At 46.9% G+C, this 69,970-nt stretch overlaps 5 protein-coding genes across 6 annotated transcripts; all 5 read right to left on the bottom strand.

Moving 5' to 3' along the window:
• Positions 1-609: 609 nt before the first annotated feature.
• LOC117835563 (putative proline-rich receptor-like protein kinase PERK6) lies at positions 610-2,397 on the bottom strand. Its single transcript, XM_034714919.1, has 2 exons — positions 1,986-2,397; positions 610-1,904 (listed from the first exon to the last, which is right to left on the bottom strand). The coding sequence occupies exons 1-2, from the start codon at positions 2,395-2,397 to the stop codon at positions 610-612; spliced, it is 1,707 nt and encodes a 568-aa protein (XP_034570810.1).
• A 952-nt stretch (positions 2,398-3,349) lies between these two features.
• LOC117838497 (DNA (cytosine-5)-methyltransferase 3) lies at positions 3,350-10,432 on the bottom strand. The gene is made up of 20 exons (XM_034718544.2): positions 9,799-10,432; positions 9,593-9,689; positions 7,482-7,589; positions 7,271-7,408; positions 7,094-7,193; positions 6,697-6,875; positions 6,548-6,613; positions 6,250-6,465; positions 6,010-6,068; positions 5,859-5,925; positions 5,440-5,769; positions 5,289-5,357; positions 5,135-5,221; positions 4,982-5,069; positions 4,690-4,811; positions 4,506-4,610; positions 4,367-4,410; positions 4,217-4,286; positions 4,015-4,118; positions 3,350-3,887 (listed from the first exon to the last, which is right to left on the bottom strand). Exons 1-20 carry the CDS (start codon positions 10,296-10,298, stop codon positions 3,689-3,691), a joined length of 2,748 nt encoding a protein of 915 aa, XP_034574435.1. The 5' UTR covers positions 10,299-10,432; the 3' UTR covers positions 3,350-3,688.
• Positions 10,433-14,847: 4,415 nt separating this feature from the next.
• LOC117838496 (uncharacterized) lies at positions 14,848-22,222 on the bottom strand. 2 transcript variants are annotated; one of them, XM_034718542.2, is made up of 8 exons: positions 21,975-22,222; positions 20,221-20,538; positions 19,781-20,040; positions 18,924-19,065; positions 18,329-18,700; positions 18,074-18,205; positions 17,451-17,579; positions 14,848-17,113 (listed from the first exon to the last, which is right to left on the bottom strand). In XM_034718542.2, the coding sequence occupies exons 1-8, from the start codon at positions 22,056-22,058 to the stop codon at positions 15,080-15,082; spliced, it is 3,471 nt and encodes a 1,156-aa protein (XP_034574433.1). In that variant the 5' UTR covers positions 22,059-22,222; the 3' UTR covers positions 14,848-15,079. The 2 variants fall into 2 exon arrangements, with proteins under 2 accessions (XP_034574433.1, XP_034574434.1); XM_034718543.2 differs by lacking the exon at positions 21,975-22,222 and adding an exon at positions 21,428-21,674.
• An 18,286-nt stretch (positions 22,223-40,508) lies between these two features.
• Positions 40,509-43,626, bottom strand: LOC117838498 (cysteine-rich receptor-like protein kinase 10). The gene is made up of 7 exons (XM_034718545.2): positions 42,663-43,626; positions 42,442-42,552; positions 42,115-42,296; positions 41,593-41,803; positions 41,198-41,438; positions 40,965-41,115; positions 40,509-40,869 (listed from the first exon to the last, which is right to left on the bottom strand). The coding sequence occupies exons 1-7, from the start codon at positions 43,585-43,587 to the stop codon at positions 40,567-40,569; spliced, it is 2,124 nt and encodes a 707-aa protein (XP_034574436.1). The 5' UTR covers positions 43,588-43,626; the 3' UTR covers positions 40,509-40,566.
• Positions 43,627-48,381: 4,755 nt separating this feature from the next.
• LOC117836931 (cysteine-rich receptor-like protein kinase 10) lies at positions 48,382-51,294 on the bottom strand. Its single transcript, XM_034716460.2, has 7 exons — positions 50,406-51,294; positions 50,224-50,331; positions 49,900-50,084; positions 49,527-49,737; positions 49,106-49,346; positions 48,863-49,013; positions 48,382-48,782 (listed from the first exon to the last, which is right to left on the bottom strand). The coding sequence occupies exons 1-7, from the start codon at positions 51,268-51,270 to the stop codon at positions 48,507-48,509; spliced, it is 2,037 nt and encodes a 678-aa protein (XP_034572351.2). The 5' UTR covers positions 51,271-51,294; the 3' UTR covers positions 48,382-48,506.
• Between the last annotated feature and the right edge of the window lie 18,676 nt (positions 51,295-69,970).

The following is a 69,970-nucleotide window of genomic DNA, read 5'->3' as shown; positions in this document are numbered from 1 at the left end:
ACCCTTTTATCCTGGTTTGTAATACCAACCGGGATAAAATGGGGTCTTTTATCCCGGTTGGTGTTTCCAACCGGGATAAAAGGGTCCCCCACGAGTTAATACAAAAGGATAGCATCCCATACATACTTAGATGTGGTGTGTAGGTGGGATGGCAAGTAAGCTACGCGCGAGGCTGCAGGTTGTGGGTTCGAATCCCACGAACCGCGCACGTGCATATTTCGCGTGAAAAATCGCGTGACTTGTGTCTTGCGACGTGCGCGTGTGGGGGGCCTCCTGGGAGCTCGGGAATTTTTTTTCTGGTATATGTATGTGCATTTACTAGTTCACCAGATGGATGGAAAAGGGTGATCTGAGGAGTTGCTCCTGCATACATAAAACCATCGATCCAGTAGAATGCATGTATAGCAGGCCCAGCAACAACATCAATTCCAGCAATCTCCTCATCCCAAGATCATCGCTTGCTCCCGTCCCTCTTCCATGCATGCATGGATCTCCTCCCTCTCTCTTTTACGGTTTTACCCAATTGATCTAGTAAGTACAGTACATATATATTAATATATATGTATATATGTATACATATAAGTAGTGTTGTAGTAAGTGGATAGACGATCATGGCCTGCGAGGTGGTCGGCCGGCGGTGGCGGCGGAGGAGTCGGTGCTGTAGTCCGTGGTGTAGTCGTCGTGCTCGCCGCTGTCGAAGGCGAGCTGCCGGAGCCGGGAGATGTTCTCGGATCCACCGGCGGAGAATAGCATGCTCTGCCCTGGCTTCACGCCGTCCTGGTGCAGGTCGTCGAGCGACGCGTCGCCCTCGAGCGCGCGCACGATCTGGCTCATCTTGGGCCGGCGCTTGGCCGAGTGCCGCGTGCTCGCCGCGGCGCACGCCGCCATGCGCTCCACCTCCACCGCCGAGTACTCGCCGCCGAGCCGCGCGTCGACAAGCTCCTCGAACCCGGCCTCCCCCGCCAGCGCGGCGGCGAGCAGCGGCCGCGCCCAGTCCACGAGGCTGTCCTCCATGTAGTTGGCGGTGTCGATGGGCCGCCGCCCCGTGAGGAGCTCCAGCAGCATGACGCCGAAGGAGAAGACGTCGGACCGGTCCGTGAGCTTCCCGCTGGACGCGTACTCCGGCGCGAGGTAGCCGAAGGTGCCCATCACGCGCGTGGACACGTGCGTGTTGGTGTCCGTGGTGAGCTTGGCGAGCCCGAAGTCGGCGACCATGGCCTCGAAGTTGGCGTCCAGGAGGATGTTGGAGGCCTTGATGTCGCGGTGGATGATCCGGGGGTGGCAGTCCTCGTGGAGGTAGGCGAGGCCCTTGGCGGAGCCCAGCGCGATCTTCATGCGGGTGGGCCAGTCCATGACGGGGCCCTGCTTGCTGTACAGGTGGTGCTCCAGCGTGTTGTTGGGCACGAACTCGTAGACGAGCATGCGCTGGTTGCCGGCGATGCAGTAGCCGACGAGGGAGACGAGGTGGCGGTGGTGGACGCGGCTGATGATCTCCACCTCCGCCTGGAACTCGCGCTCGCCCTGCCCGCTGCCGGACTTGAGCTGCTTCACCGCCACCTCCTTCCCGCTGCCGGCGAGCACGCCCTTGTGCACGTACCCGAACCCGCCTTGGCCCAGCATGTTCGCCGCCGAGAAACCCGATGTCGCCGCCGCCAGCTCCTCGTACGAGAAGGAGCTCTTGGAGAAGCCCAGCGCCACGTTCGGCGAGGGCGGCGGGAGGGCAGGGCCGTGGGGACCCGACGAGTAGATCTCACCGCTCAGGGGCGCCGCCATCGAGCCCGGCGACTGGGACAGTGGGTTCCCACCGCCGTGCTGGTGCCACCCCGGCGGAGGAGCGATGCTGCCGTTGCTGCCATACTGCTGCCACATCGGCGGCAGACCAGCGTTCGGGTAGTACACGTTGCCTGCACACGCGTCAACAATTATTTTAGTCGTATAAGCAAAGATAATAACAATATTATGCCATCATCGATTGTACTCGTCACCTTTCTCGTCGGTGTAGAAGGGCATGTTCATTGGGGGTGGACGTTTCTTCTTCTTCCTCGAGCAGCACAGGCACGCCACGATGGCCATCAACAGGGCGAAACCCACCACTCCAAGCACCACGCCGGTGATCACAGCGCCCACATGATCCGGCGCAGACGGCGACGATGACGACTTCTTTCCATCTTTGGAGCTACTATAGCTAGTCTCCCCACCATTCCCAGACCCACCGCTTTTTCTTGGTGCTGGCGGCGGGGGTGATAACTTGGCCGCCGGAAATGAGGATGATTCGACCTTTGGCGGTGAGATTGATGCTTGTGAGGGTGGTGGCGAGGGCGGCGGTGGCGATGGGGAGGGCGGCGGCGACTGCGTTGAGTTGCCCGACGATGGCGACGACTGTGGAGCGGAGGCCATCTATTGATTTCTTTTCACAGACCGAGGATGGAGCTCTATCCTGCAAATGGAGAGAACTCCACCCCCTTGATCCTAAAGGGGCTATATTTATGTATATATTATATTTAATAGCTAAGAGTTTTAGCTCTTAGTTGTGCTGCGACACCCTGAAAGGCGAAATTGAGATAAATGTCACAAATCGATGGCCGGCAAGAAGTGTAACATTATTGCACTGCATCTCGAATTTGTTGTGGGCTAAAGAAGAAAAAGGAACTGCCGCAACATTACAAGAGAAATGGTTACACTTTTATTTAATCAGACTGTACATGTGTGTTCCTGAAATTAACCATTGGGCTATACTGACAATATAAATGCATAATACAGACAATGATTTCTAATGGATATATGCAAAAAGATGAACATAGGTAAGAGTAACAATCATTATAGTGTTCCGTGTCGTTATGGGCGTTACATTGATAAATATACAAAGTAGAACAAGTTAGCGTATGAACAATAAAAGATATATGGAAATTCATTGGCTCTAGCGATTAATGTTCAATGAAGAACTCCAAATGAATCGCAAAACAAGGTGAAACAGAGAAACAGATTGAATCATGAATTCATGTACCTTTTCCTTTCCCATGCAGGTGATTAGGGAGGAGGGAGAAGGAGAAAGGGGTCGTAGGCGGATCGGGGGCAACAGAGGATGAGGGAAGAAGGCATCAGGCGCACCTTCCGTGGCACCATCCAACCATCACCCCCACCTCCCTGCAGCCATCTCCCATTTTTAGCTACCACTCCAAATAAAACCCACGCACCTTTGCATGTAGAGAGAGAGAAAGCAGCTAGCTATACAAGAATGAATGCAAAGAATACAAGATTAGACAAGTTGATTCAGCTCAAAAGCATTCAACGACTTATTTCAGCCCCTACACAACTAGAATAGATGAAAAATTACTTGCATTTAACACAATTAAGCACATCAGTTGTTTCTCTTCCATCGAACAATAAGAATTAATTATTTCTCCAAATACACATACACGATGCAAAGCATCAAATCATCAGATTGCTAAATTGAGAAGACATGAGAAGGGTCTCCTACAAGCTACAACTAGGCTAATGAATGTTTTGCAACCTCACCATACAGTACAACAAGCACTCAAGCTCGAGTGCCACCCATGGCTACATTCATCCAATCTAAGAACCAGAACAATGACAACATAACATTATTAGTAACATGGTCCTGGACAGACCCAGATCGAACCCAATGAGGGTTGGCCCTGGCCTTGCCTTGCTCAGTTTTGCTTTCTTTTTACTGCTCAACCACCTCCCCTGCAGGAGTGCTGACAGACGAAGCCCCCACCTGTGCCACACGTGCCACAGAGGTGAAGCTTGCAGGCAGCTCATACAGCGGCTGACTCCCCTCTGATTCGCCCAGGAACGCTTGCCCCAGACAGTAGCCCAGTGCTCGGGCAACAGGGACAGCCACTGCGTTGCCGACTTGAATGTACCTATTACAATCAAAGCACACATTCAGAATTAAGGATATTGAGTGCTGTAACTGGCTGAACAAATGGCTTATTGCACGCTGTTTTCAAGAGTAAATTGCTTAGGTACAAACTGTTAAGAGGAACTTACTTTTCCTTGATCGGGCCAAACAATCGGTAGTAATCAGGGAAGCCCTGCAATCTCGCGTTCTCCCGGACTGTAAGAACTCTTGCCTGAGTCGGATGCAATATAATCTGTAGACACCATGTTCAATCAGGGTTACTTGCAGACAACAATAACAGTAAACAGAACAATTGCAAAGATTCACATGGGTAGTTTTGCGGAAGCTGACCTGGTTATGCGGTTCTGCTCTGGTCACGACAGTAGGAACTGTCTCATCCCACCACAGGCGCCCAAATGGCCTACAAAATCATTTGTAAGGACAACTACTAGTTTCCTTTTTTTATGTGGAGAAAGAAAACAGAGTCAATTCACCACTTACTTAGGTGACCTCCCCTTGATGAATGACATCGCATAATCCGGAACCTATCCACAAGGATTTATAATAGTTCATTATATGTAAGACAAAATTTGTGTGATGCATTAACATTCTAAAGAGGGCTGCACAAAAGAACACATACCAGTGGTTTCCCAGACGACAGGTACACACGTTCAATTTCTGGATCCCACTCAACTATGTTGTTTGCTCCAACCTTTACACCCTTGAGGTCTCGGAAATTGGCTCCCTATGCCGGAAAGTAGTTATAAGGATTAATGATGTTGAAAGGAGGGAACATAAAAAAATAGCATTGTTCAGCAGCAAACCTTCTTAACAGGAATCTGTTTAACACGCTCATAATCATCATTATTCAGCCGTAAGGGCTGGTGATCCAACAGTTTGCCTTCATCTGGACCAGCCTCCTCCCCAAAGGACCAATCCAACATGTCTGGAACATTAAACAAGGTGAACTAAAACTCAGCACAAAGAAAGCTAAACATCAGCACTGAATGCATTTTTAGTTTTGGCAATTGAGCTACTTGCACAAGATTCTTCACAAAAGTAACCCATTCATCTCATAGTCCACAAGGTCAACCAGTAGAGTACATTGGACCTTACCTTTACGACCAAGTCGAATATAGCGCTGGAATTCTGTCTTGGGGGAAGAAGTATATTCCATTACATCATGAGGCTGATAATTCTCAACCTGCACAAACAAAATAAGATTGCATGTACAAATTGCACAATGTATGAACTTGCAAAAGGACTTGCCTGTGGTAAGTCTGAAATAGCATCGCCAAGAAGCAAGGCCTTTTTTAAGGAAGGCCTTTGAGTTTCATCATATGCAACAATGCTTTGCTGCAAACAAAATCAAATCAGACACTAACTCACACATATTCTATGACAAATCTGTGACTGTACTTACAGAAAAAGCATTAGGAGCCCCTCCACGCACAACAACATCATGCGTAGGAAGAGGGTACTTTGGGAGAACCTGCATTGACAAACACAGCTGAATATTCATGAAACCTAAAGAATTCTAACAAACATGTAAAGCAGCAAGCAACAGAACAGACCATGGATGAAAGAGCACCCCAAAGAAACACACGCATCCGGAATTGTGGCAGACCATAACAGCCAGCCACCATCATTCCAAGCCGTGCTTGGTAGTTCATTGCGACCAGGCAGCTCAAAGCATATCTTCCTAGGTAGCCATCAGCAAATTTTAGTATGTCCACAACATTTTCCATAAGAACATACTTGGGCTTCAAGTATGCCACAATATCCATGAAAGTCACCATTTGCTTGTTTTTTTCATCTTTAAGGGGCTCATTACGATTCCTGAAACGGTTAAACCCACTTATCCCTTGGCATGGTGGACCTCCACAAATGACATCAACATCACCCTTTCAAAACATTAGAGAATGTAGATGTAATCACCAAACATAAGTGTGGAGCTAAACATTAGGAAAATCAAGACCAAATAAATACTCACAGGCAATGGCAAAATTTTTCTCCTGTACCCTTCTTGTACAAATTCTTTAATTTTCAGTGGGCAGTCACTGGTTTATGAAACAAGGATTAGGACTGGCAAATAAATACCAGGCAACAAGGCAGATGATAAGATGATATTATCATATACTAACCTGAGGTTATCAATGGGCTCCCATGTATCTTCTTCAGGACCATATCCTGCCCATTGGACCTGCAAAAATTCAGTATTACAGAAAATACATACAAAAATATCTCTTTTTTTGAAATGCTGGACTTTTTCCAGATTCCCATAGAAATTAGACTTCTTTTTCTTGGGAATTCTTAAAAACTGCAGGCCATTTTTCAGAAATCCAAGCAAACAGCATAAAGAAATAAAAATAACACATATATACCTTAAAATAGAGGCCATTTTCTCTGCCACTGCCACCATAACATATCCCAATAAGCTTCTCTACAACGAATTCATCCTTATCAAGAGGGCTGCCATCATCCTCTTGATCCTCTGAGCCTGCTGAATCCGAACCCACATCTTTGTGGACATATTTGTCACAAAGAACTGCCCATTCCTTAAGAAGAGCAAGAAACTCGTCGGCTTTCTCATTCCGAACCTACATTCAAAGACCCAAAGACACATTGTAGCAGCAGCTGTACATAACAAATGGAAACCAAGTTTCAGTTTACTGCCTATACCTCAGTTTGTGGATGATTGTACTTTAAACTCTGGCATGCATAGCTGTTGAGGTCAACAGCCCATCGCTGCAACAGTAGCCAGAAGAATAGAATTAGTTCTGAGGTCATGGACATATTCCATCCCATCAGAGGACAAGGTAGGAAATTACCGTTTCAAGTTTCAGGCCTGCAAGTGCTGCACCCAAGCAAAGTCCAGTGGACATGCCCCCACAGCCAGAATATAGATCAAGTAGGGTTGCTGTTCTCACTGGCGCACCAGATGATGTCTCCAAATCCATATCATCGGAAGAAATACCAGAAGCAGTTTCACTGCCTGATGCCCCATTTTCTAGTTGAGAAACAAAGAAAGGGTTTGTGCCAAAAATTACATTAGCTTTTGATATATTTGTCATTGTAGATTGTCTAGATCAGTTTTACAGAAATAGATACAATTGCACATTGGATAAAAATTCTTATTCGGCAAGTATTATTGTAGCACTAAGTTGGCAAAACAAGCAATTTGCACACATGCAAGCAACAAGAGAACAAAGATATAGGAGCAATTACCTGATGGGATATTAGCAAATGTAGAATATGCTACGGAGTAAGACATGTCATAGTACAAGTCACAATGCTCTATTAGCTGAGCCTTGGCTTTCGGATCCATCTAAGGCAAAGAAACAATTTTAGTGAGAAATGTTATGCGCACAACAAGATAAAAGAGCTCTGGACAAGAAAGCTTACATTTGGATCAACATGGACTATCTTGACCTTTGATATAATGCAATCAAGCACATTGTCATTCTTTTCCTCAGAAAGAAAAACACGTCTGGGGTCATGCTTCTTCCCATCAACATCTATGCACACCAAGGAATTGATAACCTGCGAAAAGATAGGACTCAGTTAGATCATGCCTTGTGATACACAGAAAAAATAACGAAAGCTCAATACGAACCGTGTCCTCAGGACGGAAGAACCAACGGCAAGTAAAATATTGACAGCGGTCAGTCCCCTCGAAAAATTCAGTAATGCGACCAATATAATCAGCCTCGTTTTCTTCAGCCTGTGGTTGGAGAAAGGAGAAAAATGTAAGGTCAGCAACAAATTAGGGAACATGACAACGAGAGCAAACTATCCAGTTGTATATAGTCAATGCATAAGCAATGTACAGAAAACTTTATTTCCAGAAATTCTTGGTCAATGCGTAAGCAATGTCAACATTCAGTTAAAACTCGTAGAACTTTTATCAAGATAGAAATCAAGCAATAAACTACACTTATGCATCATACACAGCCAAATAAGAAACTGATAACTCCATGTAATCTCGTAGATCACTGTGATGTAAGCAAGCCCTGACCAATGCAAGTTAGAGTGTTAGACACAGGATATTATTTTGTTATTTAAAGAAAACATCATTCATAGGATTCAGCTTATGTTAGAACAGTTAGTGCCACTAAAAATGCTGAATAGTTAACCTTAAAAGTCAAAAGAATACAGCTTTCATCAGCAACCTAACAACACCTAATAATTATCACAAGATTGAAGATTCCAGGCTAGTATTTATTTGTTGTGCCTGAAGCAAATATTGCACGCAATGGAAAACTTCCAAATGAATTCGCCATATGCATTTAGTTACATTATCTTGAATTTTTGCTATATCAAAATAAAGCTTTGCATGCTTGAAGCTTAGAATAGATTGAAATATTAAGTTGCACGCACCAACCAGCTCAACAAAAGGCCTAAGCTGGTGTGGAAAGATGGGCAATTCACTTATGCTTCAACACTCCCCCTCACATGGCTCCATTAGGCATCAAACATGAAAATGGAAGTCGTCTACAATTATTTTATCTAAATGGCCTCACCAGGATTCAAACTCAATGCCTCTGACATTGATACCATATTGAGTTGCATGCACCAGCCAGTTCAACCCAAATGCCTAGGCTAGTTGGTAAAGGGGCGCAATTACTTATACTTCAACAGAAACAAAACAAACAAGAACTACTACTCCATGCAAGTGGAACCGCAAGCCACTCAACAAGGAAAGTATTGGAGTATAAGTAAATTGCCGACCTCTCCCCATTAACTTAAGCTTTTGAGTTGAAAAGGTTGGTGCATGCAACTCAATAGAAAGCACAGACCAGAGGATTTTGTACAAACGAGTACCCATTTAATGTACCAATAGCATATACTGCATGCTAAACATCAGTAGGAATCAAATTTTTTATAACAAATACTTCCTTCCCAAAGACAAAAATAACCACATGCTCAATACGAACCGTGTCCTCAGCCAGAAGTGAAGACCATGACTTTTAAAACCAATCAATATTTTACTTTATCACAAAGGCACAAGCACAGCATAAACAAAGGCAAAACAATAACAATGAGTGACACTCAAGGTTAAGCAACATTTACAGTTTAAAAGAAACATGTGGAGCACTCAGTTTACATAGGAACAGCTTGTGCCTTTCCTGGTTGATTGGCTTGCAGCCTGTTAAAATGCTACCCTGAATGTCCTCATTGAGCGGTAGATAGGACCAAATGTATTAGTTTGGAAAGTAAATTAAGTCAAAATTTTGTTCAAGGGGCTAGCCAACAAAGTGGATTGTTCAGGGTAGTTAAGCGGACCCTTTTCCAACAAACCAATAGTACCATATGGTTGAAATTCTGAATAGGATGATAGGAATCACTATTCTTTGCTACTATTCTTTGCTACATTGGTCAGCGGTCGTATGAATATTCTACCTCTCCTAGTACCACCAAATGTTCCCCATGAATTCCTCTTTCTTTGAGAAAAAAAGGGAAAGATTGAACTGCAAGCTAAGCAACATTAATCTAAAACCAAGAATAACGCCAACCAAAACTGCAAGCTAACCAGTAACAAAGCAGAGGATTTTGTACATACATACACACCATGTACTGCTTGCTAAACACACACCATCGCATCGCACCACTGGGAATTGACAACAGAAATCAAACAACCCTTGCTTCCGTCACGAACACACAAACGCAGCAGCAGCAACAGCAGCACAGCGAGAAAGGAAAGAAATGAAAGCGGTGAACAATGACCTTGACATAGACATCGTCGCCAAGGGTGTAGACGATGTTGTCCACCTTGGCGCTCCGGTAGTGACACCTGGCCTTGACCTCCTCGTCCTCCTCCGGCCTACACGCGCAACAAATCAACAAAAAGACGGGGAACACTGTTCAGCACAAGAGGAAACGAACATCTGGGACCTAATGAAAAGCAAAGCAGAGTAGGGAGGGAGATGTACCTCCTGGCGGCGGCGCTGCGGTCGTAGCGCTTGGGCCAGTTGGCGCGGGCCTCGGCCGCGGGGACGGGCTCGCCGACGAACTCCGGCTCGTGGTCCCCGGCGGCGGCGGTGCCCCTTTTCCTGGGCTGCGCCACCCTCTTCTTCCCCGGCGACCCCGCGGCGGCCGCGGCCGCCTCCTGCTCCTCGGCCTCGGCCGCCGCCTCCTCCTCGCCCATGGCCATCTCCTCCTCGTCCGGCTCCTCGGCGCACACGTCGTCCTCCACGGGCTCCGCCCTCTCCGCCTCCGCCTTCTTCTTCCTCCCCGCCTTGGCCGTCTTGGCCTGCTTGGGCGGCGGCTTGGGCTTCTTCCCGGAGGACGCTCCGCGGCGGCGCTTGGCGGAGGACGCCGCCGCGACCTCCTCCTCTTCCTCCTGGTTCCGATGGATCTCCTCGGCCTTGGCGGCGCGCTTCCGCCCGGAGGCGCGCGTGGGCGCGGCGGAGGACGGAGAGCTCGGCGCCATGGCGAGGGCTGCGCGGCAGCTGCTGCTGCTCTCGCTAGTCACTAGGGTTTGGGAGATGAGGGGCTTGGGGGAAGCGTGAGAGCTCCGGGGGGTTTTGAAATCGAGTCGAATCGAATCGGATTGGCGAGATGTGAAAACAGGGGAGGGAGGAGGGGGAGGAGGTGGGAAAGCGAAACCCAAAAGATTGGGGGCAGCGGGAGCGCCCGATTTCGGACGGCGCGTGGGGGCCAGCTGCCAGGTGGATGAGCGTGCGAGAGAGCCTGCCGGTTGGGTAGGTCGCCGACGGGTGGGATTACTTATGAGCCGGGCCCGCCTGCAGTGAAAGAGGTGGGAGATCGAGCAGTGAGCTCGGGACGGCGCGGGCAGGCGGGATGATTCGAATTTTAGTTTGGGTTTTCCACTCCGGCGGTGGGGAGATGGATGACGCGCGCGCGCTGCCGGAGTTTTGAACCGCTGGGATGCGGGTGGGCCATACGATCCGTGAGGCAATTTTCACCGCGTCTAGTCCGGGGGACACGGGGGAATGGGAAAGGGATGGTGGGTAGGTCTCCAGCTGCACTGCAGCTGCAGTGTTTCCTCTTATATTTTTCTAATTATTAGTGGAGCGATTGATTTGATTTGTTAAAGAAAGTTTGATTTCTCGGAATCTGGTTGAATTAGAATTAGTTTCCTAGACCGGTCCGTTTGGCTGCACTTAGAATTAGAAACCGATTTTCCAACACTTTACATGACACGAAATTGCTAGCCTGCGATACATTCACGTGCTAAAAAAGGAAACCGATTCCATCCACATCGTCTCCCCTCCCGACTCACCTCCATTCTTGAGTGCCGCACCGCTGCCTCCGATACTCGCTCTGCCATGCTGTTGTGGTGTCCTTTTCCCTCCTCTCCACTTGCCGGATCTACCCCACATCAAGCATGGCAAGCCGGCGGCCTCAACCTCCACCGCATCGTGTACCTCCGTCCTCTTCCTACCACCAGATCCAGAAGATGCACCTCTACTCATCAAAAATGCCCTATAGAAGCTAATTTGTTGCCCGATGATGCTATTTAATGTAAGGATCAACTTTCAATGTGACAAAAAACATGGTTCACGAACCAGTTGGAGGTAGTTGGGGTGGTTTTTTTCGGTTTGAAGCTGCTCACTAGTTTTTATCGGTTTGGTTTTAAATGAGAATGGTTTGTCTGGTTGGGTTTGCCTGCTGTGCTTAATTAGAATTGGTTTGGTGGAACTTTGGCTTGGACTTGGGCCGCTTTAGTTGTCATAACTAACTAGTGATTTGAAGTTATGGACACAAAATAGGTTGACTGCTTGGAGGGCTTTCTAAAAGCTCACAGATCAGCGAGAGGTTATAGCTACGGTGACACATGCATTACATACTGCATATACTGTTTGCTTGCTGCCGTGATTGTTGCTAGCTGTCTCTCCCATCATAAATCAATTTCTAGCTAATTTACAGGGAAAGGTTATGACTTTGTTTATCTTTTGCTCTATTATTGTGTTGACGGTTGAGTGATCATCATCACATCATTTTTTTGCAGGAAACAAGGAGCAAGAGGAGGCTATTGAAACAGCTCAAAAAGTGATGGCTAGGTGTCTATTGAACTTGCATCTATCTTGTAATAATTAGTCACGTTACAACTGAAAATCTATCATGTTTGCTATCATTTCAAGTGTTAATTATCTTACCTGTTATGAATTTTGAGTGCAGATTGTATCTGTTTGTATGTCATCCAAGTCATTTTCCTACATGTATATACAATACCTATGTGCATATGCTGGGAATCAGCTAGACTTCTGTCATTTTTTCTGTGTGCGTTTGCCAAGAAGATGACCTAGTGACCTGATGAGGCAACTATTAGGAATGATGAGAGAGAGGAGAGAGAGAAGGATGAGAGAGGGTAGAGAAAGAGAGTGAGGAGAGAGAAGGACGAGAGAGAGGAGAAAGAGAAGCATGAGAGAGAGAGTGAGGAGAAAGAAGCATGAGAGAGAGAGAAAGTAGCGTTTGTTGGATCACATTGGAGATTCCATGGTACCAATCTTCCAAACAATATTTGGAATTTAATTCGAAGAAAAACTTTCCATGCATATCCAAACAGAGGGCTTGTACTCGTCATGGTCATGGGCTGAGATAGGGGAACTCCTCTCACTGATGCTCTTTGTACTCGTCATTGAATGTTTTAATCTATGATCAACCTAGCGGATAACAGAGGGCTTCTCGAGGCTCTTGGTCGGGCTACGATCAAGCATTGGGTGTCCCTTTATGCAAATGACGTGGTCGTGTTTTTACGTCCAACAGAACAAGATCTCATGGTCATTAGGGAGATCTTAGCATTCTTTGAGAAAGCTTTGGGGCTATCCACCAACCATGCAAAAGCCAAGTGTTCCCATTAACTACTCAGAGGAGCACGTCTTATTAATTCGGGAAGTCATGCAGTGTCACATCTTGGACTTCCCATGTGCCTACTTGGGTCTACCTCTCTCTATTCGCAAGTTGCCTAAGGCCTCATTATAACCTTTGATCGATAAGATCGCTAAGTGTCTCCTAGCCTGGAAGGGGAGGCTGCTTAATAGGAGTGGGCATCTGACTCTCACGAAGTCCACTCTCCGTGCCATTCCAGTCCACATCTCCATGGCCATTGCCGTTTCACCATGGGCAATCAAGGTCATCGAAACCTTACTCGAGGGGTTCCTTTGGTGTGCCACAGATGTTTCTTCTGGAGGAAAGTATGTCGTTGCCTAGATTAACTGTCTCCTGCTCCACCGAGTTTGGCGGACTTGGCATTCCCATCCTCCAGGTTATGGGGATGGCGTTGAGGATGCGTTTGGCTTTGGCTTGCCCGAACTGATGGAGCAAGAATTTGGGCAAGTTTCTGGTTTCCTAGCAACCGACTTGTCACGTCGTTCTTCAATGCGTCTATTTCGGTCCAGTGGGCAACAGTGAGGATGCCCTTTTTCAAATGGATCATTGGATCAACGGTTGCTCCATCTAATATTTGGCCCCAAATCTTTGGGCAGCAGTTCCGGTTCGCATGAGGAATACAAATACGGTTCGGGAAGGACTGACAAATCAATGCTGGGTGTGTGACATATCTTAGGCACTCACGGTACATGTTGTGGTGCAGTACCTCCGGATTTGGAACCTGCTTCGGTTTTGGAACCTAAACTAGGCATCAGATAGCTTCATTTGGTATTGGTTGAGCTCTGGGGAGTTCTCTTCGGCTTCAGCATACAAGGTCTGTTTCCTAGGTCGGTCCCAATTGCTAGGCGCTCGCCAACTTTGGAAAGTCCAAGCACCGGGAAAATGTCGTTTTTTGGTTGGTTGGTGCTCCATGGTCGATGTTTGATTTCTAACCATCTACAACATCATGATCTTCGAGATAGGGATGATTGTGCTTTGTGTGCGCAGGAGGTTGAAACCTTGGACCATTTACCGATAGACTGCATGTATAGTCAAGAGACCTAGTTTTGCATCCTTCGACACGTCCATCTTCAGTGGTTGGCACCACAAGTGGAGGGGGCATTTGCCGACTGGGGGATACAAGCACAGAGGAGGGTGGTAAAGGAGCGTCGTAAAGGCTTCGACACCTTGATCTGGTTGGATGCATGGTTGGTTTGGCGCGAGCGGAACCGCAGGATTCATGACCGCATAGCTCTGTAGCCGATAGCACTTGCTCCGGTCAAAATTGAAGAGGTGAGGTTGTAGGCTCATGCCGGTTTCGCGGGTCTTGTAGCGTTGTTAGGGTTGAGGTTGTAGTTTCCTTTTAGTCCCTCATTTTCCGTCCTCTCTTTCTTTGTTGTTGTTTTCTTTTAGCTAACCGGTTTGTCCCAACCCTCACGTGAACTTGTTTCTCTCCTCCTTCTTAGCGAAAAACGTGCTCTAAGGCAGCGACCTTTTCCATCACGTAGGCGTCGTGATTGTTGAGGTAGTCGACGACGCTGCGGTGGCGGCGCCTGGCCCTCTTCTCCATTCACCGTTGGCGCGATGAGACTTCACGACATTTGGGAAATGACCAAGTTGTCCCTGTTTCTCTGCTCTTTTTTACCCCGGCTGGCCCTGGCGGCCTGGCCTAGGTCTTCTCATCCCCACCTACCTAAAGCCTGGTTTGGTTCGTTTGCTTATTTTTAAGCACCCATCACATCGAATGTTTAGATACTAATTAGGAGTATTAAACGTAGACTATTTACAAAATTTATTACATAAGTGGAGGCTAAACGGCGAGACGAATCTATTAAGCCTAATTAGTTCATGATTTGACAATGTGTTGCTACAGTAAACATTTGCTAATGATGGATTAATTAGGCTTAATAGGTTCGTCTCGCTGTTTAGCCTCCACTTATGTAATGGGTTTTGTAAATAGCCTACGTTTAATACTCCTAATTAGTATCTAAACATTGATGTGACACTTGCTTAAAAATAAGTAAAGGAAACCAAACGCCCCCTAAGGTCAGGGCAACATGGTCCATGCCTTCGGCGTCACGAGTGCTAGTCAAACCACATTGAAAACCCATATACTCCGCAACACCATCCAGTGAAAACATCAGAGATTAACTGACTCTTGTGTCAAAACTGCAGAATCTATACCACTCGCTATCTTTCCAGTTTTCCATACACACAATTGGGAAGAAAAAAGCAAATCCAAAGAGGGGAAAAAGGGAAATAAATATTCGAGGGAAACACAGTAAAAACCTCGAGCTACTTTATTCTGTTTTCTCGGGGAATACAAATCCACTCGCCATGTATCGCTGTATTGAATACCTGCTCACTTCTTTCTCTGGTCTAGTTGAGCTGAAACATCGCTCCCTTATTACACCCGGAGAAGAGGTTATACTCCTTGATGTTCGTCTCCTCCCTTGAGCATGGCTGGGCCTGAGCAATTGGCAGCTGCGGTCTCGACGGCGCCAATGCTCCCCCACCATGCTCTTCTTTGGACGCTGCCGGTGCGGGAGGGGCGATCGGCAGGTTGAACTGGAACAAGGAGAACGGCGTGCTGTCATCATCTTTCTGTTTTTGCTTGGTGGCGTTGTCTTCTGCACAGCCGTTCTCAGCCACCGGCACTGCCTGGTTTAATTTAGGAAGGAGAGGATGGCTCTGCTGCCTCTCTGGATTCATCACCATCGGCACTCCGCTTCTACATAGCGGGGGCGGTGGTGGCACTGGCACAGCATGGAGGCTCACAGGAGTCTTGTGAACTGGCGCCGTAGGCAGAAAACCAAACTCAGGGCCCGGGTAAGGATGAACGTTATTGCTGTACTGCATTGGGAAGTCCACACGTTGGTTCCCAGCAACTCCATATCCAACAGGGGCCACAGGGCCAGGGTAGAAGTGACCAGGCTGAGGATACGACAGGTACCCATTTGTTGGAACTGGTAGGGGTTGATTGTGGAACCCCATAAATGGTGCTGAGTAAGGTGCATGGACCTTCTGGTGGTGCAACATCTGGTCCTGAAAAGGGCCGACCCTGAACCCAAACTGGTTGCTGTCAGGAGGATGCAGGCCTTTAGGTTGGTACTCCCTGAAACCATTTCCTGCACACATCTCAAGTAATGAACGGGAAGCGCTCTTTGCTGGTGGATCACCTGGGCTGCTATTGTTCCTGTCTGAAGACTCTTCTGAATCAGATGTAGATAAAGATTCTGCATTCTGAGCACTGAGTGAGGTCATGCTACTCATGCTACTATCTCTGTCTCCTTCACTTAGACATGAGGAACTGTCCGAACTGGTTAGGTTTGCCGTCCTACCAGTGTCCTTTGTCAAGCAGCTATCTGGCTTATCCACGACATGAGGTCCATCATTACATGCAGACTGGCGCTTCTCGCTGCATGGCTGATCTGTGTCTGACTTGCAAGCTTCCTCAGATCTCTCAGAACAAACCGCGAGTGGTTCACACACTTTCTCCAGCTTTTCACACTCACTAATATCCTTTGAGCATTCCACTTGATCTGACCGATCAGCGTCATCAGCAACTCCAGCAGCATTATTTCCATTCCCCAAGCTGGCCTTCTTTCTTGCATCCATTGGCTCCCATACTTGCTTTGGGCCTGCAATCTTGGTTGGTGTACCACCAACACGGCCTCCTTTAGGCACTACGAAGCTATCCAATGGATAGCACCTACGGTACTGCAACCTGGGCTTCTCAACTGTTTTCCTGGCCATCTTCATATCCCTGCTTGGTCTAGCTGTATTGGGAAAGTATCTGTACTCTTCCTGATGACCGCAACTGCAGGGATTGTATCTATCCCTTGTTCTATTATTTGCACTAAATGCAGTGTTGTAGCCTCTAGTGTTATTCCTCATCCTTTCCCTAGAATGCTGCAGAATATCTCCAGAGTCATCTTGGCAATCTTCATACCAATAACTGGCATCTTGTTCTTGAGGGAAGTCTCTTCTATATCTCAGGTTTCTTCTTGATGATATAGACTCCTCACATGAGAATGAGCCATCACAATCTGCTGTTGTATGGCATTCATGCTCATTGCTCCTTTCATCACTGTCCCTGGTTGAAGACTGCTCAACAGAGGAATCAGGAGAGGAGTGCTCCCTGACCACAACATTATCTTCTTCTTCACTATCTGAATATCTTGAGTCAAGAATATCTTCTGACTCGTTAGTTGGTGCTGCTTGGTTGCACAGAGATGATGGTGAAGTTTCATCTGAATCTTTTGATTGAATCGGTATTTTTTCCTTATCTCTGTCCTTCCCTTTCAGCCTTTCCTTCCTTCTGTTCTTTTTTTCCCTCTCTTTTGTCCTCCTCCTCTCCCTGCGTTCTTCTTCCTCACGCTTTTCTTTCTCCTCTTCCTCAAGAAGTTTGGTCTGCAAGAGTAACTCAATGTTATTATCCATTATGAAAGGCAAAGCAAATAATCCACATCAATGTTGCATCTTCTAAAACTAGGTTGATTTGTGTATATGCCATTTTATATGCGTCTGCTTTGCTCACTTGTCATCCCATACTTCTTATTTGTGTGTATAACACTGGAATTTGTGTGTGCACCACTAGCCAGTGTTATACACACAAATTTAAATGGTATGCACACAAATTCAACTTGCACACAACAAATAACAGCTTTGGGATGGCCGGCACATGAGTGAAAAAGGGAACTCCCAGTGGCATATGAACCCAAAAAAATGCACAGTATCAAATAAATACCTGTTTTTCCAAAGTAATTATTTCCTTGCAAGCAACATGAACTCGTGCTTCCAACAGTTTCAGTGCAAGGGACACAAAAACACTATGTGCATTTTGCCGTGCCGTGCCTTCTCTGAAAGCCTTCTCGACCTGCAAAACACACCAAAAATTGGCAAGGGATTACCGCAATGGACTTGTTGGTCTAATTATCTCAAAGTACTACCGACCGCTTAGCACAATCATTCTGAACATATAATCTTTGGTACAATTAATAAACCTCAAGTGTGGTGATAAGTGGTAACAGACCCACAAAGAATAGTTTTACTGCTTAAAATGATTGTACTGTCTAAGTTGTGCTGGTTAATTAAAAAAGCTATAAATACTACTTATAGAATGAATGGCATCAACAAGAGACATTTGTGCGCTATGTAAAGAATTCCTCATTTCAAGAGGTTGGATATAAAAAAAAAAGACATTTCAGATAATACTGTGACATTTAGAAAGCGTACAATCACAATTTTTTACTCACTTCTGAATACTAAAAGTAAATAAACTTTTTGCTCTTCGTACAGCCAATAACAATAAAGCAGCTTTTCTTTACTCATCAGTTGGTTCATTACTATGTATCCAGTGCCATACACTACCTGTTCTTTGAAGATTACTGCAGCAGCATCCAGGAGAAATTCTCTTGCAAGTTCAGGGCTCTTAGCATGCTTCTGTGGATGAGCGACATCACCATCAGGGTCATTGCTGTCTCTATCCATTGCATCATCTTCCTGCTCATGCGTACATCATTGGATCACACCATATGAATTCCAAGAACAATGCATGTTCACGTTCTGAATAACAAATATTCTGATCATGTTTGATGTTAATGATTTAAAATAGGAGGTACTCACATCCTCTTCCTCTGCTTCTTCAGCATGCTCAAAGAAACTTCTAATACTTTCACCTTTGGTAATTGTCACAAATCCGTCCCCCACAATCAGCCTGCGGTGAACACATGATTGGCCCTTCAAGGCATGAGCCTTCACACAGAACTCTGTACAGCGCCCATCCAGTCTACATGCTCTCAGTGTAACAAAATAGTCTTCAAACTGATCAAGATCGAGGCCTTTTCTGTGGACTTGCCCATTCATCCCCACATTTTCGAAGTTTAGAATATCAGATTTTCCTTCATCTGTTCCAATAGCCCACTCAAAATGGTGGTAATTTCCATCTTGCTCCAATAAGGATTGGTGCCAATCAACAAGAACAGCATCCTCGAACACCTGCGAATATACAAAGGAAAATGTTAACATGGCAACTAGGCAAGCTCTGTCACCTTACTGCACAGTGAAATTGTGAATGCAAGACCCCTGGACCCGGATTTGCTATAGGATTTTTCTCTGTATGGTTTTACCAACATAGGATGCATGCCCAAAGAAGGAAAGGATTGATAAAAAGAACCATGAAATTGCAGATAGGAAGGATGATAAGGAATGTCATTCTGACCTCACACTTAAATGCTGTATCTGCAACACAAAACCAACTAGTGCAGCGAGGTTCCTTTCGCATGCGCTTTAGCTCCTTGAGCTCTTTGAATTCGCGAATAACATTCCTTCTGCAGTCTCTGCAAAATCTCTTGCTGTCAAACCTGCACAGAAATTTCATCCAAAAAGTTAGTAAACTATTTATATGCTGACTACAAGCACATACACATTCATAATTCAGAACATCTCATCAAAAGGTTGCATTGGATAATAAAGGTTGTAGACATTTAAGTACAAGGCACAATGTTGCAAAGCATTAAAACATTGGAACGAGTACAAGCTTGAACAAGCAATTCAAAGCTTCACAGCATAGCTTTAGGTTGCCTGTTCCATCTGTGCAACATTATAATAATAAATAAAAAAGCAGGACCAATGCTAAAAGCAGACCAATTCATAATTAGCATTTACCCAGATAAACATGTGTGGATTTACAAGAGAACATAGAATTTCCTAGTTCAGTGCCGTATTGATATCATTACTTCATTAGACCCACCGACAATGTAGAATTATTGTCAAAATTTAGTTTCTTACTGAAACAACCAATAAAAGTTTGATGGAATTTCATATAACTTTTAAAAAATATTTCAATCAGTATCAAGAAGCAAATCAACTCATCGTACAAAACAACAAATTAGTAAGCAATGCCAATAATAATCCACATTTAAAAGTTATTCCTATCAACATCAAGAAGCAAATAAATTCAAATTACAAAACTATATGCTTATCCAATACTTGTTCATGATGATAGCACATCCCTTGACTAACATCACGGTATTTTAGTTCAAAGGAGTACAAAACAAAAGCACCTTTCATACTCACCTATGCATAAGTCTTTCAATGAAGTCCTCTTCCTTCATCCTTAAAAGAGACGATCTAGTTTCTTCACCCAGTGCTGACCAAAAATCCACCAGAGTATCACAAGAAAGGCGTGCAGTGTGCAAAGCACATGTGTCTCGTGTTCCATGCCCCCTGCCATAGTTAGGTATCACTGGGCTAATCCATCCTCTGCCACCACCACCACATGCATCAGGGTAAAGCATTTCACGTTCACGTTCCCTTGCACGTGCGTTGTCAAATACCTAGTCAAAACAATGTTGAGTGCATCAGAATGAGAACTCTAGAATGGTGTCAAGGAACAACATCAAAGAAGGAATGCCACAGAAAGATGCCACAACAGACAATCGGAGAACAAATAAAGATATCAGAGGAGAAGTTCATAGGCCAGAAAAGAATAGCAAAGGCTACTGTTTCAGGCTTACATTCTGGATCACATGAAGAGATTTTGCATTTATGAAGCAATCAAGAAGAGTTAGGATGCCATCCTTTGTTGTTGAAAGGCCTCCCCAAGGATGAACTGAAGGGTCCTGAACTTCTTCTGCTTCAACTTCCTGAATCCTTGGTTCACACGGACCTTCTTGATGCAGTGACTTACCATACATGACTATTTGTGTGAAACTTTCCAAAAGCAGCCCATTGCACCTTGAACAGTACAAGTTCTTGCGAGCATGCTCGATGAGGGTCTGTTTATCAAGTCTGAGCAGCTCATGTCGTGCGCGAGGTGATAGGGCACTCCAAAACTGGAACAAGTTGAATCCACAGGAATAAAAGATCAGTTACATTATTCAACTTGAAAACTGACATAGCTTTAATAGCTCACATTGAAAAAGGAACATTAATGCACATCTCAAGGCTGAAGAAAGAAGATAGTGCATTCAACAAGTCAATTGCAACTAGTGAGCACTTCAATGTACGCGTACCATACCAACCACTAGCTCTGTTGGAGATAATGCAAAAGTAAGTGTATTGAACCCCAAATTAACAGAACTTTACAGAGAGCATTAACAGCACCACTAAATCTTTATAACCCATTTACCAACTCAGGGCCACTAGAACCTTTCTAAATCAGGAATTTACATCGCCCGGATCAGTACTCAACCTTCCACTACTACTCAGACCAAAGGTTGATGCTAAAATCTGGTAGTGTCAATGCATACTAGGAATGACGCCATTTCACAAATATGATTCCACCTGAAATAAAATGATTGTAGGCTAACCTAACAGTACATATATTGAAATGGAAGAGGAACACACATAAAACGCCAAGGTAGAGTCAAATAGTGAGACAGCTAAAGACAAGCGTAATGGCTAAGGTTGTTGGTTGCAATGATTCCTTTGTCCATATTGCCCTACCCAATCACCAACAGTAAGAATCCAGATTGTTGGCATCACAACTATGGTCAGTTAGGACGGCAGCAACATCACTAGTAAAGCAGTTACGGCATGAATGCATTCTTCATCCATGTGGCCAAATCTAACAAGCCAATCGGATACTTAAGCCAAGCAGTTGGTTGCTCCAGCCAGGATGCAGTGATCACTCTCCAAAGTTTGGTTTGTCGTCATCGCTGCTCGTCGGTTAGCAGCAGCAACGCAATTACTAACGGCTTCAATCCAGCGTTCCCTTCATACCTTCTTTTTGTCTGGAAGCAAGATAAGCCAATAGGATCCATCAGCCAAGCAGTTAGCTTCTCCAGACAACCCCAAGATTGTTCTTCAAAATTCAGGTTGCTCCCACTCCGGACAGTTGGCACGGCAGCAACAGCGTCGGAAACAGCTCCAACAACTCAATCCGACACACCCGGCAACCCGAATGCGACAAACCAATCAGATTCTTCAGTCAAGCGCTTGTCTGCTACAGCCGCCATGCAGCACCACCGGGAGTCCATGCCAGCTGAGAAGCCGGAGCAATCCAATCTAGTAAAATCCTCCCACAGGTGAGCAACAAAGTCAAATCAAAACCTACAGACGTAACCAGCGTAACCAGCGCTCACAGGAAGCGCCACCCGGTCGGCACCCGTGCATCGCCGGAGCACGGCCCGGGCGCGCGGGAAGCGCCCAACCTGGGGAGCAGGCGAGCGCCCCAGCCTCAGATCCGCGGGGTCGACTCGGGCCAGGGTCAGCGAACGAGCGGGCGGGCGGGCAGATCCGATCGGGGCGAGCCCGGGTGGGGCGGTACCTTGTGCAGGCGGTCGAAGGTGATCTCGTCGCGGCGGCGCGACCAGATCGCCGCCGACGAGGACGGCGCCGCCTCCGCGACCATGACGTGGGTGCTCGGGCGGTCGTCGGAGGTGGCCGTCGAGGTCGCTCAGCGGCGGGCGGCGGCGGGGTCCGATCCGGCGGCCATCGGGCAGGGTTGAGCTGGGGAGGGGGGAGGGATCTGAGATGGGGGAGGAGGGTTTGATAGAAAAAATTGGCGACGGAGGGGGAGGATTTCTCTGGTGAGGTGGAGGCGATGATGAGATGAGGTCAGGCGAGGGTATGGTGTGGCCTGCCGCGACCGGGGTAAAAAACAAAATACGCGAACAAACTCCGAAATATTTTCTCTGATAAATCGGAAAAGGAGGGAAAAGAAAGGGGGCAGAGAGACGACGATAATGATGAGAGGGAAGGATGGATTTTAATCCTCTTTTTCGACGTAGAAAAGCGCCGGGTTTTGCAAGCTCATCCCATTGTTTTACGCCATCCTTCTTTCCTTTTTCCTTTTATTATACTTCTTTCTTACAGGATAGGAGAAAAAGTAAAATTAGAAATCATCTAATACATTCCCCCAAACAATATTGTTGATATGCTAATGATAGCAAAAGAAGAAAAAAATATATTCTATTACCCACAAAGCTAATTTTTCCGCATAACCCAATAAAACATTTAGGCTATATTTACTCGCCAAACTATTTTTTGGGTTTAATCTACATGAGATTTATCTTTTTTTTTGCCTCCATTTATATGTTGAGTTGTTTGGATTTTGCAAATCTGATTTATAAGATGATGCGCTATATCCAAAAATATATTAGGACTTTTCATATCACTTTTCATGTTGTTTTGTATTCTAAGTTCAATTTCGTATTGAATGTTCCAAACCTTTAAAAATAACCAAAAAAAAATCTTAATATTCTTTATCCACTCAAAAAAATTTAATTCAAAATTCAGCTTGCATATGGAGAAATACAAAGGACAAATCTTATTAAGAGTAGATTGGACCAAATAAAATAGTCCGACAAAATTGATAGCTGAGATAATAAAATTGACTTTTTTTCATAGAAGAAATGTTAAAAAGAGGACAACCAATAGATCAGCACTTGTCATATGTACAACTATATCTTACAACACCTTGTAAATATGGAACTCGAATACTACTACATGACCTTACACAATGGAAGAAGAAAGAGAGCATGTTTAAGTTTAGGGGAACAAGTAGAAGGAGGAGCTAAGAGTTAAAGTTCCTTTAATTGTATCTTCTTTGCAGGGCTGAATTCATAGGACCATAAGGTACCTATGACCCTGTTGACGCCAGATTTCGTCACTAGTAGAATCGGCGCCAAGAGAAGAGGAAATTGGAAAAGTACAGTTGGGAATCGGCCGAATGGCGCTACAGTTCTAGATCGGTTGGTTGGCGCTACAGTCCAAGATTGGCCAACGCTACAGTGCGGGATCGGCCAGTGACTTATGCCTCGCTTCCGGATCGGATACGCCAGGTTCCCGATCGGTTACCTTTTGCCGATATGGAATCGGCCGATTAAGGAGGTTGGGATAATTGGGCCGGTATGGGCTTGGAAAAGAATAGAAGGATGAAGGGGAGATCGGCCCGTAGAGCGTATAATAACCAACTCAGCACGAATCGTGCTTGTAAATATTCGTTTTCTATTTGGATTAGAGATAGAGTTCTAGTTAGTTAAGGAGTCATCTGTACGGGGCTATAAATAGCTACCTTTGTAAATCTGTAATCATCAACAAATCAATACAACCAACTACTTTTTCCTCGTACTTACTTTCAAGCAGGCGACTTCGCCAAATACTTTCTCTTTTTCACGAGTTCGTGCGGGTTGGCAGGGCTGCATCAACTTGATCTCCGGCCGATTCTGTAAGTTTCGCTTATCGAGTAATATCTAAGCTTTAACTTCGGGCGCATCGCTGTTGTTTCGTTTGGATTTATTCACTAGTTATCGATATTTACTAGAATCATAGGTTTTACCTGTTTTTCTAGTTTTATCACCAGTTATCCAGCTAGGAATCGGTGGTTTCGGCTTTCTTTACATTCTGCTATTAAATTCATCTATTTTATATATTGCCGATTAGATCTATTCCTAGTGTTGTTATCCTAGCATTGTGTCAACTACTCCGATAGTTTTCCGTCCACAAGGCTACAGTGATCGGCTGCTTTATAGCCGATTTCTTTATTACGGCAAATCGGCCGATTTGCTGATAAGCTCTCTCGAGATCGGAAATATAGCCGATCATGACTTCTGGATCTGATACGTGTTCTTCCTTGCCAATCAACAGGTCAGATTGGCTGGCACGCCGCGCGAACCGCACCAGGGCAATCACCCGAACAGGAGTTAAGCAGATTCTCCCGGGTCGTGTGTCAGACGCTGGTAATTCGGTTGACCAATTTCTAGCGCCAACAGACCCTATGAATCAGTAGTGATCCAATGAATACCAAGACCTACCAATAGTCATACATGTCAGTAGTGCCATAAGCCATCTTATTCATTGTCATATATGGTTTTCTTATAATGTGAAGATAGAGGGTATGAGCAAATGAGATTGTTGTTTTGCAAAACAATTGCCTTATAATCAAAATTTTAGGATAATGGAACTAGTATTGTACCATTATAATGTTTAAAATCATTTCAGTTTACACACATGATAAGTGTCCAATAGAAGTCCTATCAATAGAAAACTAATCTCTTAGAAAACCCTTGTAGGCATGCAATAGCCTCCAGATTTAACATCTATGCAGATGATGGGCGTGCATTGACAAAATAGAAAAAAAAACTTCTTTCTTTTCTATGCATATGTTCTTTGCGATTTCTCGCATCCTGCACGAAGTAATTACTGTCCATTGAAAATACCACAAGAGACTAACTCCAAGTGAGGTTTTCAGGATCAGAGATATGTTCATCATGATATTAATGTTTAATTGGTAGTTGTTATTTTTTATCGGATGTATTCATGTTCACTTCCATCTCTAGGAAAAGATCAAAAAGAACTATTGTTGTCGCTAGAAATCGGTCAACCGAATCCCCAGCGTCCGACACACGACCCGGGAGAATCTGCTTAACTCCTGTTCGGGTGATTGCCCTGGTGCGGTTCGCGCGGCGTGCCAGCCAATCTGACCTGTTGATTGGCAAGGAAGAATACGTGTCAGGTCCAGAAATCAAGATCGGCTAAGTTTCCGATCTCGGGAGAGCTTATCAGCGAATCAGCCGATTTGCCGTAATAAAGAAATCGGCTATAAGGCAGCCGATCACTGTAGCCTTGTAGACAGAAAACTACTAGAGTAATCGACGCAAAGCTATGATAACGACACTAGGAACAGATCTAATCGGCAACATATAAATAGATGAATTTAATAGAAGAATATGAAGGAAGCCGAAGCTACCGATTCCTAGCTGGATAACTGGTGATAAAACTAGAAAGACAGGTAAAACCTATGATTCTAGCAGATATCGATAACTAGTGAATAAATCTAAACGAAACAACAGCGATGCGCCCGAAGTTAAAGCTTAGATATTACTCGATAAGCTTAGATATTACGCCGGAGATCAAACTGATGCAGCCCTGCCAACCCGCACGAACTCGTGAAAAAGAGGAAAGTATTGGCGAAGTTGCCTGCTTGAAGGTAAGTACGAAGAGAAAGTAGTTTGTTGTATTGATTTGTTGATGATTACAGATTTACAAAGGTAGCTATTTATAGCCCCGTACAGATGACTTCTTAACCGACTAGAATTCTATCCCTAATTCAAACAGAAAACGAATATTTACAAGCACGATTCGTGCTAGGTTGGTTACTCTACGCTTCATGGGCCGATCTCCCCTTTATCCTCTTATTCTTTTCCAAGCCCATACAGGCCCAATTAACCCAACCTCCTAATCGGCCGATTCCTTATCGGCAAAAGGCAACCGATTGGGACCCCGGCACGTTCGACTCGAAACGAGACAGAAGTCATCGACCGATCTCGCACTGTAGCACCATTCGACCGATTCCCAACTGTGCTTCTCCGATTCCCTCTCTTCTTGGCGTCGATTTTACTAGTGACGAAATCTGACGTCAACACATGCCCCCAGTTTCGGAGTAAAACATAGTCTTTTACTTCGAAATTCTTTATAACCTCCCCTCCGAAACAGCCGCAATGAAAACATCCTTCCGTTTCGCGGTCTTCCAGCTGATGATTACAATCTTTTCGAAACGGGCGCCCACGACAACCACTACTCCCGAAAAACTCGAAACGCCGGCGCGGTGAAAATTCCGTTTTTACCCTCCTTCAGGCATCCTTTAAATAGCGTTTCACCCCGCACTTCATCTTCAAGCTCACGTCTCTCTTTCCCAGCGCGCGCGCCCTCTTCTTTCTTCAGCATCTTTCCCTTGCCGCCGAAGCCTTCTAGCGCCATCCTCCTGTTACTTTTCCCCTTCTCCTCCAATGGCGGCTCCTTCCGGCAGCTCTCCATCGCGCGACGTTCCGGAAGTAGCACCTCCGGCGGTAGTAGCGACGGCCGTTGCTCCATCCACAGAAGAAGGAGCTTCATCGAAGATCCCAATGGCGATCCCCATCATGGCCTCATCGTCCGCATCTGCACCGGCGACCACGCCGACCACACAGAACTTCATCCCAGAGGTTAATACCGAATCCTTCTTCTATCGGCAATGCATTTACTTTAGATCTGTTTCTTACTTCTTTACACTCCCCTTTCCTTTTTTAGGCAGTTAGGCATCGCATTACCATCCATCTTACGGGAAATCCCGGCCTTGTTTGTCTCGGACCTATGGGGAACCCAGATCCAATAGAACTTATCAATTTGGAAACCCACAGGATACCCTTCAAACTGTCCGACATGGACTTAGATCAATGGTTGGGTACTTTTAGGTCCTGGCCGAATGAAACCCCAGGTTGGAGGGAGTGGTACCAACGGGTAGCTGCGTCGAAGAGCGTCTCATGGGAGGAGCTCAAAATCGGCCAGTGCATCAACCTGTCTTTATCCCAGATGGAGAAAAATGAGCCATTGGTAATAGCGGCTTCTTATTTTTGGTCTGATGCACTTAATGCTTTCTTATTTGGGCACGGACCCATGACCCCAACACTGGCCGATGTGGTTCTGCTGACCGGCCTTCACATTTCTTCCCCGGACACACCCTTCCACCTTCTAGCCGCAACGTCACATCGGTTGGACACAAGGGGAATCAGCAGGTGGAAGGGATTCATCAGAAGTAATAAAAGAATCGGGTCTGTTGAGAATAGGGAGCATACGGCCTTCTTGATGATGTGGTTAGAAAAACATTTCTTTTGAGGAAGAGCCGCCGGCCCGTCAACCAATACCCAGGCTTTAGCTGAAGCATTGTCCAGAGGAAACCATGTCCCTCTTGGGAAACATTTGCTAGGGGCGGCGTACCACATGCTCCATCAAATCGGCATCAGACTATCCAAGGGAGAGCCGATCGGAAATCCAGGCGGACCCTGGTGGTTCATCAATTTGTGGCTGAACCTTTACATGAGCGAGATCACTCAGCAGAGGGTGGACCGTATGATGTTCCCCAACATCGAATCGGCAGAAGACCCTACCGAACGTCGCCGATGTATGTCCTTTGGTGAAGCGGCATCAGCCTTCCCAGGTTGCACGTATTCTGCTACAAAGGTAGCCGAGTACTTTCGATGCTTCTATAACGGCTTTAATGAAGATGCAACCATTTGGTTTCCTTATCGGCGGGATAACCCGATCTTTGAACTCCCAACCTGCTTTGATTCGACCACTGGCCGTTTTGATGAAGAGCTCAACGAAGAGTTAATCAAGCCAGGAATCTTGCCAGCCAACTTCTTTTCGGGGAAAGATGCCCCCACATATGAGTTCTACAACCCTTCTGCTGCAGCACGTCAATTCGGCATGGGTCAGCTGCCGATTCAAGTGTATTTTGCTGGCCGAATCAAGTTCAGAGATGAGCTCACATCCGGTCTGGATTACAGTCGGGTACGAGACCGGATTCCGAACTCCAGCACCATTGACCTGAACAACTGGATAGTAGCTCCCTTTGCTGTCCAGCCGTTCAAACTCTGGTGGGCCGATTGGAAGCAATTTCTCTTCTGCAATTCGGCATCGGCATACTGCAACGTTCTGGATCCAGCCAACATCGACCCGAACGCCGAGGTATTTTCCTTAGCCGATTTTTATTCTTCTTATCGTGACTAAGCACTAATGGTTTTACTATTTCTTCAGGCCGAGAATCGTACTCCTCCAACACACAGCCGGAGCGGACGGCTAATAGAGAGTCATCATCCATACACCTCAAATCCTCTCATCGGCTATGATGCTCCATCCGTGGACGTGATTGCTGGCCGATCGAAACAAGTTCAGAAGAGGATTACCAAGAAGACCAGTCGCCGAGTCCGAGCCCGTATAGAATCGGTGGATCCTCCTATGCTCGTATCGGCAGAGACACTAGCTGCACCACCCTCTCAGGCCATTAAAGATGCCGATACCCAAGTCGTCGCACAAGCTGGGGCAGCCGCCGCGTCATTGCTGTTAGAGGCCATTCAGGTAAACCTAAGTTTCATTCCTCCGATCGTTGTTCTGATATTAACCCTTATTATCTTAGATTGCACAGAGCACTCCCATGGACACCCAACAATTGGCAGCAGCCCAATCGGCCATCGACGCGCCCCCGCTTCCATCCGTTGAGGTATGGTACTATTTCACCGAATTTCCCTGGTATTTGCATAATGTATTTATTCAATTCTCTGACACAGGCCATCGGCACACCAAGCGCTCCTCAACCACCGGTCTTTTCTCAGGGAGCTGGTCCAAGCACCGCACCGATCGTCGTGGAGTCTTCTTCTTCTGACGAACCCATGGCACAAGCCCCTGAGCAAGGTATGACGGCTTCCCAAATGCAGCATGAAGAAATTCGTTTCAAAGTGGTAAGTTATATTCCGGCTTTATTTAGCCGATTTACTTTTACTTTCAGCCGATTTATTTCTTCCTCTTTATTATTTTCAGGAACAAGACACCCCCGACAACAGCCTCTTCTCTTTTGCGGTTGCCCTCTCCGACGATGAAGAAGTCACTTCCCGCCAAGTCGCCTTGAGTTCCGTTCCTGATGACGTCCGAGCCAAACTTGCTAGCATCCGATCCCTCCTTTAAGGGGACATCGGCCGATTAGTAGAAGATGCTTCGCCGATTCGGCAGCTCTTCAGTGACGTCAGCGGACGAGTACCAAAAGAGGCGGAGGAAGCCCTGGCGCCGGCGGCCTTCATCGAGTCTATGAGGATCCTGGTCTTCAGAGCCCTTCGTCATATGGCCGATCGCGCCAAGCTGGCCAAGACTCGTGAAGAGGAGGACGCGTTCAAGCGTCAAGCTCAAGAGGCGCACCCGCGTATCCATTTTCTGGAGGACTCCCGCCCGGGGATCATCGGTGAGATAGACCGCCTTAAACGTCGGAGGGCGGAGCTCGCCAAGGAGATGGAGCAAGTGACCAAGGCAATTAGTGCCGAAGAGAAGAGGCTCCAAGAACTCCCTTCTGTCATTGCCGATTTGAAGCGGGAGAGGCAGCACCTGGCCCACGAGGCCCTAAAACTCCACCGCAGCACATCAGAAGTCCCCGGATCAGCGGATGAAGACCAACGGGTCCTGGACTCTGCCGATCAGATCCGGCGTTGGGCGATCGCGGCTATCGATATCCTTCTGGGTAATCTGTAAAACACTGACTATTTTGTACGAACATTTACTATCTGCTTTGACCATCCTTCACGACGCCCTTTCTATTTATTGCCTTTCTTATTTCCGATGGAACGTATCCCTACCAAATTTCCACGCCTCTTTTTCTTTATAAGTACCGGCCTAGGTACTTCCTTCCGAGAGTACCAGTTTGGCTTTTGGTTTTATTCTCTTATCCCTCTCGTCGGCGCGGCTTTCCGCCATGTCTTCATCGGCTTCTTCCTCCTCAGTCAACCAGGTGAAACCTTGGCCTTGACTCCCCTTTCTCTTTCTAGGTCTTAGGAAGAAGATGCCCCTTTTTAATCTTTCTTTGTTTCAGCCTCAGCGTCTTAGCCCTGAGCTCATACGCGCCATTGAGCTCATACATTCTGAGGACCCATTGTCATCAGAGGATAAGGAGCTGATCAGGGCTCACCGTGACGAGCTTCGAGACCACGTCACCGCGGAGGCTCGTGTGGTCTTGGACTTTGTGGAAAGCAACGGTAGCCGGCGATCTTCAACCGACAGGAGCCATCCGCTTCCTCCACGAGTCGCCCTTGAAGACGTGGCGGCAGGAACTTCGCGCCCGGCCATGGATCGGAGCCATCCTCTCCCTCGTCAAGTTGAAGCGGAGGCTTCAATGAAAGAAATAGAAGAAGAATACCTCCGTCTCATGAACGAGTTGGATCGGACTGAGAGGGGGCGCAAGAAGAAGAATAATTAGTTATTGCATTTTTTGTTCTAAGGGCGACTTGTGTTTTGTCGGCCGTGTAACCCATCGCCCGTACTGAATGAATACATCGGCCGATTTGGACAACTATGTGTTTGAACCATTTTGTATCGGTTGTGTGTGATCGTATTATGGTTAATCCCTTATGCTCCGACCCATATACTGGGGTAGTATCTTTTTAAGTACCTCCCGTTCAGAGCTCTAGTAAATTCTTCTCCCTCTATTGTTTCCAAAATGTAAGCATTCCCTGGAGCACATCTGCCGATTTTATACGGCCCTTCCCATGTAGGGGACCATTTTCCGAATTTAGGATCTTTCGACCCAATCGGCAATACTAACTTCCATACTAAGTCCCCAGGGGAGAATTGTTTGACTTTGACCTTCTTATCGTACCACCTGGCTACTTTCTTTTTGTTTTCTTCAATGCTTATCAGAGCTCTCAATCGTTGGCCAGCCAAATCATCAAGTTCCCTTTTCATAAGTGACGAGTAGTCATCGGCCGTTAACTAGTCCTAGAGCGAAATACGTCTCGATCCCGCCCTTGACTCCCATGGTAGTACTGCATCGTGACCGTACACCAACTGATAGGGAGATAACTTGTTAGCCCCATGACAAGCCATCCTGTACGCCCATAGGGCCTCCGTCAAACATAGATGCCACTTCTTTGGCTGTTCCTCGATTTTCCTTTTGATCAACTTGATTATCCCTTTGTTGGAGGATTCTGCCTGACCATTGGCTTGGGCATAATACGGAGAAGAATTTAACAATTTGATTCCCATATCGGTTGTAAATTCCTCAAATTCCCCCGATGTGAACATTGTTCCTTGATCGGTCGTTATAGTCTGAGGAATGCCGAATTGGTAGACAATGTGATCTCTTACGAAGTCGGCCATGATAGCTGATGTCACGGCTCTTAACGGAATTGCCTTCACCCATTTGGTAAAGTAATCGGTAGCCACTAGAATAAACTTATGCCCTTTACTTGATGGAGGGTAAATTTGGCCGATAAGGTCTATTCCCCATCCCCTGAATGGCCATGGCTTGATAATGGGATTCATGGCCGATGCAGGTGCACGTTGGACATTTCCGAACTTTTGACAATCCTGACACCCCTTATAATATTTGAAACAGTCTTCGAGGATCGTTGGCCAGTAGTACCCATTATTCCTGACCATCCACTTCATCTTATGGGCCGATTGGTGTGCTCCACATACCCCTTCATGGATTTCTCCCATTAGAGTCTTGGCCTCCTCTGTTCCAAGGCATTTGAGTAGAACACCGTCAATCGTTCGGTAGAACAGGTCATCTTCGAGCAGTACGTATTTAGTAGCATGAAAACGTACTCGTCGTTCCACCTTTTTAGACGGATCTTTCAAGTAGTCGGCAATTTCTTTTCGCCAGTCATCGGCCGCGAGTTCTAGAGCCATAGCACCTAGAATTGGCCGATATCCAGATGCGTGCTGAGCGAGCTTGTTGGCCCCCTCGTTGTGGTCTCTTGGGATGTGCTCGATTACTGCCGATCTAAATTCTTTTAAGAGCTGTAAGCAATCTTCGTAATGAATTCTTAATACGTCGTCCTTGCATTCGGATCTTCCGGTCAGTTGATCCACAATAAGCATGGAATCTCCGAAGATTTCAACAGAATCGGCCTTGACTTCCCTTAATAGTTGTAGGCCCTTCAATACAGCTCGGTACTCCGCTTGATTGTTAGTAGCGGCGGCTTCTATCGGCAGAGAAAAATCATAGCTTGCCCCCCGAGGCGATATGAGTACGATGCCGATTCCTGATCCGATCCCACATGATGACCCATCGAAATATAGTGTCCAAGGTGCCGGCTCTACGAGGGCAATCTCCGGTCCGCAGTGTTGAGCGACGAAATCGGCCATGACCTGACCCTTGACGGCTTTTGCCGATTCATACCGCAGGTCGAACTCTGACAACGCTAAGATCCATTTGCCGATTCGTCCCTTCAAGATCGGCAGCGATAGCATGTATTTTACTACGTCGTCTTTGCATACGACCACGCATTCTGCCGATAGTAGATAGTGCCTGAGTTTGGTGCATGAGAAGTAAAGACATAGGCACACACGCTCCACCGGAGGGTATCTTGTTTCAGCGTCCAGAAGTCTTCTACTAACATAATAAATTACTCGTTCCTTGCCTTCGAACTCCTGGACTAGAGCCGACCCAATAGCTTTTTCATCGGCTGATAAATATAGCTTAAACGGCTTACCAGTTTGAGGAGGAACCAATACTGGTGGCGAGACCAAGTATTGCTTGATATCTTCCAGTGCTTTGCGCTGCTCCTCTCCCCATATAAATTCCTAGTCAGGCTTTAACTTCAACAGTGGTGTGAACGCCTGAATCCGCCCAGATAGATTAGATATGAATCTTCTGATGAAATTCACCTTGCCGATTAAAGACTGCAGTTCGGTTTTGTTTTGCGGGGCCACGACTTTGTTGATGGCCGCTATGGTCTTCCGATTGATCTTTATCCCTCGTTCGTGCACCATGAATCCTAAGAACTGTCCGGCGGATACGCCGAAAGCACATTTATTGGGATTCATCTTAAGACCGTGTTTCGTGGTGCACTCTAGCACTCTTCGTAGATCGGCCAGATGTTCTTCGTGACCTTTGGACTTGACTACGACGTCATCGATGTAGATCTCTACCAGAATGCCAATGAGTTTGTGAAATTTGTAATTCATGGCTCTCTGATATGTAGCGCCAGCATTCTTCAAGCCAAAAGTCATCACCACCCATTCGAACAAGCCAAGGTGACCTGGGCATCTGAAGACCATTTTGGGTATGTCCTCTTCGGCCATAAGTATTTGATTGTACCCAGCATTTCCGTCCATGAAGCTAATAATCTTGTGCCCCGCGGCAGCGTCGATCAGTACATCGGCCGTCGGCATGGGGTAACCATCCATCGGTGTGGCCTGATTAAGATTCCTGAAATCAACGCAAATGCGTAGCTTTCCATTCTTCTTGTACACTGGTACAATGTTGGAGATCCACTCGGCATAACGGCATTGCCGAATAAATTTTGCTTCGATTAGTCGAGTTATTTCAGCTTTTATGTCTGGTAGAGTCTTAGGATTTCAGCGCCGTGCGGGCTGTTGGTACGGCCGATACCCTGGTTTTATGGGTAGCCGATGTTCAATAATAGATCGGTCTAAACCGGGCATCTCATGATACTCCCAAGCAAAACAATCCTTAAATTCCTCTAACAAATTTGTCAATTTACACTTGTATTCTGGGTCTAAATTTGCACTAATATAAGTCGGCCTTGGTTTAGTACCATCGCCTAAGTCTATCATCTCTAATGAATCGGCCGACGTGAACCCGTGCCCTAGCTTCCCATCTTCTCGGGCGAACTGATCCATCTATTCTGAGTCTTCGGAGCCGACTGCTCGGATCGGCTGCAGGCCAAAATCGGTGACCTTCAGGAAATCGGTCTCCCATACTCTGCCGGATATGCACCTGACAGTTTCGCAGTTCCATTGCTGCGTGTCGGCTGTCGCGATGCTGTATGCGGAATCGGCTTTGACTACCTCGATGTTGTCACCGACCCATTGTACGAGACATTGATGCATTGTTGACGGGATGCAGCAATTTGCGTGTATCCAGTCCCGGCCGAGTAGCATGTTGTAGGATCCCTTGCCATTAATAATAAAGAAAGTGGTAGGAAGGGTCTTACTGCCGATGGTAAGGTCGACGCAGAGAGCGCCGCGAGCGTTTGACACGTTGCCCTCGAAGTCCTTGAGCATCATGTCCGTCTTGGTCAAGTCGTCATCGCTTTTTCCAAGCTTCCGGAGTACGGCGTATGGCATGATGTTGACTGCAGCTCCTCCGTCTACCATCAGTCTAGTGAGGGGGCGGCCGTCAACACGCCCTTTAAGGAACAGTGCCTTCATGTGTTGTCGTTCGTCATCTTCAGGCTTCTCGAACGTGGCCATCATTGGCTCCAAAGCCAACTGTGCCGTCTGGTCTTCTATCGCCGATATATCCTGTTGATCGGCGGGAGTCATGAATTCCATCGGCAGTATGAAAACCATGCCGATCTCGGCTGCCAATTCGTCACCCACCGATTCGTCGTCTCCTTTATCGTTTCTTTTGGGGCGCCACATCCGAGGCTTTCCTTCCTTCTTGTCCGTCATGCTCTGTTGTTCCTCCTCTTGCTGTTCCCATTGGCGGAGACGTTGGATTCTTCATTTTTGAGACTTGGTCAATCCATCGGGACACCACCTGGGGTTTATTGGTCTGCCCCCTGACTTGGCGCGTTTCCACTCCGGTTCGCGTCCTAACGGGTTTTCGTCTGTCACCCGAGCATCGGCCATCTCTTTGAGCCGGCTGTGAACGTTGGCCTTGTTTTCTGACCGGTCATGCCGATCAGTCCTGCCCCCTGCCTGTCATGGTGTCTATCTTCCGACCGATCATATCGGTCACTTCTGCCCCCCAGCCGATCACGCACGGGAGGGCGCTGGTCATCTTGGTTGCGCCAATTCCTGCTGATCGGTTCTGGCCCTCCGTCACTGGAGGGAGACCTGTTGAATGGTCGATTGCCACGATATGGACCGTTGCATTCTGGGCAATTATCGGCCGAAGGTAACCTGAGGTTGTTTTCCCAACAGTTGATGAAGAAAGGGCACCTCCAGTGATCTTCGTGCCGTCACATTGCTTCTTCCCGGGACCTTGAGCGTTCATACTGACGTTGATACTTCTGGAGCAGGAACTGGGAAGTAATGCGTGGCTCTTCCGATTCGCCATCGTCGTCCTCCATCCGCCGCTTCCCCTTGACATCTTCAGGCGTAGCTTGATTTCTGGGGTCGACGGCGCCACTCTTTTTAGCTGATTCGGACGTCAGCACTTTTGTTTGGAGTGAATTCTTTCCCGTATCAACCATGTTGGTGGGGAAGGGGTGCTGATCGATCTTCATTGGCTTGGCCGATTTTGTCGGCACTTCAAATTTAAGTCTGCCCTGTTCGATGGCCGACTGTATTTGCTGCCTGAAGATTTTGCACTCATTAGTATCATGGGATGTGGCATTGTGCCACTTGCAGTATTTCATCTTTTTTAGTTGTTTGGCAGAAGGTATTGTATGGTATGGCGAGAGTTTAATCTGTCCTTCCTGGAGGAGAAGGTCGAATATTTTATCGGCCTTTGTCGTGTCAAAACCGAACACCTCCGGCTCCTTTTTGCCGAATGGGCATGATATCGGCTTCTTTCCCTTGATCCACTCCGCAAGTCTGACTTCAACGTCTTCCTCGTCCTCTAACTCTTCCAGGAACGCCACTTTCTTTTGGAAATTGCTCCGTGGATCGAAGGAACGTACCTCCTGTCTAGACAATCGGTGGACAATCTGGCTCAAACTCTCGAACTCCTGTGAGGCGTATTTTTCTTTGATGTGGGGCAGAAGGCCCTGAAAAGCTATATCGGCCAACTGCGCGTCGTTTAGAGCCAGGGAATAGCACTTGTTTCTGATTTCCCGAAACCTCTGTACATACGAGGATATCGGCTCGTCACTTCTTTGCCTGAGGCTGGTCAAATCGGACAGTTTCATCTCATGCACCCCGGCGTAGAAGTATTTGTGGAACTGTCTTTCTAAATCGGCCCATGTGATAATCGAGTTCGCCGGCAATGTCGTGAACCATTGAAAGGCCGAACCAGACAAAGATGATGAGAACAACCGTACCCGTAGGGCATCCTGCGTAGCTGCCTCTCCGCATTGGATGATGAATCTGTTCACGTGCTCTACGGTCAAAGTGTCATCCATCCCCGAAAATTTAGTGAAGTCAGGAACTTTATACCGATGGGGGAACGGCAATAGGTCATATGTAGACGGGTATGGTGTTCTGTAGGTGTAAGTTTGTACTTTCGGCTTCAAGCCGAATTGTTCTTGCATCACCTCCGCAATACGTGCCGACCAATCTGGCTGTTGCTGGTGAACCGTTGGCTGAGGTATTGGCACGTGCTGGTAAACCGGAGGCGGAATAAACGGAGGCTGGGTGAAAGCAGGTGGCATCTGAGTGAAAACCGGCTGCGTAGTAAAGGTCGGCTGTTTGAATGAGCCACTCGTTTCATCATATAGCATGAGCTCTGCTGTCTTGTTGACCTCCGGAGCGACAGGCTGGTATGGCGGTACGGTCAGCCGAGTGGCCGCCTGGAAAGATGCCTGGAATGGAGGGCTTCCTTGACTGGCCGATTGATTCTGACCGGCCGTGGCTGAAGGTGCCCCCCAGGGTGATGGGCTAACTGGAGCGAATGGTGCAGAAGACATTTGGATGGAGTTATACCCCATAGGAGCTGATGATGAGGAAGCACCCGAACCCCCGACAGAAAATTGGATCGGCTGTGAAACCGAATTCGAATAATTCTGGTTTGGTGGAATCGACTGAAAATATGCCGGTCCCCTGTATCCTTGAGGTATCCCACCAGCGAAGGAGTTGACAACGGCGTTGTGCACCATATTTGAAAGTACTGGGGACTGATCAACGAAGGCGTGATAAATGGACTGTTGAATCATATTGGCCATTTTGTTCGAGTCCTCAGAAATCGTGATCTGGCGGGGAGCAGGGAACGGAGTCTTCTTGATAGTCTCCCCGCTTCTGGAGCGACTGAAAGACTGTAGGCAAGCTTTCCGGAACTGGGCCGTATATTTATCCAATTCTTCCTTCTGGTCGTCCTTCAGATCTGCTTCCGTCACCTCAATGACGTTTTCTTCAGAGACTTCAGCAGCTTTCGACATGATGGCGGTTGTATTTGTCCCACTGGGCGTGCCAAAAGTGTGTTGTCGCTAGAAATCGGTCAACCGAATCCCCAGCGTCCGACACACGACCCGGGAGAATCTGCTTAACTCCTGTTCGGGTGATTGCCCTGGTGCGGTTCGCGCGGCGTGCCAGCCAATCTGACCTGTTGATTGGCAAGGAAGAATACGTGTCAGGTCCAGAAATCAAGATCGGCTAAGTTTCCGATCTCGGGAGAGCTTATCAGCGAATCAGCCGATTTGCCGTAATAAAGAAATCGGCTATAAGGCAGCCGATCACTGTAGCCTTGTAGACAGAAAACTACTAGAGTAATCGACGCAAAGCTATGATAACGACACTAGGAACAGATCTAATCGGCAACATATAAATAGATGAATTTAATAGCAGAATATGAAGGAAGCCGAAGCTACCGATTCCTAGCTGGATAACTGGTGATAAAACTAGAAAGACAGGTAAAACCTATGATTCTAGCAGATATCGATAACTAGTGAATAAATCTAAACGAAACAACAGCGATACGCCCGAAGTTAAAGCTTAGATATTACTCGATAAGCGGAACTTACAGAATCGGCCGGAGATCAAACTGATGCAGCCCTGCCAACCCGCACGAACTCGTGAAAAAGAGGAAAGTATTGACGAAGTTGCCTGCTTGAAGGTAAGTACGAAGAGAAAGTAGTTTGTTGTATTGATTTGTTGATGATTACAGATTTACAAAGGTAGCTATTTATAGCCCCGTACAGATGACTTCTTAACCGACTAGAATTCTATCCCTAATTCAAACAGAAAACGAATATTTACAAGCACGATTCGTGCTAGGTTGGTTACTCTACGCTTCATGGGCCGATCTCCCCTTTATCCTCTTATTCTTTTCCAAGCCCATACAAGCCCAATTAACCCAACCTCCTAATCGGCTGATTCCTTATCGGCAAAAGGCAACCGATTGGGACCCCGGCACGTTCGACTCGAAACGAGACAGAAGTCATCGGCCGATCTCGCACTGTAGCACCATTCGACCGATTCCCAACTGTGCTTCTCCGATTCCCTCTCTTCTTGGCGCCGATTTTACTAGTGACGAAATCTGGCGTCAACAACTATCCATGTTGTCGCTTATGACAACCCTTAATTGTGAGTTGCAAAATTCTGAAACACGAGCAAGACGGAGTAGGTTAATGCAAGTTGTGGAAGCCACTCACCAAGATTATGTATTTAGTGTTTCGTTCTAGAAATCCATTTTATCTACTCGAGAAAATTGTATATTTTATTACAATTGGTGTTTCAAAATGCAAACAATGGACAAATTCCTTAATTTGATGGGTGTTTGGCCTAGAAAAGAGTAATCTCTTACTTGCATGGTATATTCCTTAGTTTCTTTGCTAAGAATATGAATGAAAATGATTGGAAACGATAAGTAGCAAAAGGCCAAATCACCTATTCACTTTCATTTTCCTTTTCGCAGAAATTAAAACGATATGATATTGTCGAAAACGAGTACGGCGTTGGTATCCCGAATATGAAATGATCAAAAGCACATTGATAAGACCAAAAACCATCAAAATAATATTTCAATAATGATAAGCATGCCAAAGTGTTAAATCTGACACTAACCATCTAAGTTTTAGCTTAACAAGCGCACATCAATACAAAATGATCTTTTTCAGGATGAAACTAGAATGAATTGATACATTAGAATTGTAGAAGAGTTTAGAAAAAAGAACCAAGTCATCTCATGTGAACGAGAGATCAATTTTTGGATATGTTGGTTTAATTAGAAAGAAATCAAAAGAGAAGGGGGATCTTGGCTTGGGCCCGATTTCATGGCTAGTTGGGCTATAAGCAGGCTAGTATTCAAAGGCTAGTTGGACTTTGGCAGGCTAGTAGGCTAAGGGAAGAAAGAATTTGGTCTCGCTTCGGCCGGTGGTTAGCAGACCTAATGTGATATTGTACGATGGTTAAAAATTGGTCCAAGACAGTAATTTTTGAAAACAATGCAAAGTAGTCAAAATTGTTTGTTTTTGTATTTTTTTTCATTAATCGTTAACCCTGAAACTGATAAAATCTCAAATTTTTTTTATAAAAGTAAGAAGTTACCATTTCATTTTTATCATGCAACACGTAGAACTTTGAAGATAATATAGCTTTGTGAAGGGCCTTTTATTTTTACTAGACCTAGGGTTGAATTGAACCCTGATCGGTAGTCTCGCAAGTAGAGCATGTACAACAATACTATTCACACATTTTCTGAGTATGTATATACAATATACCTCATTGTTTGTTTTTTTACTGATATGCACATATTTAATTGTCTATGATTCAAATGAGAAAGGTTGGAGAGTTCAAGAACAATAGAATTAGTAGTTTAGTTGCTTTCTACAATGAACTGTACTAATACTTTAAATGCTTTTCACAATAAATTGATAATATCATTGTATTTACTTAATATTTATGTGCTTCAAATATGAGTAAAATTGGGAACATTCCACTTGTGATGAAAGTTCATTTAACGATGCCTTGTACACTTACGAATTGCAAAACGCTCCTAAATGTATGGAGACTGCCACCTCCATGTAGAGTTTTAGTTTGGGGTATGGCAAATATTTTTTATGAGTGTTATAATTAAATTAGAAGCAAATCTTAACCAATAAATTTGAAGATACCTTTTATCTTGGACCTCGGCAGTTATTTTTTTACATTATGTGCCTATATAGGTTACATTCTATATACATCTTGATATGTCAAAACTAGCTAGTGAACCTGTTGCAAATTAGAGCACATTTCAAGCACAGATTGTTATGGCTTATAGAAACTCAACAATCCTTCATGTACGGTTAGTGATTAGTACTTTAGTAGATGATGTTTAGTTACCTATATAATTGTATATTTGCCAAATATTTAGAAGGTTCATAAAAAATTATACATCAGTTTTCGTCAACAAAATATGTTCATGGTAAAACTCTGGTCTTGACGGCTATCCAGAGTAAATGAAAAGAAATGCGGTGTATCATATTCATGAGGCCTTGTGTACCTTAATTTTAGTAAGGCATTTGAAGAAATATCTATGCTTGTGAGAAAGCTTAAGGAAATCAAATTTGTTTTTGTGGCACCGAAATACTGTAATTTGGAAATCGGTACAAGCAGAACTATGGTTTGATTGGATAAGTCCACCTTTGTATGTAATCTATAAATATATGCATTATGGGTTTTTTTCTATTCTTTATTTCCTCAAGAAAAATCTGCTCAAAATAGAATAAGTTATGCACACAGTACCACTTCTATACCTTGGTCAATTCTCTTAATGAAACAAGAGCATCGCACATCTCAAAAAATTATATTATAGATTGGCTCAGAAAAAATCCACATGGCACCATAAAAATCTATCTAGGAGTTGTGACAGATATGGTCATCTCATTGATGCTACATGACTTAGTAGTAGTGGGTGTTTCTTCATTTCCTACCCGTACATTGAAATACGCTGGGTGCTTCGGCTCAGCCAAAATTTTAGTCTTGCTGCTTAGCATTGCAACAACATCTAACATGGTTGGTCGATCAGCTGCATTCTCTTGCACACATAGCAACCCAATGTTCATGCACCTCCTCATTTCAGCTGAGTGACTCATGGTTACCAATGAAGAATCAACGAGTTCACTCCATCTTTCCTCTTCATATAATTGCCATGCCTGTTTTGGATTTTCATTATACAATAATTAATGTAGATATGACAACAAAATTAACAAAATTATTTTACATGTTTCATGTGTCCCGATAAACTTACATATCCAAGGATATTGATGAAATCTCCGCATTCATGGCTACCGGAATTCCTTTTTCCGCTAAGGATCTCAAGAACGAGAACACCAAAGCTAAATACATCGGATTTGATAGAGAAGAGCCCCTCGGAGGCATATTCAGGAGCCATGTAGCCACTAAAATAATATGCAAATGTCAAATTACTGTATACTGTTGATTTATTTTATCTATAAATGCATCAATACGTATGATACTTACTATGTACCAACTACTCTCCTTGTAGTGCTTTCTTCAATGTTATTTGAGCTAAATATTTTTGCTAGCCCAAAATCTGAAATTTTAGGATTCAGTTCGCTGTCCAAAAGAATGTTGCTTGGTTTAAGATCTCGATGTATGACACGCAAACGGGAGTGCTTATGTAGATAGAGAAGTCCTTCTGCTATTCCTTCAATTATCGCTAATCGTTTGTTCCAATCTAATAAAGATTTTCTATTTTCATCTGTGCATCAATTAAATGTTAGTATAACAGGAAACTAACACCTTGACAAACATTCAGGAGTTACAAACAATATACTGAGAAATACCGAGGAGTGAACTATACTCAGATGGCTGCTAGAAACAATCAAACGTAAAGTAAAAATGAAAATACTTACCAAAGATAAAGAAGTCCAAGCTTTTGTTTGGCAAATATTCATAGACCAAAATTTTCTCCTCCTCTTGGGAGCAACATCCCAAGAGCCTAACCAAATTTGTGTGCTGTAGTTTTGCTATGAGTTGTACCTCATTTTTGAACTCGATGAAACCTTGTCCTGAATGTGAAGCAAGTCTCTTAACAGCTATTTCAATTCCCTCAGGAAACTGACCCTGCGAAGAGAAAATATCGAGAAGTTCTTCAATGGTATTTTGCCACAATCAGTTACGGTTGCTTCATATGCAGTTATGCACTATAATTAATTCCCAGTTCTCAGGTAACTAGTGAATGAAAACATTTCCCATGTTGGAACAATGGCTGAAACTACTACATTTTCTAAATTTAAAGAAGTATATATACTATGACGAAATTATATTGGTATGCTGGTATCATTAGTTTCATAAGAATGCAGGCTGAATATTAGACAGGCATATAGCCTATTTGATCTCGTAACTAGGCCATGTATGTATTTGTTGATATTTACCTTATATACGGGGCCAAATCCACCTTCCCCAAGTTTGTTTCCTTCAGAAAAGTTATCTGTAGCCTCCAGTATCTGATGAAAGTCGAAAACTGAAAACTCTGAGAGCTCTGCTTCCATCTCCCAATCTAGTTCATCTCCTCCTTGCAACTTGTTAGCATGCTTTCGTCGTAATCTCAAATTGCCTGCATGATAATAGAGATTGGTGCAATGAATTCGATCTCCTTAACTACTTTAGTGGAGTATATCTATCCAGTGAACATACCATCTAATAATTGGATTAAGTAACTTTTAATTATAAGACGACATTTGAGTAACTAATCAACCCACCTTTTCTGTTCCTTCTTCTTTTCCAACGGCAGTAAAAGATGAAACAGATTGCAACGATCGCTAGAGGAGGTGCTACAATCAAGGGAATCACCCAGGGCTTGATCCCAGATCCTAGATAAAACGCATAAATAATCATCAGCAGTTAAGAATCTTTTGACAGTATCGTTTGGAAAGTAGAAACGCGCACTCATTGAAACAGAAATGAACTTCGTCATACATACTCTTATCTGTCGTTGGAGCCGGGACGGGCGGCGCCGGAGGGCCCGATGACGACGGCGTGATCCGCTTCATGGGCGGGCCTTCGTAGAACATGTTCGTCTCGAACCTGACGTTGCACCGGAGCACGAGGATCCGCCCCCCGTTGCGCACGGATGTGGTGTCGTTGACCATGCCGATGAGCCACCGGAGGCACGAGAGGCAGTCGCCGGCGGAGAGGTCCGGCGTGCACTGCGCCATGGAGTAGAGCGTCTGGGTGGCGCTGGCGGAGGCGTCCATGACCGCGGTGGCGAACCGCGCCGGCGTGCCGTTGTTGGCGGCGGCCTCCTGGGCAGTCTGCGCCAGCAGGTCGCGGACGCCGGCGCTCACCAGGGTGGCGTTGCCGGCGAGGCTCCCCGGGTTCCAGAACTCGAAGAGCGTGCTGGTATCTTGCGTAACATTATTATTGGCCGGGACGAGGAAGTTACGGTTGGAGAAGCCGACGAGGCAGCCGTCGTCGTAGACGCTGGCGGCCCTGTCGTTGGGGCACATCCGCTGCGCGTACCGGAACGAGCCGGCGACGCAATCGCTGCAGCCGGTGAGGTTGTTGGTCATGTCGCCGCGGCAGAGCGCGAGCGCGTAGACCGCATCGGCGCCTTGGCCGGCGGTAGCGTTGGCGAAGAGCTGCGGCAAGGAGGAGGTGTTGTTCGGGAGGGTGGCGGCGACGGAGGCGAGGTTGGACTGGTAGGTGCCATTGGCCGTGTAGTTGCCGGCGTTGCCGCAGACCGGCCCTATTGCCGTTGCTGACGGCAGCACGAGGAGGAAGGCGAGGATGGTGAGCAGGACGCCCGCCATGGCGAGGCTAACGATCGATGAGGGGCACGCCGCTAGATGCTTGCTTGCTGTTTTGCTCTTTTCATGGTCACCATCCACCGCTAGAAAACTCAGCATTCGTCCCGGGACTAAGTACCGAGCCTAACGGCTAGTTTCTGAGAAGCCCCTCGTGACCTCTTTTAGTACCAGGTGGAGGCTTTACCCGATACTAAAGGTTGCACATTAGTACCGGTTGAAGCCTCGTACCTGGAGGCCTTTAGTACTGGGTGGAGGCTTCACCCGGTACTAAAGTGTACCGGGTGGAGCCTCCACCCGGTACTAATTGGTTGGTGGGGATCTGAAATTTGAACTTCACTGGATTGAAGTCCACCGCACGCGTCCGCTCCTCACCGTCTTATCCGCTCGTGACTCTCCCTTGATCTCTCTTTCGAACAGCCCTCCTCTCTTCCTTCTCCCCCCACGGTGGTGCCCGGTCTCTTCTCTTCCTCCCACTGCGATGCCCCTCCGATCCCCTCCCCTCACGGCTGCCTCTCCCCTCTCCCCTCAGTGCGCCCCTCACTGCGACATCGGTGAGGAGTGGCAGCGAGGTGAGGTGAGGCGACAACACGGCGGTAGGGAGCGCAAAGGCGGAGTGGCGGGCGGTGGCGCGGGGAGAAGCAGCGGGCGAGGAGCAAGGAGCGGTGGAGCTCCGACGGGAAGGCGTGGCGGCAGAGCGTTGGCAGGGTGTGGCGGAGCAAGGAGCGTGTGCATTCGTTGGAGTAGCGGCCACCTCTCCCTCAGATCCAGCGGCGGCAACCGGCAGCGGTGGTTGAGCAGCGTAAGTACGCCCCCTCCCCCTCTTCGATGTGGGGCTCAGGTGCTGTGCGGCCGGGACTCCGGCGCTCGGGCGGATGGCGGCGGGGTGTGGCCGGGGCTACAACGCTCTGGTGGATTTCTTTCTTTTTATTTTTTAATACCCCTTTAGTACCGGTTATTTGACCCGGTACTAAAGACCCTCTCTTTAGTACTGAAGTAGCAATACCGGTTGCACAACCGGTACTAAAGGGGGGTTAGGAATCAGTACTGAAGGCGCTTTCCCCGACGGTGATCACATACACGGAATAGGGAAAGAAACGTTCGTTCACCGGTAGTTGTTGGTCTGTTGCTTTCAGCAGTATCAGTCAGTCAATACCATTATTTGAAACCGTCAAGCACGGCATTTCTTGAATGTGTAATGAATTATTCACGAGGTCTTCGACAGGTCCCGGCCGGCAAGATCATAGAATAGGTACTAGCTCTTACTATGTTCCAAGTTTGTGGAAATTGAAGGAAAGAAACGTTCCAAGTCACCATGTGTTGTTTTGCTAGATGCTTGCTTGCTGTTTTGCTCTTTTCGATCTTGGTCACTATCACGTACGTGGAATAGAGAAAGAAACGTTTTATGCACCAGTAGTTGTCGGTCTGTTGCTTTCAGCAATATCAGTCAGTCAATACCATAATTTGAAACCATCAAGCACGGCATTTCTTGAATATAAAATGAATTGTTCACTTGGTCCTTCACAGGTCAAGGCCGGCAATATCATAGTATAGGTACTGGCGTGGTTGGGCTGTGGCTTTTGAAAAAACTGCTGTGAGCTGTGGGATATGGAAAAGCAGTTGTGAGAAAGCAATTGTGGGAAAAGCAGGAGACCATTTGGTTAGAACAACTGTGAAACTGTAGGCTGTGTAAGATATACCTGTAATGCCCCTAAAGGAGGGTCCGTTTATATACAAATTGCTCATAACAAAATAATGTGTTCACTAATTCGTATGTATATATGAAAAAAAATTCCTATATTTTTCATCCATCAAAGTGATTGGTCCACATAAATAGAACAATATCCATCAAAACAGTCTCGTGCCACTTGCATGTTCTGCTAAGTTTGCCATTTCAACTCTAAAAATAGTGTTAAGTAGCCAACTTTGGCTCAAAGTTTAGAAAATTCTACAAAAGAGTGTTGGACTATAACATGCAAAATGGAATGTATAACATGAGGTTAACTAGTTTCAGTAGTTGTTGGACAAATAAAATTTGATTTGAATATTTAAATTGGAGCTCAAAAAAAATGAAGTTTGCACAGTTTCAAACTCTGACGGTTAAACTGATGGACAAGTTCTGCAGGTTCAGCAAGGGCTCTTGTTTTGTACTAAAGTTCATAAATCTTTATCTCCAAATCCTTTGATCGTTGGAACAAAAGTGCTATCTATCACTTGTAGCTCATCGTATCAGCAACAATTTTGGTTAAAGGCTTGGTATGAATTGATGGACGGTTTGATCGAATTTCATCACAGAACAGGTCGGTTTTCCAACGAAATCTCATGGCATTGGCCGACTCCGGCAGCTTCATGTTTGTGAGCGTGGTGAATCCATCGCTGTCGCTGGTGCAGTTGAGCTTGGTCCGGCGCCTGCAGCCACCGGAGCCGTCCTGGAGCGCGCACTCGGCCTAACCTTCCTCTTGCTACTGGCCGTCGGGTGCCTCCTCCTCCTTTTGCCCACTAATGACGCCGCACGCCTCCCGCTCTCCCTCGTGCCTGACGCCGCCGACGCGCTCCTCAAGCTCAAGTCCGAGATCAACAGCTGGTCCCCCGGTACGAGCCCCTGCAGCGGCGGCGACTCCAAATGGGCTGGTGTCATGTGCGAGAAGGGCGCCATGCACGGCCTGCAGCTCGAGGGGATGAGCCTCTCCGGCGCGCGCCCGGGGACTCTGGCGCTGCAGCCGGCGCTGCAGCAGCAGAGCTCGATGAGGCGGCCATCAAGCTGCAGAAGATCTACAAGGGCCACCTCACGTGTTGGAGCCTCGCCGACGGTGCCATCATCGCTGGAGCCCACGCCCGCGGTAGCACCGTTGCCCCGTGGTGGAGCCCGCGCCCGGCGGCGGTGCAACGGTCGGGCTCGTCGGCTTCTCTCACGCACGACAGAAAACAACGAAGGAAAAGAAAAAACGAAGCGATATGTTCATAACCAGTGGCAGGTGGGTAATTTTTTGCTCCAAAAGCATTGGAAAGGAGGGGGGAATGTGCTTTTAGTTTTGTACTGAGCAAAAGCAGCTTTTGAGCAAAAGTACCTATGGCTTTTAGATCCTTTGGTTGACTTTTGGCTTTTACAAAAGCAAAAGAAGGTTGAAACCCTAACCAAAGGCACCCTTACTACATTCCAAGCCTGTGGAAATTAATAAAGAAAGAAACGTTCCAAGTCACCATACGTTGCTTTCAACACTAAGTAAGTCAACACCTTACTTTCAAACCATCAATCACGCGGGCACGGCATCGGCATTTGTCTTGGTATTCCACTGGTTTGGCCGGCAACATAGAATAGCTCTTCCGATTAGGTAAAAGGTCACTCACTTCCATCTTTGATTATTAAGTTGACAAATTCTTCCATGATCTCATTGCAATCTTGCCTGTGCAGAGTGAAGTGTGCGCTACCTAGTTGAACACCCCAATATCGTTACCTCGAAGTGGATTCCTTCTGCTCATGACCAATACGCGCTGCAAACAGGCCATTCAAAGTGTATTTTGTGGAGTGGTGTGGCATGTTTGTTAAGATGCTTGATGTTGGTTTGCTATTTTTTCCATTTTATTTATTGCTTAATATGTGCTTTCATTTTTTTTAATATAATCGGCAACTTTCCTGCCTGATTCGTTTAAAAAATTCAAAGTGTATTTTATTCTCAGGCGACAACTATACCCTTTACCCTTTAGTTGCCATTTACCAAGTAGATAGTATCGGTGCTGCCTGTAACACCCACGTTGAAAATATGTTCATAGCCTCACTCCCACATGAATTGAACATATGCATATCACCTATTTTAAACTTTAATCCTCACTTTGTTTTAAGCGGCAAGAATTATAAGTCGATTCTCACAATTAATTTGGTAGGCATTTAAAAATGTGCAATCGAACCTAACACGGGGTGTTCGGATACACCTCCTAAAGTTTAATACCCGTCACATCGGATGTTTGGACACTAATTAGGAGTATTAAACATAGACTATTTACAAAACCCATTGCACATATGGAGTCTAATTCGCGAGACGAATCTATTAAGCCTAATTAGTCCATGATTTGACAATGTGCTGCTACAGTAACATGTGCTAATCATGGATTAATTAGGCTCAATAGATTCGTCTCGCGAATTAGTATAGGGGTTCTTCAATTAGTTTTATAATTAGCTCATGTTTAGTCCTTCTAATTAGCATCCGAACATTCGATGTGACACTCCTCAAGTTTAGTACCTCGTATCCAAACACCTCCAACTTAAGCAATCAAGGTGGGGGCTAATTCCATCAGAGCACATGAGCCACAACGCGTTAAATACTTATTGACCAGGGCACTACACCGTTACAACAAGGAGGGCACATATGAGCAGAGCAGTACGCTTGTTTTATTGCAGGTCATCAATCATCATCACTTGGAACAGAAATTTGTTGGCTTATCCTGAATCAATAACTTACTTTGAGACCCTTAACCACCAGAATTGAATAGCCCAATGGTACGGTATCACCTGGAAGTCTCGTGCTCATTAAATGCCGACATCCACACTCTTCAGTTTGAATTTTTGAAACTTTTATTTGGAAGTCATGGGCACCAAAGCTTTGGATTTATTAACAATTCAATAATAAATACTTTTGATTTTTAGCCTGCTGACATCTAACCTTTACGGATCAAAATCACCATGTTTCACAGAAAGTCTAAGAGAATAAAACCTAATGTGGTAGGAAAACGTCCTTCATCATGCTAAACTTATTCCATTTATGTTACAGTAAAAGTAACATATTACTAGATGCACAGAATTAAGGCTAGGTATTAATATGCAAAAAAGTTAAAGCTAGGTAAAATAGCTAATTATACACTCCAACTTGGACGCCTCTTCCCTACTCTCGAAAGTGCATATATAATTGAAACACCACTTGCCATAGGAAAAAGAAACAATGCATTATACAATAGTTACTGTCGTTAGTAAAAACCACATGCCAGAAGGATAAAAAGTCTAGGATTGCCATTGGTGGCAGATATAATCACATGATTGATACTGTATATGAGTGAGTGGTGGCTGTCTCTTCATTTCCCACCCTGACATTATAATATGCTGGCTGCCTAGGCTCGCCCAGGATGGTAGTCTCACTGTTTAGCATTGAAACAACATCTGCCATGGTTGGTCGATCATCCGCATTCTCTTGAACACACAATAATGCAATGTTAACGCACCGCATCATTTCTGCCGAGTGACTCTTGGGAACCAAAGATGCATCAATAAGATCAATCCACTTTTCCTCTTCCCATAATTGCCATGCCTGTATGCAATTTCGTTACACATTGTAAGTTTGGTAGCAAATAAACAAAACAACCACCAACTTTGTATCTTTAAACTCACATATCCAATGAGATTGATGAAATCGCCACATTGATTGCTACCAGAATTCCGTTTTCCGCTAAGGATCTCAAGAACAAGAACACCAAAGCTGAATACATCAGACTTGATAGAGAAAATGCCCTCCGAAGCATACTCAGGAGCCATGTAGCCACTACAATGGTAGGCAAAACATGGCAATATTAGTGCATGTGATTGACTTGCAATATAAATATTGATAAGTGGATTTATTTCTATGGAACTTACTATGTACCAACCACTCTTCTTGTAGTGTTTGCTTGAGTGTTATTTGAGCTGAATATTTTTGCTAGCCCAAAATCTGAAATTTTTGGATTCATCTCGCTGTCCAGGAGAATGTTGCTTGGCTTAAGATCTCGATGTATGACACGCAACCGAGAATGTTTATGTAGGTAAAGAAGCCCATGTGCTGTTCCCTCAACTATTGCTAGAAGTTTGGGCCAATTCAGTAAAGGTCTTTTATTTTCATCTGCACATAAATTACATATTACTAGAAAACCTGGAAAATAATCAAAAGTTGTATACCTCAATTACATAAGAATAAAACTATACTCATGGAGATGATAGGAAAAAAACTTGAGTAACCTTTTGCTATTCGAGTGTGTTGACAAACAGTAGCTAAACAAAATTAAGAAATGCAAATGCATACCAAAGATGAAGAAATCCAAGCTTTTGTTTGGCAAGTATTCATAGACCAATATTTTCTCATCTTCTTGGGAGCAACATCCCAGGAGCCTAACCAAATTCCTGTGTTGGAGTTTGGCTATGAGCTGGACTTCATTTTTGAACTCTGTGAAACCTTGCCCTGAATGTGAAGCGAGTCTCTTGACTGCTACCTCCGATCCGTTAGCAAACTGACCCTGAGAAAACAGAATGTTTGTTTTTTGAAGCAATGAGAAAAAAAGAATGTTCGCAATTACAGTGATTCTGCTCTGTTTCTTGTGTTAGTGGTATCACGTTTAGTCAGCTAAATAATTCCAAATAAAAGATACTGATAGTCTGATATTTCCGAATTGGTTTACCTTGTAGACAGCGCCAAAGCCACCTTGTCCAAGTTTGTTTTCTTCTGAAAAATGATTTGTTGCCTCCAGCACCTGCTCAAAGTCGAAGACCGAGAACTCTGAGTTCTTCCCATCCCAAACTAGTTCTTCATCTCCGTCCAAGTCCTGAGTACGCCTTGATCCTGCTTGTAACCTCATCGCTTTGCCTGAATATATGCAGATGACAATCTCTGTTTTATGAATGTTTGGCCATATCTTCTAAATGAACATATACTATTCATTGGAAGTTTGGAACTAATTTATTTAAACATGAGTCAACACCGTCTCAGCAACTAATTCACATACCTTTCCTGTACCTTCTGAACCAAGGCGAGCAGAAGATGAAGCAGAGAAACGCTGCTACCGCTAGAGGAACTACAGCTATCGGAATTGCCCACAGCTTGCTCATATGCCCTGATCACAACATGCCCATTAAGCTTCGATTGGTAAATACGGAGTACTAGTATGTTTGAGCTCATAGAACTTACTCTTGTGTTTCCCTTCTGTAGTCGGAGTCGGAGCTGGTGCCTGCGCCGATGACGGCCCAAGGCGAAGCATGGGTTGGCTCTCGTAGAACAGATACGTCTCATACCTGAAATAACACCGTATGACATGGACCTGCCCACCCATCCGCAGGGCCATAGTGGAGTTGACCGTGCCGAGGAGACGCTGGAGGCACGCATGGCAGTCGCCGGCGGACAGGTCCGGCGTGCACTGCGCCAGGGAGTACACCGGCGGAAACGTCGTGCCAGTGTCGACGACGCCCGTGGCGAACCGCCTCGGCGCTGCGCTGGCCGCCCTTTGTACCGTCTCTACTAGCAGTTCGTGGATAAGGCCGACGGTGAGCCGGACATCGTCGGCGTCGCCGGTGAAGTTCTTGACGTTCCATAGCGTGAATGGCGCGTCGTCGCCGTTCGCTGCCGTGGTGTTGGAGGGCGCGAGGAAGTCGTCGACATTGTACACGAGGATGCAGACGCCGCCGAAATAGGAGACGGCCGTGTAGCACTTCTGCTGCGGCGGCAGCGTCGAGTTGATTTTGCCGAACGTGTCGGCGACGCACTCGCCGCAGGCGGTGTCGTTGAGGACGTCGCCGCGGCAGAGCGCGAGCGCGTAGACGACGTCTGGCGCTTGGCCGAAGGTGGTGGTGGCGAAGTGCAAGGGGGAAGAGGAGGTGTTCTTCGGGAGGGTGGCGGCGACTTGTTTAATGTTGTCGCAGACATCGGCGGCCGCCGGCGATGGGGTGAGGCCGCCGAGAACAAGGAGCAGGACGCCGGCAACGACGTTCATGACGGCTAGGCTAACCTCACGTGTAACGTGTTTCTTTTTCCTTTCCCCTTCAGCCCAGATTGTCATGCCCAGTCTTATCTGTCGCCAGTTGCTTTCGGTAGTTAAATGTTTGAAACCATCAATCACGCAAGCTTAATTAAATTTTAATATCTTGAATCATTCACTAGGCAAAATAGTCTGCTTAGTGCTCTGCTATTTCTCTAAGATAAAAAAATTGATGTTAATCGGTCCTTATCCTTAGATGAATTCATCCTTTTAGCAACTGAGCTAATGTTCATTAACAACCAGTTAAAATACCGCCTAAAATGCTAGGCCAGCTAACTATAAATTGTTTTACAGCACAGTCTCGGCTGCCTAACTTCGTTGTCCTGACCAATTTCCTAGGATGGGAGGAGATAAATGTAATAACCGGGTGTTAATTTCAGTGGAAACAAAAGGTATCAGCAATTTTCGGTAGCCGTCTTGACTCCGGCACTCATGATTATAAAGAAAGGATGTGAAGTAGCCCATCAACTACTCAAGTGCTTGTCTCTATGGTTCTGGGATTCGGTCCGAAATGACCGAATTTAAACAAAATTCACCCATTTCGGTTAGGACCGAAACAACAAAATAATTCGAACAAAAGTAGAATTTTTCCATCATCATTAAGATCTATACAACCCCATATACCCTTCTAGCTATAAAGATATGAATAAACTTTAGTTATATAACTCTTTTAGCCTCTTCAACTTTGTAACAACTGATGAACGTAGAAACATTGTGTTTTCACCATCTTTCTCCTAAGCTCCTCACAATATCTCCCTAGTTCTCTCCCACTATCTTCTCTAGGAGTACTCAATTCCAAATCTCCATTAATTGTAGCCAAATTTCATATAAAAATGAATTTGTTGACCGGTCAAACAACCGAATCCTGGTCCGAAATTTTCGAAATTCACCCATCTCAGTCAGGAGCGAATTTTTTCGCATTTCGAATCCCAGAACCTTGGTCTCTAGCACCCCTGCCATCCCAGAACCTTGGTCTCTAGCACCCCTGCCTGCCGGCCGGCCGGGACAATAAGGTCACCGTCAACCACGACTGACTAGCAGTAGACTAATGGTTGATTGCACAAGCCTCTCCTTGAGAAGTATAATTTTAAGACCAACACTTGCAGAAAGCGTGTGTCCAGATGTGCAACTAGCTCATTGCCGCAGTAACTGAAAATGGTAAAAATCTAAACGACGTCAAGTGGTTCACTTTTACTGTGTAACCATCAATCGTGATGATTGAAACCTCCAGGTAGTTGAGTGCATAGTACTAACAGAGAGAAATCTTTCCTGTCACTTGGTAACTAGCTAATACAGAAATTTCTTACTGCTACATTGAAACGATTAATTGTTTTGAAGGAACTACGGCCGGTAAGAAACCAACCTGAACAATTGTATTAATACGTGAGGCTGTTAGTGCAACACAAGACCGACCAACACAGATGGATTACATTACATGAGGGTATGAGACCCAAGCATCTTGAAACTGAAAGATAAAAATGAACCGCAAAAAGGCGAGGTAACTCCTTGGAGTGATATTAGCCCCTGAAAGGAACCAATCAGTCTTAAGTAACCAATTGGAGGATGACAACTGCCAATCGCCAATGAGCACCACTCCAAACATCGTGCTTGCTAGCATCACAAAGATCATTGTGCTCCCACACATCCCTCGTCGCGCACTGCATGGCCGTCATCTTCCTCTTCCAACAAAGGTGTAAGGAATATGTGCTCGTATAGTCTAAAAGGGGGAGAGGGTGAATTAGGCAATCTTAAAAGTTAAACATGTGCCTTCTATTAATTGTATGAATATAAACTAGATCATATATGGATATGAATTTAAGGTTGTTCTAGTGTGAAACTTCCACTCACAAAGAGTTTTGCAATCTAGAACTAATCCTAGCAAGAACTATTCTAATAAAATAAGGCGTTAAAGTTGCTAGTATAAAATGCGGAAATGTAAACGAGTGGGTTATTAGAAAGAATGCAAACTCATCATGACGATTTATTCTATGGCTAATGCCACCTACTAGTTCATATTGAAGCTCCACCAAGGATATGCTCTCAGTCACTAAGTCTCTCCTAGTTGAAGTCTTGGGCTTGACACAAAGACTCTCGCCAATACGAATGAGAAGCTTTCCACAAAGGCAAGACTCACCACTCTCTTTCTTCCAGTCACATTGATACTGTCTCCAATATATGAAGCCTTTTCAGGAAGGAAGGGGCCTCCTCGTCCCCCGTACATGGTTGTCATCGCCGCTCACAAATGGATGCACGGTCGAAGATTTGCTCGATGAGCCACCAAGGCCCCAAGGTGCTGGAGCACAAAGTTTGTAAGGTTGGTTGACTCCTAGAACTTACTCTCTCTCTCTCTCTCTCACTCTACTAATCTAGTACTAATCACTCTTCTAAGCTTGTGCTAATTATCTTGGATGATCACTTTAGCGCTTTTGTGGCATGGATGTGTTCTTGATGTGTCTTACACTGCAATGATCTTTAACACACTTCTACAACTCCAACTACGTGAGAAGAGGAGGTAAAAATAGCCCAACACTTCAAAGCTAAGGAGCTGTTGCTCCAAATGTAGTAAAAGTTAGTGAGGTCACTGGATGATCCGATGGTTACCTTGGTTACTTTGGGTAGGTATCGTGTAACATCTTGCTTTTTAGAGCATTTAAAAATTTGAACTTTTTAAAATTTTTCTTTAAATATGAACTAAACTCCTCTTCCCAAAATATTCAAACCTAATTTACAAATCAACCATGCATTGAACCTACATATGTGATGCATTTGATTGTCTTAGAAATTCTACTCTAAATCCAACCCTCCAAATCATAGGAACTCAATTCCCAAAATCCTAGAACTAACATTCAGATTTAATCTAAATACATCCACAAGGTCCCTTCCCAATCCTAGCTGTATTCATTAGACCTCAAACCTTTTTAAAAGATCTCATTTCTATGTCCATTCCAAACCCATACTCTATACCCTATTCAACTTGAAATACAATTCAAATTTATATCCAAAACCCTTCCCTTATAAATGGAAAACCCCTATTCTGGCCCACCCTTCCCTTTTAGCTCGACCTATTCTCCCTCTCTCCTGGCCCAACTCTCTCTCTGGCCTGGCCTGCCTCTCCCGCACCTTCTAGCCCAGTGCGTACCCCTTCCGGCCTAACACCTGAGGCCCAGTTGGCTGGCCCACCACACCGACTTGACTCACTCGACCTAGCACTCCCTTCCCCTCACTCACCAGCACCGCCATCGTTTGGCGCCCGCCGTCGTGCCACACGGCCGCACCACTGCGCTACCACACCAAGCGCCACCACGAGTACATCTCCCCTCACAAGCCTTAGCTCCCAAGCAACCTCGCAATAGTGCATCCTCGCCCCTCGCCATGCATCACCTCCGATTGACCCAATCCCCGCTGGCCGCCGTTCATCCCCCCTCGCCGCTGCACGTTGCACCCGCACCGGTGCTGCCGCGCTGCACGCCGTCACGCGGATGCCTCCTCCCTGCCAAACTTCGTTGCCAAGCAACACCACCTCCCCCTCCCCTATCCCTGCCTGACACCCCCTGCCACCACCGTCGTACACCATTAATGACAGCCAACCTTATCCCGTTGCCGACCGTCGCATCCCTATCCTCTCCTCCCTCCCTTCCTTGGCCGCCAAGGAAGCTCCGCCGCGACGTGGCAGCCCCACCTCTCCTCCCCGCACCTATAAAAGGGGATCGAGGCCTCACCGACGCTCCTCACCTCTCACCAAGGTAGAGACATGGGCCGCGCCTAGCGCCACTGTCCCCGTCTCTCCCCTCCTCCTCTTCCCTCATGGGTGGCCAGGTGTGCCGTGCACACTGAAAGCGCTACCTCTGGCTAGCCCGCACGGCGGCGCGCATGGGTGCATGGCGGCGCCACCCCGTCCCGACGGACGAAGGGGTATGCCCCATCCTTCTTTCGTAGCCCCTCTCCCCCTAACGTGTGGGCCTACCAGCGAACATCATGGCCCCACTGTCCCTTCCTTCGTCCGCCTCGCCCATAAACCCGGCACACCTGAACCACACAAACCCCGCGGCCCCAGTCCACGGCCATGGACTATTGGTCCATAGCACGATACCCAGGCTACCCCCACCCCCGCGTCAGTAACACTTAAATTGCTATGCGTACCCAGCAACTGCACACCAAACTTCACTTAGAGACCTTCCAAGCTTCCAAAAATTTCCCAAAATTTATCAAAAATACTAGGAAATATTTCAAGCCTACCCATGCCTTCCTTTGCCATTGTTCATCCCAAAAATCATATTATCTCTACACATCACCCTTTATTCTAGTAGGAAAGTCCTTTCTATCGTACGCAAGAAATCGCGTATGAGTCAGTCCTTTTCTAGAAAATCCCGAAAAATTCCTAAAAATACTTCAAAGCCATTCAAGCCTATTCCTGCCTTTCTTTTTTATATTTCACCTCACATGAGTCCCTCTTCCATCTCTTACTAAGATCTTATAGCCCAACCTTATTAGGAAAGATGCCGCACCGCCTCCACCTGCCGCCATGCCCTATCCCCTAGGTGCCGGGCCGGGTCGAAGTCGAGCGTGTCATGCGGTCTCTAGCCACTTTACCCACATTATTAAATAGTACCCAGCTAGTTGTTCCTCGCTGTCCTATCATCGCTGCTAACCCTATCGCTGCCATGCATCTGCTTGATCTTGCCCAACCCCGACCCCTTAAGGATCTGTCTAAAGCCTCTGGTCCATTCCACCACACAACTGTTATGCTGCCCAAACCAAACCCCGAATAACGTCCAGGTATAGCCATTATGCCGCCTGTCCAAAACCTCGAGTCCCATCCAAACACAGCCGTTACGCCACCCGATTGAAACCTTAAGTATCAACCCCATCTAGCCGTTATGCCACCCGATCAAAATCTCGATTATCATCCAAACCTAGTCGTTGTGCTGCCCAACCAACCCTAGGGAATTAATCATTGAATTCCCTAAGAATTTCCTAAAAATCCCACCACTAAACCCATTAATGGTTTAGAAACTTATTTCTAAATAATTAATGAATTATTCTTCGAATACCTGGGAATTCACCTTTAATTATCAGGTAATTCCCAAAATACTCATCCTTTTACCTTCTTTCCATTTCTTAGGAATTGATTGGTGTATTGTTTTATTGATTGTTATTTTATACGCTTTTGCTAGCCGGTAGACGACCAGGCTCTACCCGAAGTCGAGGATCCAGAAGGCATGAAGCCAAGAACCTTGGTCGCCTAGGAAATGTTAAGGATTTTCGATGAAGGCAAGTTCCGAATCTTAGCTCATGATTTATCCTATTGATTGCGAGAGTTAATAATATTGCCAATCTAATATGGATTGCATTATTTTCTTCTTAAGAACTATTTCTTTAAAATATGCGCTTGCTAGATTTCTCCCCTTTTCGCTATTGAAATGCCACATGCCATATAACCCTAGGAAACTACATTTCCATAAGACATCCCATACTAGAAATACTAGGCTAGTTGAATCATGCCCTATAAAGGGGAATGAAACACCCGTTGGATCCTCGATGGAGAGGATCTAACAAAATATCATTTTATATTAAACAAGATACCGAGGAAGGGTTTTCTCATTGGGAAAGCGTGAGTTAAAAGATGAAATAATAGCAACGACAACTCCTAAGGTGTATTTTAGACTTGGGAGTAAGGGGACGGCCTCAGTGGAGGATACTCCGTCCTAGATCTTACTCCGATCATATAAGGACCGGTTCATTGGGCGAGTCTTTCTTGTGAAAAGTACAACCATACGTGCTATAAAGGTACATCCTTCGAGCGTGCTTGTTTATGTGAGGCCTTGGTTCAAACCCCGCTAGTTGAACCTAGTCATCTGTCCCAAGGGGCCAAGGCGGGCAATGGATATGCTGGAGCAGGACCTTCGTAGAGTCCCAGGTCCGATCGGCACGGGTTGACTGTTTGGAGGGTTGGAGACCCTGAGGGTTGGAGGCCCTGTTTATATATTTGTGCACATTTCCCAGGAGAGGATCCACAAGGCAGATGTTAGTAGCCGCTATTTAGACCCCAGTATATCCATGGATGGACCTTGGGAATGCCGTCCAGAGTTGGATACAGGCGGGTATGGATCTCGTAGGTTAGTACCGCCTTTTTGCGAGGGTATGGGCTGATCGGACGTATGGGGAAAGTGTACACCTCTGTGCAAAGTATAATCTATTCGAATAGCCGAGGCTCATGATCACGAGCCCACTAAGTCAAAGCCTCCATGATTACCTCTTGAAGCTCTTTGGGAAAGGGGATTAGTATTTGGAAATACTAGAGGAAGGTCGATGGACTGGAATCCACAATAAAACCTGGGGACTGGTAGGGGAGGTAGTTTTTCCCCTCTAAGACCACCACTTTCATTCTATAAAATAATAGTAACCTTCTTAGAAAGTCTTTACAAAACTCACCTTTCTAAATTCACCTTGCATATGAGAGATGCTTTAGGCTTAGGATTATACCTATTAACCTCTTCCTTGTCCACATCCTGTAATGCATATAATTACTTAGTAATTGTTGAGACTTGATGAGTACCAACCATAAGTGTACTTAGTCTTGCTTTCATCATACATGTTTAGGCCTCCAGGTGTTTAGACCATCTTGTTAGTGGATCGGCACCACTTCACTGTGCTAAGGTAAAAACCTTTTCTTATTAAATTATACACCTTTTTGTTGCTTGAAATACTGAACTGTGATGATAACTGTATTAGCCTATTGATCCAGGGACTAATACAGGTGATCAACGGGACTCCCGGAGGGAGGTCCCCATACATCAGATCATCCGGTGCACCCCTTTACACCATATAGCCATTGGATGCCTTATGCCCAAAAAATCTAACGCATTCATCAAACGCCCTGTCGGATCTTCATGTGAACCTATATCACTTCAAGTCATATCCATGCTTGCTTTGAGGTTTGCCTTATTCACACGATTGATTTTCCAGTAACCTCTTTAAATTTACGTCACTTCAAACCATGGCTAGTGAGGAATATGGGTACCCCATGAGTCCCTACCGACCAGGATACTGGTCGGACCTGACAAGTGGTCCCGCCCGACCAGGTCGTGCGGGCCATGGATATGAAGTTACTTGGAGAACAAGACAAGGACACTAGACAGTTCAAATCTACTCAGATATCGCGCAACGCATATTATAGTCCGACTCAGATTACCTTCCATGTAACAACCAAGTAGGTTAGATTCAACCGGACTTGTAACCCTAAGTTGTCAGCCTATATAAGGCGGCCAAGGGAGCCTCCCGAGGGCAATACAATCCTAGCAAACGATCCCATCCAATCTCATACCAGCAATACAAACACCAGAATACAAGACGTAGGGTATTACTATTGGAGGCCCGAACCTGTCTAAAACTCCTATGTCCTTTGTGTTCTCATGATCACCTTCGAGTTCTTGGTTCCCGAATCGTCCTCACCTATAAATCAACCATTTGGCCAGGACGGCGGGTCCGACGGAAGGGAAAGGATTTGACGGAGCTCGGCGGTCGGAAAAATTTTGAGAGTATTTTTAGCGGGTGATTTAACTGGGTGTATTTTACGGGTGTTACAAACCTACCCCACTTAAATTGAATCTCGTCCTCGAGATTCGGCTGAGTCCTGAACAGATGGGGAAATTCCTTCTTTAACGCATCCTCGCGTTCCCAAGTGGCTTCTTCCTCACCATGCCTACTCCATTGAACTCTGCAAATCCGCACTGCTGAATTCCTTGTCCTTCTGGTGACTGTGTCCAGAATCTTGACGGGTACCTCCTGATATCGCAGATCTTTCTGCAAATCTATGGTTTCCACCGGTACTTGCTCTTCTAGTACTCTCAGGCATTTTCTTAGCTGGGACACATGAAATACCGGGTGGATGTCCGACATTTCTTCGGGCAACTGAATACGGTAGGCTACCGCTCCAATTCTCTTTAGCACCTTGTATGGTCCGATATACCGAGGGGCCAGCTTTCCTTGCACTTGGAACCTCCGGGTACCTCGAATCGGAGAGACCTTAAGGTACACGAAGTCCCCCTCACTGAAAATCAACTCTCGTCTCCTCTTATCTGAGTAGCTCTTCTGTCTAGACCGTGCTGCTTTCAACTTCTCTCGTATTTCAGCTACTCGCTCTTCTGCTTCCTTAATAAAGGCAGGTCCTACCAGGGTGCGCTCCCCCACTTCTGACCATATCAACGGGGTCCTGCACTTCCTCCCATAGAGAGCCTCAAACGGTGACATGCCTAAGCTGGCTTGGTAACTGTTGTTGTATGAGAACTCTGCATATGGTAGACTCTGTTCCCAATCCTTGCCATAAGTAAGGACACACGCCCTCAACATGTCTTCCATGATCTGATTTACTCTCTCTGTTTGACCATCGGTCTGGGGGTGGTAGGCTGAACTAAAGTCCAGTTTGGTGCCCATAGCCTTATGAAGACTCTTCCAGAATCTAGAGGTGAATTGGGTCCCTCTATCCGAAACAATTCTGCTAGGTACACCATGCAACTTCACTATGTTGTCCACATAGAGCCTTGCTAACTTTTCTCCACCATAGGTGGTCCGTACGGGCAAGTAGTGGGCAACCTTAGTGAGTCGGTCCACTATCACCCATATGGAGTCATTCCCTTTTTGAGTCTTGGGCAATCCCACCACAAAATCCATGCCAATCTCGTCCCATTTCCAAACTGGAATGGGTAGTGGTTGCAGTAACCCGGCTGGCTTCTGGTGTTCGGCCTTAACCCTTTGGCAAATATCGCAATGAGCGACGAACTGGGCTATGTCCGCCTTCATCCCGTTCCACCAGTACTTCTGCTTTAAGTCCATGTACATCTTGGTGGATCCCGGGTGGATGGAATATGCTGAGTTATGGGCCTCATCCATGATGGTTTGCCGGAATTCACCTTCCTTGGGTACACAAATCCTATCCTTGTACCACAAGGTTCCCTTTTCATCCACTCTGAAGTCTGGGGCTTTGTTCTCTCCGGTTTGCCTGCGAATCCTCACCAGGTCCGAGTCCGAACCTTGGGCCTCTCGGATTCTTTCTTCCAGGGTGGGCTGAACACTTAGCTTGCGGCTGGTATTCTGAGGAATGACGTGCACATTTAATCGGGCCATTTCCTCCTGTAAGTGAGGGTCCTTAGGTCCGATCTGCCCATAGGCTTTCCTGCTTAATGCATCCGCTACCACATTGGCCTTACCGGGGTGGTAGTGAATTTCCAGATTATAGTCCTTGACCAATTCTAACCATCTTCTTTGCCTTAGGTTCAGATCTGGTTGGGTGAAGATATATTTTAGGCTCTTGTGGTCAGTGTAAATCTCACACTTATTTCCGATCAAGTAATGTCTCCAGATCTTGAGGGCATGCACTACGGCTGCAAATTCCAAGTCATGGGTGGGGTAATTTTGTTCATGGGGCTTAAGTTGACGGGAGGCATAAGCTACTACCTTTCCATCCTGCATTAGGACACACCCTAACCCTTGGCGAGAAGCGTCACAATAAATGACGAAGTCCCGTTGGATATCCGGTAGGGTTAACACTGGGGCGGTCGTTAATCTTCTCTTCAGTTCCTGAAAACTCCTCTCACATGCCTCGGTCCAATTGAATTTCTTGTCCTTCCTGAGTAGCTCTATCATAGGTCGGGCTATCTTGAAGAATCCCTCAATGAACCTCCGATAATACCCAGCTAAACCAAGAAAACTCCTGATTTCACTAACATTGGTGGGTTGCTGCCAGTTGGAGACGGCTTCCACCTTCTCGGGGTCGACTGCTACTCCTTCTGCAGTCAAGATGTGACCAAGAAATGCCACCTTCTCTAGCCAAAATTCACATTTACTAAATTTAGCGTAAAGTCGGTGGGCTCTCAATTTCTCCAGCACTACTCGCAGATGTTGCTCATGTTCTTGGACACTCTTGGAGTAAATAAGTATGTCGTCGATAAAGACCACGACAAACTTGTCTAACTCCTCCATAAACACCTTGTTCATGAGATTCATGAAATAAGCAGGGGCATTGGTTAGTCCAAAGGACATCACTGTGAATTCAAATTGGCCATACCGGGTAACAAAAGCTGTCTTCGGGATATCACTTTCCTTAATCTTGAGCTGGTGGTACCCTGATCTCAAATCTATTTTGGAGAAGTACTTGGCTCCTTTTAACTGGTCAAATAGGTCATCTATTCTGGGAAGGGGGTATTTATTCTTGATGGTGACCTCATTTAGTGCGCGATAATCCACGCACATCCTCATGCTTCCATCTTTCTTCTTGACAAATAGCACTGGGGCTCCCCACGGGGATGAGCTAGGTCTGATAAAGCCACTCTGCTGTAGTTCGCCTAACTGTTTCTTCAGCTCTGCTAACTCAGATGCTGCCATTCTATAGGGCCTGTTGGCTATAGGGGAGGTTCCGGGGATAAGGTCGATCACAAACTCTATATCCCTGTCTGGGGGCATTCCAGGTAGCTCTTCCGGAAAAACATCCAGGTATTCCCTCACTACCGGGACTCCTTCTATGACCTTGGCTTCCATGCTAAAAACCATTGGATCGAGCCCACTTCCCCGGGTGTGGCAGGTTACTTGTACGCCATCCTGATTAATTAGGCGCACTACCTTATCAGCACATCCTATGTGTCCATCATGTAGGCTTAACCAATCCATCCCAAGGATCACATCTATTCCTTTAGACTTAAGTACTACTAGATCTGCTAGGAATTCTACCCCACTTAAATTGATCCTTACCCGGGAACAACCTAGTCGACACTGGATGTCGGCTCCAGGCGTCCGGGTTATTAGGGGTACCTTTAGTAGTACTGTAGGTATGTGGTGCTTATCCACAAAGCTTGATGATATAAATGAATGTGATGCTCCAGAATCGAAGAGTACTGTTGCTAATACTGAGCTGACCAGAAACTCACCGAGTACAACGCCCTGAGCTTCCTGAGCCTCTTGCGCGCTGATGTGGTTGACGCGGGCTCGTCCAAACGACTGCTGGGGCTGCCTCATCTGCTGGCTGTTGTTGTTGTTGTTGTTGTGGCCGGGGTTGTTGCTGCGGACGGGTACACGGTTGGCTCCTGACACTGCTGCCCTTGGCCCAGTCACTGCGTTGGAGAAGGCTGATGCAGTTGGCTTGTTGGCGTAGGGGCAGTTGGCAATGAAGTGCCCTGGCTCACGGCAGTTGAAGCATGCCCTGCCGTTGTTGGTGACCTGACTGGCGTTGTTCTGTGGGGCCTTGACAGGGTTCTGGCTTCTGAATGGGGCATTGGTCTGATGGGAACCAGAGGCTTGAGACTGGGTCCGGTACTGCATGGGGGCTTGGGACCTGGGCATGGGGTAGCCAAAGCTTCTTGGTTTCTGGAACCTGTCCTGCTGGTGGGCCTTGCTATCCAGGAACCGGCGCTTGTTGTCCCTCCTTTCATCTGCCTTGGCTCTCTCAATCAGAATGGCCATGTTCATCAGGGTGTTGAAGTCAGAGTAAATCTGAGGGGTAAGCAGGGTCCTCAGTTCTGCGTTCAAGCCCTTCTTGAACATGTCTTGCTTCTTCTCATCCTTGTCTACTTCTTCTGGAGCATAGCGGGCCAACTCCATGAACTGATAGGTGTACTCTTCCACTGACTTGTTGCCCTGGCGCAGTTCACGGAATTCATCCGCCTTGCGCTTCATGGTAGTCGCTGGAATGTGATAGCGGCGGAACTCTGTCACAAACTCATCCCAGGTGATAGTGGAGGCATCCTGGGCGGCCGTGCAGTAGTTCTCCCACCAAGCTAAAGCAGTCCCAGTGAGCTGGTGTGCAGCCAGGAGAACTTTGTCCCTGCTCTCACAGCCGAATGGCTCTAGCTTCCTCTTAATGACCCGCAGCCAGTCATCTGCGTCCAGGGGGTTGATGGACCCGCCAAAAGTGGGCGGCTTGGTGCGGAGGAAGTCTGTCAGTTTCTCATTCATACCCTGTCCGCGGGGCCTCTGGCGAGTAATGGCATTGGCCAAGGCTTCCAGCAGAAGGGTCTGGTTGTTCATGACTTGTACCAGATCAATGACCGGTGGGGGCGGTGGCTCCTGTGCTCCCACTTGACTCTCTCCCCTGCCCTCGGGCTGATTCACCTCCTGCTCCTCATGGTGCACTATTGGTGGGGGTCCCTGCCTTTCCTGTTGCCTTTCTGCACTGGGAGTGGCACGTGCTTGACTCGGGGAGGTCCTGGTGGCACGCTTGGGAGGCATCTGCAGATTGAGTGAACTTTCATGAGACTTGGATTTGGATATTAAGGTGATGTTTTTAGTTAATTATTTCGAATTTTCGAAGAGACAGAATCCACCTCCTGTCGACAAGCACACAGACTAACACACAACAAGCACAAATGATTTTATTAATTTTGCCGGGGCGGTTACAACACTTGGGGTAGGGCCAAAACACGTGCTACACGACCGGTACGACAACACAACTGGGGGTACAAATCTAGACTCGGGACAGCTTCTGGAGTACAACTCTGGACCACGGACCATGACAACTCCACTCCCTCGGGCAAACTCTGGGCTGGGCACTCTACTCGCGGGACGAATCTGCACACTGCGCGGAGTGATCTTCTGGCGGAATCAGGAGGGCCAGCACCTCATCTCTTAGGGTCCCACCTGCAGGAGGGAGCTCATTGGCCACCTCAGAGTCCCTTTCCGAAGGCGGTGGTGCTGGTGTGGCATCGGGGCTCTTCCGCTTTCCGGACCCCTGGGCAACAGGGACTCCATCCAATACTGGGGCCTCGTCGTCCTCCACGATCCGCATCTTCCTCCTTGTGCGGTCCGAGCGGTGGGCTTCCTTCAGGGCCTGCGCGTGCCGGTCCTCGGCCTCTTTGAGGGCCTCGATGGCGAGGGCCTCATTGCTTTGGGCGGCCGCGGCTCGGGCCTCAGCTGCTGCCATTCTCACCTAGAGCCTCCTCACCATAATCTCGGCATCCTCGGCTCTGCGGATCTGCTGCTTCAAATGGGCGGCCTGCTCATCGCAGAGCTCATCCAAAGTGAGGAGATAAGCAGCCATATGGAGCACGGTGGGGTCATCCTCGCGCTGTCCACGTCCTTCCAAAGTCCTCACCCGGGCCAGCCAAACCGGGCGGTTCTTCTTGACAGGCGGGTAGAACCTCATCGGTGTGCGTCCGATGTGCCGCTCATAGATCTGGCACAGGTAGCGCAGGGCTTTCCGAGCTGCCACCTGGTAAGTGTCTTTCCGCCGGAAACCAGTGGCAGACACATTCCAAGGCTGAATGTCGGGGAAGCGGCTGCTCCTGCCCACAAAGATGGTCATCTCGCACCGGAGAGTCCCACGGTCCTCATACTCCCTGCTGGAGTACTCCGGGTGCTCGTAAATCCCGAGGCGGTCCATGCAAGCGACCAGCAACCTGGGAAAACCGGGCTCCTCTAGGCAGTGGCTGTTGGTCCATCCTTCTTCGGCCATCTGGAAAGAATCGGGGTGTAAATCAGTTTTGCAATTGAGCAGGGGTAGCAAGAAATTTTGTAAATCATTTAATTTGGTCAAAAAGGCCTTTCCGGTCCTAATGGTTACGTCCTACAGCCAACGACGGCTCTGATACCACCTGAAGCGTCCCCACATAAGTAGAGACTAAATGTGATCCAAATTATCAGTCCCAGGAGGCTGATAACACATTTATTCAACAGATAGTTCAGAAACCGTACAGCTCCCGAAGGAGCGGGCGGGCAAGCCACACCCAAAGCAAGACTAAAGCGATAACAACACAAATCCAAGTTGCAGTCCAGTCGGACTCCGGGCTGCAATCGGAGCTAAGCGTCAGCGGAAGCATCCTGCAAAAGGGCCAACACCACAGGCAGCGTTGGGTGCAGACGCAACCTCCTACTCGAAGTCCTCGGCGACGAAGTCCGGATCCTCCTCTGAAGTAACAACACAAGGGTGAGTACAGAAGTACTCAGCGAGTCCAACCCCATCCACGGAGGGGGATACAACAAGAATATGCATAGGAGTAATCAAGGAATAAGCTATGGTTTATTTGCAGTAAAACTAAATTTTTAGACACATGCGGGGTTCCATTTCGAAGAGGTTTAATGAAAAGCATTTTAGTCAACAATATAACAAGTGGGGTTGATCCTACACAAAGGATCCAAGTTTTATCGCTACCGGACTCCCCGTCCGCCGTAGCGCACGACACACCTGCCGGACACTTCCAAAATTCTACACACCCACACACGCAGTAAAATACCAGTCATCCCCAAAAGCTAGTTGTGTGACCGAGCCGTAACTCGTCCAATGCCGTGGACACGGCTACCCGGATAGGTTTTAACTCTGCAGAGGTTGTACACTTTTCCCACAAGTTGGGTACCGTATCGCGATCACCTTAGTGTCGGTACGGATCCTAACAAAGCCATTACCCACCTTAGCCAACGCTGACTAGTCAACACGGAAGCGCTCAAGGGGTTAGCAACCCATCCACGGGGCCGAAACCGGGACCTAAGTCACCAAGAGCTTAGTCCTTTTCCAAGGCCTCCCGTTGCTCACCAGCACACCTGAAGCCTAGCAGTTTAGCTAGTGGGATTTATGCTAAGCCGTTGCCCATACAACGGTCGAGTGGTTGTACGATGATGGAATTAGGCAGGATGACACATCAACTCGGTCCTTAGTCATGACAAGATGGATATCTCCCACACTGCCCAACCACTGAGGTACGAGCCTATCAACCCGGCGTTCCACACAAGAAACACCCATCCATCTCATCCACCACCTCTCTTTGCACCCGAAAACCCAACTCCCCAGTTAAACATACTCACACATTATTTTCCGAGTAAACAGGTGTAGTCAAGTTGGGTTTGGATAATGAGTTCCTAAGCGTTCTAGCAGTATTTATCATCTAAACAGAGCAACTCATATTTAGAGATAAATATGGGACAATCAAGGAATAGTCATAACAATCAAGGGGTGGCTATCCAACCATGTCTTGCGATAAAACAATATGCATGTTATAAAACAGGCCAATAGGTTGTGTCTGAAAAACTGGGTATTAAATATGCATCAAAGGGTGAGATTGGACTTGCCGTTCTCAAAGCCTTCCGGGAGCTCCTGCTCGCGGTACTGGTCCTCGGGCTCGGGCTCGCGGCCGAACTCCTCCTCGCGCTCCTCCTCGGGTACTCCGCGATCTACGGCACACACAAACGAGCACACAATAAATAAAAAGGAAAAGGGGTTTTACCCGATGAGCTCCGAACAGGAAATATGAACGAAAAATAGGTAGGAAGGGTATTTTCGTGGGATTTTGATATGCCTCGGCGGAAACATATTAGAGGAGGCTGTGGTCGAATTTGGGGTGGATTGGAGGAAGTTTGGCGCATGAAATGACGGGTTAAAGGAGTATTAGGGGCTTTAAAACGGGGTTTAGGACTGAACCGCGAGAGCAGGGGCCTATCCGTAATTATTTTTGGAATGGTGGAAGGGCCTATTCGCGAATCAGGGAAACTAGTGGGTTGGATCGCGAGGAGAGGGTTTTACCCCTTCTTCTTCCTGGAGGCAACAGAAGGTTGAGAGGAAGATGGTCGTCGGCGTTCTGGTGGTGGGAGTGGAGGAAGGCAAGGTGCTCGTGGTGAGGGTGTGGAGGTGAAGGTTCGGCTCCCCCCTTTTATAGGCGGCGCACGGGCGGACGAGGGCCGAGGTAATGATGGCGGCCGGACTTTTGACCGGTGGCGTGCCGGAGTGGTGGAGCTCGTGGATGGCGTGGCGGCGTGGTCGACGAGGCCACAGGGGCGGCGACCGGTGACCGGCGACACGACGCGACGCACCGAGCCAAGCGCTAGACGCCAAGGCGCGAGCGGGCGTGGCACGGGCAACGTGACGCGGTGCGGGCGCGGCGGCGGCGCGGCGTGGGCGCGGCGGCGGCGGCGCGACGGCGTGCGGGCGCGGACGGCGCGGCGCGACGGCGTGCGGGTGCGGGCGCGGGCGGCGGCGGCGCGCGGCCCGGCGCCTCGGCGCGCGTGCTAGGCAGGGGGGGCAGCGCAAGTGGGTGGGGCGCCAGGGAGTAAAAGAGGAGAGAGAAGAAAGGGAAAGGAGAGGAGGAAGAAGAAGAAGGAAAAAGGGGAAGGGAAAGAAAGGGGGGGAAAAGGAAGAAGGAAGAGAAAGAGAGGGAAGAGAGGGGAAAAAGATGGCGGGTATTGCGGAATTCGACTGCGCGCGGTGATGGGCTTGACGGGCACGCGGCGAAAATTACGGGGAGTGGAAAATGGAGAATTGACGGGCCGAGGCCAGGACGGCGGGTCCGACGGAAGGGAAAGGATTTGACGGAGCTCGGCGGTCGGAAAAATTTTGAGAGTATTTTTAGCGGGTGATTTAACTGGGTGTATTTTACGGGTGTTACACCTGACCTCAACAACCATCATCAAGAGTGGGAAGAGGCAGAGCTCCACCGCTGTAACGTCCATCAAATTTACCAACTCAAATCACCCGCTAAAAATTTGTTTCAAAATCTTTCAACCGTTGAGCTCTCGAAAATCTCTTCCTTCCCGGCGACCCCGCCGTGCCGGCGCCCGTCGTGTCAGTCATCTTTTTCCGTTCCCCACAAATTTCACTGCGTGCCCATCAAATCCGTTGTGCGTGCCCAACCAATCCCGAATTTTTTGCCGACCCTACCTCTCTTTTCTTCTCCTTTTTCCCTTCTCCTTTTTCTTCATCTTTTTTTTTCTTCTTTTTCTTCCTTCTCCTCCTTCTCCTTTCTTCCTCCTTCCTCCTTTCTTTCCTCTCCTTTCCCCTGGCACGTGCTTCCTCTAGCGCCTATCGCCTGGTGCCGGCCGCCCGCACCCGACCCTTGGCGCCTAGCGCCTGGCCGCGCCCGCGCCTGGCACCTTGCGCCGCTCACCCGACACCAGCGTCCCGTCGCCCACCCCAGTGCCCGGTGCCGGACCCATGCCGCTCGCCGTGGCGCAAGTGCCGATCGCCGGTCGCCGCCGTTCTGCATCACGCCACGCCAGCCATCACCTCTGTGGACTTCCTGTGCTTCTCGTCGACCGAGCCATCTCCACCACGCCCTCTATGAGGTGCTCCGCTCCGGCGCGCCACCGGCCGGGATTCTCAACCTCCATTGAAGGCCCGCCGGCCATCGAGCTCCTCCCAGCTGGCTATAAAAAGGGCCATGCCTGGCCTCCCTCACCACTCCACCACCTCCCAGCTCGTCGCCCTTCGCCCCCGTGCGCCGCCCCCTAGCCAAGCGCCTCCGCCGTGCCGCCAGAACCACCGTCGCCACCTCCCTATCCACCGTCATCGCCCCTCTTCTCTGGTTCCCATCCGCCCGAGGTGAGACCTCAAATGGGTTACCCACATCCTCCTCCACCTCGCCCGCCGCTTGGCCCCACCGCCGGTGAGCTAGGTCGGCCGGCCCGCCGCCGGCCGCCCCTTCCCCAACCTCCTATACCGGGTCAAGGAAGAAGAAGGGAAAACTTCCCTTCAATTTCTATCTAACCCCCTAGTTTCCCCTATTTGCAAACTGGCCCTCCCACCTCTCTCAAAGAAACCTCGCAGATACACCCTTCCACCTTTCAGAAATAATTACAAATAGGTCCCTGGTTCTCGCAGTTTAGTCCTAAACCTTATTTTAAGCCCCTAACACTCCTCTAACTCGTCATTTCATGCGCCAAACTTCCTCCGATTGATCCCAAATTCGACCACGGCCTCCTCCCATATACTTCCATCGAGGTATATCCAAATTTCATGAAAATACTCACTCCTTCAATTTTTCGTTCGCATTCTCTGTTCGTAGCTCAACGGGAAAAATTTTAATTCTCTTTTATTTATTGTGTGCTCGATTGTGTGTGCCGTAGATCGCGGAGTACCTGAGGAGGAGCGCGAGGAGGAGTTTGACCGCGAGCACGAGCCCGAGCCCGAGGACCAGTACCGCAAGCAGGAGCTCCCGGAAGGCTTTGAGAACGGCAAGTCCAATCTCACCCTTTGATGCATATTTATCCTAGTTTTTCAAACACCACCTATTGGTCTATTTTACAAATTGCATATTGTTTTACTGCTGAGACATGGTTTGATAGCCACCCCTTGATTGTTATGATTATCCCTTGCTTGTCCGATAATTATCTCTATATATGACTTGCTCTGTTTGGATGATAATTACTGCTAGAATGCTTAGAACCTTGTTACTCAATTCAATCATGACCACCATGTGTTTTGTTAAAGAATAAATGTGTGAGTGTTTTAAAAAGGGAAATTGGATTTTTTGGAAGTAAAGGAAAGAAATGCTTAGATGAGATGGATGGGTGTTTCATGTGTGAAATGCCAATATGTTGGGCTCGTACCTTGGTGGTTGAGCAAGGTTGGGAGATATCCATCTTGTCACGGTTAAGGATCGAGTTGATGTGTCATCTTGCCTAACCCAACCTTCATACAACCACTCGACCGTTGTATGCGACAACGGCTTAGCATAAATCCCACTAGCTAAACTGTTAGTCTTCGGGTGAGCTGGTGAGCAACGGGAGCCTATGGAAAAGGAGTAAGATCTTTGTGACTTAGGTCCCGGTCAAGACCTCGTTGGTAGGTCGTTAACCCCTTGGTTGCTTCCGTGTGGACTAGTCAGTCTTAGCTAAGGTGGGTAATGGCTTTGTTAGGATCTACACCGGCACTAAGGTGATCGTGCTGCGGTACCCTACTTGTGGGAAAAGTGTACAACCTCTGCAGAGTTAAAACCTATCCGGGTAGCCGTGTCCATGCCATTGGACGAGTTAC

Source organism: Setaria viridis, chromosome 9, assembly GCF_005286985.2.
Source record: "Setaria viridis chromosome 9, Setaria_viridis_v4.0, whole genome shotgun sequence".
Classification (NCBI taxonomy): domain Eukaryota; kingdom Viridiplantae; phylum Streptophyta; class Magnoliopsida; order Poales; family Poaceae; genus Setaria; species Setaria viridis.
This window is presented reverse-complemented; position numbering and strand designations above follow the sequence as displayed.

What these genes read in the sequence shown, in the direction of transcription:
- LOC117835563 (XM_034714919.1), bottom strand. Translation starts at nt 2,397, where the DNA reads ATGGCCTCCGCTCCACAGTCGTCGCCATCGTCGGGCAACTCAACGCAG. An exon ending in CTTCTACACCGACGAGAAAG is followed by an intron (nt 1,905 to 1,985) that starts GTGACGAGTACA and finishes ACGCGTGTGCAG; the next exon opens with GCAACGTGTACTACCCGAAC.
- LOC117838497 (XM_034718544.2), bottom strand. Translation starts at nt 10,298, where the DNA reads ATGGCGCCGAGCTCTCCGTCCTCCGCCGCGCCCACGCGCGCCTCCGGG. An exon ending in GCGACGATGTCTATGTCAAG is followed by an intron (nt 7,590 to 9,592) that starts GTCATTGTTCAC and finishes CTCCAACCACAG; the next exon opens with GCTGAAGAAAACGAGGCTGA. An exon ending in ACAATCATCCACAAACTGAG is followed by an intron (nt 6,466 to 6,547) that starts GTATAGGCAGTA and finishes CTTTGAATGTAG; the next exon opens with GTTCGGAATGAGAAAGCCGA.
- LOC117838496 (XM_034718542.2), bottom strand. Translation starts at nt 22,058, where the DNA reads ATGGTCGCGGAGGCGGCGCCGTCCTCGTCGGCGGCGATCTGGTCGCGC. An exon ending in CCTTCGACCGCCTGCACAAG is followed by an intron (nt 20,539 to 21,974) that starts GTACCGCCCCAC and finishes AACTTGTTCCAG; the next exon opens with TTTTGGAGTGCCCTATCACC. An exon ending in TAATTACTTTGGAAAAACAG is followed by an intron (nt 17,114 to 17,450) that starts GTATTTATTTGA and finishes TTACTCTTGCAG; the next exon opens with ACCAAACTTCTTGAGGAAGA.
- LOC117838498 (XM_034718545.2), bottom strand. Translation starts at nt 43,587, where the DNA reads ATGCTGAGTTTTCTAGCGGTGGATGGTGACCATGAAAAGAGCAAAACA. An exon ending in GGCTCCAACGACAGATAAGA is followed by an intron (nt 42,553 to 42,662) that starts GTATGTATGACG and finishes CGTTTTATCTAG; the next exon opens with GATCTGGGATCAAGCCCTGG. An exon ending in AGGAGAGTAGTTGGTACATA is followed by an intron (nt 41,116 to 41,197) that starts GTAAGTATCATA and finishes ATATTATTTTAG; the next exon opens with TGGCTACATGGCTCCTGAAT.
- LOC117836931 (XM_034716460.2), bottom strand. Translation starts at nt 51,270, where the DNA reads ATGACAATCTGGGCTGAAGGGGAAAGGAAAAAGAAACACGTTACACGT. An exon ending in TACAGAAGGGAAACACAAGA is followed by an intron (nt 50,332 to 50,405) that starts GTAAGTTCTATG and finishes TGTTGTGATCAG; the next exon opens with GGCATATGAGCAAGCTGTGG. An exon ending in GTTCAGAAGGTACAGGAAAG is followed by an intron (nt 50,085 to 50,223) that starts GTATGTGAATTA and finishes GCATATATTCAG; the next exon opens with GCAAAGCGATGAGGTTACAA.